This window comes from Sesamum indicum, linkage group LG3 (genome assembly GCF_000512975.1).
Source record: "Sesamum indicum cultivar Zhongzhi No. 13 linkage group LG3, S_indicum_v1.0, whole genome shotgun sequence".
Taxonomy (NCBI): Eukaryota; Viridiplantae; Streptophyta; class Magnoliopsida; order Lamiales; family Pedaliaceae; genus Sesamum; species Sesamum indicum.
The window spans coordinates 1,443,835-1,506,597 of record NC_026147.1 but is presented as its reverse complement, the minus strand read 5'-3'; the positions used below and the strand labels follow the sequence as shown (position 1 = coordinate 1,506,597).

The window sequence follows — 62,763 nt, the reverse complement described above, 5'->3', positions numbered from 1 at the left end:
AATTCTCAGAAGTTCCCACAGACGGCGCCAACTGATCCGGGTCGAATTGTTCGATCTCCTGAGACGATCTCACCGCTGATCGACTAACTCTTCCGAAACAGGTTTTGGATCCCCTGAGAATAAAACACGGACTGTGAGCTCGTCGGGTATGTCCCCGACAATGACCCTCCGATGCTCAAGTTAGGTTGATCGAGAGAAATATGCTCTATCTCAAAGTTCGATCTCAATTAATGTGTAGCAGTTACCTTATTTACGGCGTATCGGGGTCTATTTATAGTGCACAGTTGTACGGCAAGTACTGGGCCACGTGGCCTCATCTGGTTGATTCTCATTCTAATCGAATGGCCGTCATTGTCCGGGTCTTCTGTCGGTTCCTACGACCCGGGTCGGGTCCTCTGCGACCCGCCCGCTGCGAGGTACGCGGATCCGGTCGCGGAAATGACCATCCTACCCTTAATGAAGGGCTTTTTAGTCTTATTGCAGGGGGTTATACATATACCCATCAGAGGTGATGCTCTTGGGGAAGATTTTGATTGCTTGACGCAAGGTTTCAAGATCGAAGGCGGGGCGGATGGAGGATCTATCTGCAAAACCACCAGCACATTCCACACCAAAGTGGAACATCATGTTATACAAGAAAAGATCAAGTCTGGCAGAGAGAGGGCAAAGGCAATTTTCAAGGCTGTTGAGACTCACCTCCATGCGCACCCTCATGAATACAACTAATTATTAATTAAAATATATAAAAATGAAATAAAATGAAGTGTGCCGGTGTGAGAGTGTGTGATATTTTTTAATTATCAAATAATTGAATTATATACTTGGTCCGAATTAGAATTTCTTTGTAGGTGTATCCTTCTCCATGCAACCATGAGCCTGGAGCTAGGGCTAATGAGGACTCGTTTCCATTACCTGCTCCTAGCTTCATAGCTCTAGTCGACAGACATAAATTTAGGGATGATTACACTTACACCGTTAAATTTGTAATTTATTTATTTAAATTATTTTTATCTTTAAAAAAATTACACATACACTTATCAACATTATTTATATAAATCACTCATATTTTTTTAAAAAAAATACGCATACACCCAAAACAACATCAAAATCATCATATAAATCACTCATATTGTCATTGATGATATTTGTAAATACACAAAATATGAAAAATTTATATAAATAAACTGTAAATCAAGGAGTATAAATATAATTATCCGTAAATTCTAAGACAGATCAAGTACGATAATTAGTAATTCAAGATCCACCAAGAAACTTTGAATGATAAAAAAAAAAAATACGGTGTAATGGTAAATTGGAAGCAACATAATCCATTTCCTAACATCTTCTTGTTCAAATTAAGGTGTCTCTAACTACTCTTCAAAACCTCGAATATTTAAATAATTATTACCAAATAGGTTGTCCTTATGGTGAAAAGGTTTTAAAACTCCATCTCATTTTTCACCATATGAACTCCAAAGGGCTGATTGGATTAGCATAAAAGTTTTCTAAAGTATTTTATAAAATGTTTTAAAGTGTTGGATAAAATTTTTAGAAATAAACTCATAAAATAAAAAGATAAAATATTAGGAAATTATAATTCCTTTAGATAAACATGAGGAGTTTCCCTACTCGTTCTTAAAATTTGAACAAACCCCTTCTAATCATATTAATTACAAAATTGTTGCTACTAATATTTTATAATATTATTACATCATAAAACATTAAAAGCTTATTTTTAAAATAAAATCTTAAAAACATCTTATGAAACATACCAACTTATAAAATGGTTAAGCCAAACACCCTCTTAAGTTTCTTTCAGTGTCTGAAAAATCTCACACACAATGACCATTTCAACTATTACATTGTCCACCACTCATTCACATGCCTCGTTTTGATTTTCAGAAAAGCACTTGCTTTTCCATTATGCTCCATATGCAAAGGAGATATGAGCTCTACCAAACATACTTCGTTCACTTTCACCAACCAACTACATAAATCTGTTCCAAGAGCCATGATGATTCATAGAAAATTTAGTCATCTATGGTATTATGATGTACATCTGTTCTGAAACATGACGGCTGATTACGCTAATCAAGCTAAGGTTCACACAAAATTTCCCTCGTCAGATCATAAATCATGCTTCTTTGAATTCAAACAAAAAATGCACCCATAGCATAGCTGCTGGTCTTTCAAGGGTGATGTTTCTCACATGAAAACATGTCGTACAAACACTTCCGTTAATCACTAAACAGATTTTCTGTTATTACTTCAGGTTATGAACGATAGGCCTGAGCAAGCAGAAGCTGAAAATACTTAAAAGAACCTAGTATATGAAGATGAAGTCATACTGGGAAGATTGTCAGTGATTTTCAGTAAAATTTTAAGTAGAAAGAGGACACTTGCTAGTCTAAATTTACCAATCCTAACCATATTTAGGTATATTTCAGGTTAGCATTCAAATATATGGTGCGGAGGGACAAATTAGAAATCAAGACAAGAGGTTCAGTAACCACCCACATTTATTTCCTCAAACCAAACACAGATCATATACTGCACAGGGAAAAATGTATACAATACATTGTTCTTTCAGAATAGACATAAATTTTACACGTGCTAACGAAACCTAGCTTGTGTACTTCTTTTTGAACATCAATCCAAAACTTTAAGCTTGAGAGAGGAGTTGACCGCATGACTTCACACATGACGTTGTGGCCAGCACATTCGTTATATCACAAAATGAAACTTGCCAACCAGGAGAGGTATGCACAACTCTAGTGAGAAAACGGGATATAATTATACCAGGAGCAGAGCAAAAAAAGTCGATTTACTCACAGGCATAGGAATCCATTCAGTAAATTCTCACTCGAGTTAACGGAGTCCAGTTTCTTGATCTGCACAAGGCATTGTCTTCCCAACTACATATGTTATTCACGTGCTTGAGAAAGGAGATAAGTATTACACAATCTGCAACTCAAACATTTTTATGAAACCACTCGAGACTTACATTTATTTCCCAGGAGATGCAAACCTTAATCGATCTCTGTGGCGATTCAACATCCGATCCTTTGGAGATGATGTTTTAGCTGCACTTGCACCTGCTAGACGCATGAGTTCTGCAATACAGAAATTTTATCTCATGTTCCATTCAACAATCAAGAAGACGGGAACAGAAGCCGCAACAGTTAAAACACCATTAAACAGACATGCAGTGCTGAGAACAGAAACTTCCCAAAACTGCACCTGTTAATGATTATTGTGAAGTGACATATTGACTAAGAGAAGATTTAGCGTGCCAGAAGTTGCATTTTCAACACAATTTTATGCTGTAAATGAACGAAAAATATCTAAGCACCGTAAGCCCAAGGAAATGCTATATGAAACTTTCATATCAACTCCAACGGCTGCATGTACACAAGCTAAAGCCATGTATATGTACATATCATGATAGCTGAACTCGTACACCATTCTTGCCAAGCTTTGATTGGGGGAGAAAAAGGGATTTGCAGATGGAATAAAGTTCTATACAGAAATACTTCAAAAATTGGGAAGCAGTATACTACCCGATAAATAAAGTAAAAAGGGCATCTCCGCCCCAAGAAGAAGTGTAGAAGAAGATACAAAAGAGAAAACAGAGTACTCTTTCAGAGACTAAGGAGGTAGCAACTAAGTACCCAATGACAGAGACTTGTGTATAAAATTAAGGAAAATACAAGGTGCTCCTGGGAATGCATTTGTCATTTGGAGTTCATTGCTTCAGAAAAGTAGGAGAGCTTTCATTACGCCCCAGTAAACACAGAAGGTGCAAGCAAAATAATAAAACTTGCCTCTGGTCCTTTCAAGCTCTTCATCAAGTTCTTCTTTCCATTTTTTCTGTATTTCGCTGAACCGAGAGCTACAGGCCCAAAATGTTTCACAACTCTCAAGTTAGAGGAGAAACAACACTGTTAGTTAGAACATGTGCTAAGGCCAAAAATTCCATGTACCTTGGAGTAAGTGGCTCCCGCTGAGAATCAAGAAGCAGCTCTTTAACATCCTGAGAAGCTTGATGGTTTACATTGCCAATATTTGATACACGTCTTGAACAACTCTGGGGACTTGAGCTGTACTCAACATCAATCGCAGCAGAAAATCTTCTGTTACCCACCCTAGTGGGCGACCTACTTTTAGGGGGTAAGTTGCAATTATTTGAAGCATTTTCCTTGTTCCCAGTCCCAACAGGACTTGGGGGCCCAGCAACATTCAAAGAATTGTAGAATTCATATAGAGGTGTTTGCAGCTTCTTCAGTTCGAAAGCCTACAAGAAAGTAACATAGCAAGCACACATAAAGACAGTGTTTGTTGCCAAGAAAATGGGAGGAAGGTTAGAGACTAGAGACCTCAAAATAGAATTCCTAGTTTATTTGAATGAAACTTCAAAAAACGATGCAGAAGTTTTTATCAGAATAGGTAAATCTTGGAAACCTTTGGCCGAGTCTTGTAAATCTCTGCGACTGTAAGTTATTTCTAAACATAGAATAAAAAGGAAACACTTTCTTGAAAAATACCTTTTCATCAAGAAATGCTCTAATCTTTGATTCAGTTACTTCATCATCATCCTCTGATCCTGACTGCCCTCTTGGAAACGTGAATCCACAATCAACCTCAGCAGAAGCAAAAGACCTATCTCCAGAATCAATAGTTTGGTTCAGAAGCGACACTGTTCCACTTTTATTTAACTCTGGACTTTCATCAAACTTGCATGGCCAATGATCATTAGGTTCACACATAGGATTAAAACTCTGTATCAAGAAGGCAATGCAGAAATTTAATTAGCATTGCAGTCATCTATGGCTGAAAAAATCACTGTAATTGAGGAAAGTATTAAGATTCATGGAAACTAAGCTGTGTGCTTCTTTACCTGATTACAATCACTAGAAACAGCAGTTGGCATGAATTTCATAGATGCACCAAGCACAAGATCATCATCATCAATTCGACATATGTCATCATCAAAATTGACAGGTTGCCAAAGCGATCCTCTTTCTGAGAGTCGCTCAGGATGAATAGTCGAGCATCTGGGACCACCAAAATCAACAACATCCTTCAGACCATTGCACGACCGCTTCGCCTCTAGGTTCATTCTACAGCATAAATAAACCCTTTAAGCCAATAGGTTCAAGTTACACAAAGATACCCGAATTCGTTTACCATAAAAGACTTACGACTTCTTGATATCAACCCCAATATCTGCCATCCGCTTTCCAGAACCGTCCCTCTGATCCAGATATTTAGGTAATCAGTAAAGATGGCCATACATAGTTAAGAAACATAAATCAAGAAATAAGCATCTGCTGACCACAAGCGAAGAGCGAAGCATGACATAGGATTGCCGACATTCTCCAGTAACAAATGGATGCTGAAAATAAACCATGAAGAAAATGTCAAGAGCCCGACATAATTGTTCAAGTGTACGACACCGAAAATAAGTTTTCATCACATTAGGGTGCTGTCATGTACCGGGCATGACTAATGCAGTGCCAGTGCAGTGTTAGCAACAAACTAAAATAGACTTGGGACTACCTTTAACAACTCAGATGCTGTGGGCCTCAGGTCAGGCTCCCTGCAATAATTTATGAAGTTGACCATGAAGACTCAAGTAAGACACCAAACAAATACAAGAATACATTATACCTTCACATTATTTTTCAAAGGATAATTATTCAATTTATTACAGAAAAGAGGAATTTAAGCATTCAAAGGGATAAACAGGAAAAACCCAAATGCCAGTATAAACAAACATACTTCTGTAGACATTTCAACAAAAAGTCCTTTGCTTCAGCAGAAAGATGCTCTGGTATCGGTGGATGAGATTTAGTTGTCCCAACATAAAAGAGAGCAGCAACCTAAAATGGCACCAATGGTTAGGACCCGAATCAATTGATAACATGGAAAAAAATAACATTAAAACTAGCATATTAGCACACTATAACGTGTATACCTCCTGATATTGCTGACTCCAAGGAGCCTTTCCAGTAGCCATTTCAATAACAGTGCATCCAACACTCCATATATCCGCAGAGCTGCAGACATTTAATTAGAAAATTCAGATTCAGAAATACAGATTGAGTTCAGGTGGTAGCCAAGAGATGAAAAATAATAATCCGAACACAAAAGTGCTTCCGGAAAGGCAGTATCTAAAGGAAAGGAAATAAAATAGGAGGACACAATTAAACAGGTACAAGATTGAATTATTGCATTGCCTATGTCAAACTTCAATTTATTGTAAGCAAAACCTGTAGTTGCTTGTTACCCATGCAACTTTTAATGTGTTGTCTACTTAGGAGAAATTGGGAAAATGTACAGAACAAGAATCCCCAGTCCTCACACCTTTTGGTGCCATTAACTTATGAATATTATCTGGAATAACCAAAAAGATCATGCTGTAAAGGAGACAAATACAATATAAGGTTGCACTCCTTATTGCAGTAAGTAAACTAATTTGACAAAAGGATACAGATATACACAAGTGATCGTTCTGTACGCACTACTTAAATGAATGCACGGAAAGTAAACAAATGCTAACTTCACGAGCTACTAAGGTGTGTGTTTCTACTCACTAGCTATGTCCACTCTGAACAATAACTTCAGGAGCCATCCAATATGGAGTACCCTTCATTGACTTAGCACCAGTAACAGTAGCCTGCAGCAGCATTAGATAAACAATTATAATGCAATATTTGCTGAGGTATAGAAATGGTGGGAAAAAGGAAGAAAAACATACCAATGCCTCAACTTTTTTGGATGCTCCAAAATCAGCAAGTTTAATGCATGCCTTATTGTCGACAAGAATATTTGCTCCCTAATAACATTCCAAATTATCACCTCAGGGAGATATTCAGCATGTAATGTCTCTCAATGATACAAAACCATGAAAACAAATAATACCTTGATGTCCCTGTGCATAATTTTGTTCTTGTGCAGGTATTCCAGCCCAATCAACAATTGTTTTGTGTACATTCTAATTACCTGAAATACATATCCAAAGATAATTTTTAAAAGCTGTGGAAACTAGTATGATGTTTCAAAACAATGATTAAAGTTCCATAACAAGCCAATTTGATGTACATTTTGTTGCAATCCACTTGCTAAACAGAATGGCTGATGAAATTTTTGCACATTACAGTGTTAAATTATCAATTAAACTTCCAGAAGCGAATTCCATCTCCTAACTGAAGCAGTTTTGAGGACCCAGGATGCTAGAGACAGGGAGAATTTCAGCTTTGAGATTTTGTAATGAATAACATTGATGCAAATATCTTGAAAATACTATCGGTTATTTGACACAAATTGCTAAGATATGCCATGAAACGAAAACAAATCACTTACAGATTCTGGAAAAGACCCAAATTTTCCCAAGAGAGATGAGATGGATCCTCCTGGGACAAATTCCAGCAATATATTCAATGAATCCTCTTCTCTTGCAGTTCCCAAGTATCTCTGAGCAACAAGAGAAAATACACTCAGATCAGAAGTTGAAGAGCACTAACTATAAAACTATAAATATTTATCTTGACTCACCACAATATTTGGATGAGAGAGATTTTTCAATAGATTCACTTCTTTCTCAAGCTCCCTGATATACTCCTGAAAAATTCAATACCCAATTAATCTATCAAATTTATGTGACCAAAATTTTAAGCTAGCAAAAGATATGAAAGCAAACAAATGCTAGCAAACTCAAAATAAACTGCATCTCAGTAAGCAAGCAAACAAGTAAGAAAATGCAGACTTGTCTACATGATATACCATATATTAATATTATATAATTAGAAAAACTAGGAAATTCCAGATTATTCAAACTGCAGAAATATTTAACCGTGTCGAAATAAAAGTTAATGTTTGAACACGGTGACTCTACACGAGTAGAAATTAAACCGTGTTTTACACAAATCAGCTCAGCTATATGGCATTACTTGTGTTTTCTTCGAAGCACTGTTGGCAGAAATTGCAACCTGTACACAACAAAGAGAGAACAGAAGAGAAACTGATCAACAAATTAGATACAAATTGAAAAAGAAGATCAAATTAAGGTTCTGTCCACTTATGATAGCTAACCCATGTATGGTTGTTCTTATATCTTTTTATATTTAGAAGCTTTTAATTTGACACTAACACTAACTTTGCATGAAAAATCGAGTACACTTTCCCTTTCATCAGCTAAATACTCACAAAAAGAATTTAAAACGAGAAGAACTATATCGACATTATCAACCTCTTTGACAGCCAGCAATTCACCCGAATCAAGATTCATCCCCATGTAAACCCTCCCAAAGGCGCCGCACCCAATCAACTCCCCCTTCCTCCACCGGATTGGCGGCGGCAGTGAAACCTCCTTCTTCTTCTTGGATTCTTCTTCTCTCCCTGCTTTTGACGCCGGCATTAAGTCATTCCTATCTGCAACCACACCCGCCTCCTCTCCCACGTCGGCTTCTTCCATTGGAGGCAGCGGCTCCTCCTCCTCCATCATCCGCGCCGCCTTCACCGGATTTCTTTGCGGCGTCACAATTGGAGGCAGTGCGTGAACCGGCGGCTTCGCAAAGAGTCCGATTCGCGATTTACGGATGCTCGACCCGATTTTCTCCACGAATCCACCAAACCCGGCAGGTTCTTCTCCCGAGGGCTTGAAAACCAGGGATCGCCTGACGGACCCTATGAAGTCTTGCATCGGCGGAGTTAGTGTAATGTAATTCAGTACAAGTTTGGGGGATAACACTGCTGCGAGAGAGAAATCTTAGGGCTTCTTTCTGGGTTTGTTCATCAGAGTGAAGAGAGTGGAGAGAGAAGAGGGAAAGGAGCGTTTGAAAATAAAATAATGGAGAAGAAATTGTTAAAATTTCGACTTTCACCCGCTAATATTTACACTTTGACCCCAATTCCTTTCTGTTTTTGTAATACGACCCCAATAAATTTGAAAGTTTTGAGAAATGAGCCGTTGTGTATTAGCATTTCACAACGCGAAAATTTCGGATAGTCACTAAAAAATAAAAGAAAATACAAAATGGTCTTTTGTGGGCTTAGGCCCAAAAGAGGGGAAAATAGAAAAACACTTGCTGCATATAAAATTTACTAGTCATAGAAATACAATCGTGTATGCATAATTTATATTTATTTAATTATATAAAATTAGTGTGTTTCTGAGTAATATTTTATATAATTAAAGAAATTTAAAAATATTCTAAATAATTTTAAAAAAATTTATAGATGGTTCATAGCTTGTTGAGTAAGCTATTAATTACGACCACAAATGTATGATCAATAACCTTCCACAAAGTAGTATAAATAGGCCTTCGTGAAAGATGAAATGTGTAGAGAAAATCTATGTAACAAACTACTATCTATCCTTCTCCAAGCTCTCCAACTTTTCTTGTTCTTCTTTTGTTGATCTAGCCAATACCTTTTAATCTGGTCTTGTCTGCATATTTCAAACTAATCAACCTAATATTCTTTCAATTACCAATCCCCTTTTATAAAATAAAGGCTTATCCCCCTATATTTTGAAAATTCAGCTAAAAATCTCCTTGTCTTTTAAAAATAAACTAAACCTCCCTCTGTTTTATTAAATGTAGCTTAATCGTCCCTCTTCATTCAATATAACTAACGATGTTAATTTTTTTTATTAAATGACCATTATACCCTTACTTATTTTATATCTTTTTTATTTTAGTGAATGTTGAATCTTTATTGGCTACATGAAAACCGTCAGATCTAATCAATTCATCTTAAACATTGAATCTTAAATTTATAAAAAAATCAAGAATTTAGATCTAACTAATTTTAAATATATATTATAAAAAATAAAATTATTATTTCAAAAAATAAATGAAATAAAATTAACCCCCAACCACCCCCACCCCCACCTCCCAAACCTCCCGCCGTTGCTCTCCCCACCCCTAGCCACTTGACCCTCGCCCCCATTCCCATCTGTCGCCCCCCAACAAAAGGGGGCAACAATGTTGCGCTCGCCCCCGATTTAGGCGACTCACCATTGCCCAGACCTACGCTATTCTGGGTGACGGTGATCGCCCAGATTGGGGGCGATGTCAGAACACAGGGGCGGTCTCCCGCATCTTTTTTAAGTTTCTAAATTTTGAATTTAAAAAGATTAAAAATTTAAATTAGTCAAATTTATAATAATTTATTTAAATTATTTTAAATTTAGAATAATTAAAAAGGTTTTTAAGTTTCAGTTTTGACTACTTATTTTCTAAATACATAAAATGTGCCATAATATTATTTAAATACATAGATAATTTATTTAAATATTTTTAAAGGTTAAATACATAGGTAATTTATTTAAATATTTTTAGCTAAATAATAATTTAAACTAGTTAAAATATATAATTTTTGTAATTATTAATATATATTTGTTAAGATACTTTAAAATTAAATTTAAATTAAATTATCAAAAAATTTATATACCTTTTTTTGTATTTTTTAAGTAAAAATATTTTAAAAAATATTTAATTTTTAAGATAGATGAAAATATAAAAAAAAAACACTCAAAACAAGTGAAAGATATCCAAGTTAAATATATAGAGACTATCAGGGTATTGTAGTCCAAAACGCCCAAAATTGAGGTCCAAAGCAGGTGAAAATCACCTTAAAATGCATAGGGAGCGCGACTGATGCACTTTTCGTTAATTATTAACAGAATGGTGTTTTTTGCTAAGTTTTACAAACACAATGGAGGTTTTAGCCTATTTCCAAATACAGAGGAGTTTTGAGTTATTTCAACAAAACACAGGGCGCGGTTGGGGGTTAAAATAGCTTTTAGTTTAAAATAAAATACTAATAGTGGTATCAGAGCCACGTCTGATCATATAGTGGGTGTGTAATCTTATCTTAAACACTTTCTCATCACACTAATTTTATTGTCCAACCACCATGTCCTCATTATCCAAACAAATTTGAGTCCCCATTTTCTGCAGCCAAAATTATAATTCAATGGCCATTAAAATAAAAACATATTCAGTCTCAAAAACTATGAAATATAGTAGAAGAAGGGTTACTCTGCAGGATGATAGTTCCACTTTGTCATCTCCCAAGAAAGGTAAATTGGAGAATAAAAGGCAAATGATTCAAAGGCTTTATACTACATCCAAATAGTAGTGGCAAATCATGTTTTTCCAAAAATAAGTGTTGCTATATCTGCAAAAGAAGCATGGAGCATTTTGCAAAAAGAATATCAACGCAATGCCAAGGTGCATATTGTTAAACTTCAAAACCTTATAAGAGATTTTGAAAATATAATAATGAAGGATTTTGAGGCATATGAACAAAGGGGAAGTAGGGGAGAAGAGGGTTATCTTGAAAATGTTTAGTGTAAATTAAATATGAGGTCTCAGAATTCTAATAGAAAAGAAAAAATATTTAAAAGTATAAAGGGGAACAAAAAGAAGCAAGATAAATGAAAATAGATTACATGTCGTATTTGCAGAAGAACAAATCATCTTAAGAAGGATTGTTACTTTTATGGGAAACCACAATATCGAAATTGGAAAAAGTTTGGACATGTGGAAAAAGATTGTGAGCTTAAAGAAAATCATCAAGCTAACTACATAAAAGAAAATCTAAGCAGTGATCAATTATTCTACACGTATAACTCAATAGCGAAAACAGGGGATGTTGCCTTGATAGTGACGCTAGCAACCATATGAGATACAACAAAGAAACTTTTACAGAAATTCGATGAGTCATTCAAGACAAACATCAACACAAGAAAAGGTATGCTCGTCATTAAAGATGTTATGTACATCCCTAACCTTAGAACGAATTTGTTCAATGTTGGCTAGATGATGGAGAAAGGATACACTCTATACTTTGGAGGCGATTCATGCACTGTTTATGACAACAAAGATAAAGCTCTTATAGTTGTGAAATTAAGAATGTAGGGGCATACATACTTTCCAATACAACTCCAATATCTCGTCGACATAGCTATGAAAACACAAAAGGACCACCATGGTTATAGTATAGGAGACTCGGCCACTTCAACTTTCAAATCTTAAAAATTACAATATCAAAAGAAAATGATAACAGACTTACCACAAAGACAAGTTCTCGAGGGAGCTTGTGAAGCTTTGTCTACAAGGGAAATAACACAAGAAGTTGTTTCCTTTAGGAACCTCCTGGCGAGCTAAAGCAGCCTTAGAACTTATTCATACTGATGTTTGCAGACCAATGAGAACTCCATCACATGAGTAAAACAGATATTTCATCTTATTCATTGATGACTACTCCAAAATGACTTGGGTATACTTCATGCAAGAAAAATCCGAAGTCTTTAAGATTTGCAAGAAGTTCAACATTCTTGTGGAGAATTAAAGTGCCAAAGCATAAAAGTCATCAGAAGCAATCGGGGAAAAGAATATAACAACTCAAAATTCGACAACTTCTATGAAGAAAAGGGTATCAAACATCAAACAACAGTCAGTTATAATCCCTAACAAAATGGAGTCTCAAAAAGAGAAACAGAACAATTATGGAGATGGCAAGATCAATGTTGCAAGATTATGAAGCTTCTCGAGTATGTTGACCAATCTACAACATCCAGAAAACAGAATTGTTCACTGAAAATGTGTGTGAGATATTCAATCGTGAGTTAGAGAAGATATATGAATTTGTTGATTTCAAACTTATTTTCTATACATTCAAGAATTATTGACTACCATTTGACCTGCAGACCTCATGCTCCAAGTCCCAAATATTGTCACGCATTTTACTCAGTCAAACTTAATAGACATCTCCGAAGTTCACAAAATTCAAACTACGTTTCTCTTTTTGTTTGCCAATCTAAAAGGAGCTCCGGTTCACAACACTACTACAACGTGTGAAAAGCCAATACTTCTTATTACACTGCCAACGCCCATTCCTCGCACGTTCCCCAACACGATTACTCCCACCCAAATCTTGGCGGCTTATAAATGACATGCCTCCTTCCCAAATTCTCCACCTCCGCTGGCCGGTGCCCCCACCTTAATTTCTTGATTACTCTCGCACCCGAATTCAGTTCCAGCAATCGTAATTTGCGTCCAAAAGTTGAATAGATTCTGATATGGAATCTTTAGTGGAGGCGACTTCCGGTGCGGTGGGTTCACTGGTGAGCACCACCATTCTGTATCCACTTGATACTTGCAAGACTAAGTATCAAGCTGAGAATCGAGCCCATCATCATAAAAAATACAGGTTCCTTCTGTTTAACTATTTTTTTCAATTTTTTGGGTGTCATCCTGTTTTCTTGTTGAATTTCAGTGAATTTTTTTGAAACCGTGTGATGGGCCTGCAGTGATGGTGGAAACTTATCAAGAATTCTGCTTTCTTGATAATTTGGTTGTTTTTTTGCCCCTGTTTTGGGTTGTCTTTTTTGGTGATTTGTGGTCTGTTCTTTGGTGATTCGTCTTTATCAGGAATGTCCATTTTCCTACCTGTTCTTGTTGATGCCAATGTTTCCCCTTCATGTGACTTGACTGATATATTGGTCTTTCTCATATTCAAGAAACTTGTGATTGTCTTGTCAAACCAGGTTCATGTTGTTTCTTTGGTTGCTCAATTGCTTAGCTATCTCGAATTTTGGACAAAAACACTTGGCAATTGTTGAACCTCAAAGAACTTGAATTGACTCTGTGAAACATTGTTCAAGTCTAAAACATCAGTGGTCTGAACCACTACTTCAATTTACTGACTCGTCTATTTGTCGAGTCTTATAATGCAGATACGTATGAGTTTTCGGAAGGTAATCTGAATTGGTTGTTTCTCATTTGGGCAGGAACATTTCAGATGTCCTGTGGGAAGCAATATCCACACGTCAAGTGTTGTCTTTGTACCAGGGACTGGGAACAAAGAACTTCCAGTCTTTCATTTCACAATTTATCTATTTCTACGGATACAGCTTTCTGAAGAGACTTTACTTGAGGGAAAGCGGAGCTAAATCTATAGGAACAAGAGCCAACTTGATCATAGCAGCTGCTGCTGGTGCATGCACAGTCATAGTTACACAGGCAAGGCAGTGTTCCAATGGATCCTCTGATTTCAAACTGTGGATTCTTGTACAGTTCATCTTGAATGAGGATTGATGTCTGGGTGATCTAATTAATAACTATGTCTTGTTAATGAAATCATGATTTCATGTTAGGTTTATTACCATTTGAAAGAAGCAGATATCACCAATCATCTTAAATACCACACTAGAATTGCAAGGAAGACTTTGATAAGTTGCTGTAATAAAACTCATACTATACATAGTCCGTATAATCCATGTAATAATCCTATTGAGGACTTCCATTACATTGTCCAGCATGTTGCTTCTTTTTGGTCATGATATTTTGCCGGTTGTATTAGTCTTGATTCTTTTCACATAGCTGAATTATTTAATATTTACTGTAAGTGACAATTTGATTTGTTAATTCAGCCGCTGGATACAGCATCTTCAAAGATGCAAACAAGTGACTTTGGGAAATCCAAGGGGCTCCAGAAATCTCTCTCAGAGAGCACCTGGAGCGAGTTATTTGATGGTCTCGGCATCTCTCTTCTTCTAACGGCAAATCCTTCCATTCAGGTTGGTGCTTCTCTTACATTTCTAAGATTTGGTGCCGGAGTAGATTGACTTTAAGTTCTATTAAAAAGGAGAAAGATATTCTGATTCTGGTCATAGTTGTGTACAGTATACCGCTTTTGATCAGTTAAAGCAGAGAATGCTGAAGAAGAAGAATAGGGAAAACAGTGGTGATGTAACAGCTCCGGAAGCCCTCTCTGCATTTTCTGCTTTTGTGTTGGGGGCCGTCTCAAAATGCATTGCTACCTGTGTAACATATCCAGCTATAAGGTAAAAATATCTACTCACTCATGTTTGTTATAAACTGAATGATTAATTACAACAGTAAGCATTGGCAGTGTATTACAAATACCCCTCTCCTCTGAAGTTACGATGTTACAGGCCACCCCTTTTCGTTTGAACTGGCAGTAATATCATAAACTTGATGGCATGTTAATATTCTGTTTCCAAAAACATAAGGGGTGTAATTATTCTGTGTCTAATTTTATAAGGGATGTAATTAGAATGTTCTCCTTAACGGAGGACTTTAAATGGAAGTCTCTATAGTTTCAAAGGGGGGAAGGGTTAGTCGGTGTTTACACTTGCTTGTCGCTGTAATCTACTTCAACTAAATCTGTCGGCTCTTCAACTCAAAACAACAATTCGCAGAGGGACTCCATTCCGAAACTAATTATATTTCTTATGATCTGATTGCTAAGTTAGCATCACTAAACCAAGGATCTGGATTCTGGACAGGTGTAAAGTGGTGATTCAGTCAGCTGAGTCTGATGAAAATAACAACGACAATGCTCGATTAAGATCCCGTAAAACAGTGTCCGGGGCACTCTATGCAATTTGGGAAAAAGAAGGTTTACTAGGTTTCTTCAAAGGTCTACAGGCCCAAATCCTCAAGACTGTCCTAAGTTCAGCATTGCTTTTAATGATAAAGGAGAAGATCACAAAGTCTACATGGATCCTAATGCTTGCACTAAGAAGGTTTATGTTTGTAACCAGAACCCGGTTAAAGAGCTCTTGAAGAAGTCTCGGGTTAAGTCCTATAGGTGTTAACGTACTGTCCATCGTTTAACAGAGTGATTTGGTAAATGCAATAAAGGTGAAGATGCTCCATGGCTGAATTTCTCAGTACCAAGAAGGATTCTGCTTCATTGTAATTCACTTGTTAGTATACAATTTAAGCAAGATTAGGAACAGAACCTATGTTGTCGTCCTAATTCATTGGAGAGCAAGGATGTATCAAGATTCACTAGAGTGGCCTATAGAATGAAACTGCTGTTGTAAAATTTTTGCCTCTTCCTCAGACCAAGTGGTCGGGGCAGTGACAGTCAGTTGTGAGTGTATTGTCATAGTAAAGTTTTGAGGAAATACTATTGGTGCTTTGCTTCTTGCACAAACAAGTATTTGGCTTTTCACCGTCTACTGTTGTATCTGCATATGCCTTTTGCTCTGTTTCTATGTATGCGGTGCATTATACTATTTCCAGAAGCTCCATAACCACACCTTGTAATGACGTGATCATGCAACTCAAGACATTGTAACTCAAGATTGATTCCATACTAGGTGAATTACATGTAGTTTAAACTAGATCCCTGTCCTCGTGTCAAAATATTTGCCCAGGAGATTTCAGTAACGAGGCTTTCCGACGAAATGATAGAAAATCTAAAGGATGTCAGAGTAACAGGATTATTTTGCAACTAGAACCTTAATTTTGATCCAATCACAAGTTACAGGTTTTGAAGCCTATGAAGAATGTTCCACTCAAGAAAAAGAACTCATGCCAACAAATATATATGTATATATGTTCACAAATCCCTTCATAATAACAGCAAAAAACTGATGAATAAAAACACGATATGGCTGATGGTGGTAAGGCTGGCTGCCCCATTGTCTGAGTTAGTGCCGGGCGAGTAATTTCCTTCAGGTGTGCTTGTAGTCAAGACAACAACTATCCAGTTATCTTCAGATCCAATCCCAATGCCAGTGTACTGGGTGCCGTTTAGGTAGCCTGAGTACTGTGACTTTGTGAAATTGGAAAGAACAAGACCTGAATCCAGGTTGGGAACACAAGCGGGCATTATTTGCCCGTCTCTCGTGGTGGTAACATTCAAATGGCATTTTGCTAGAAGTTTGGGATAGTCGGAGTACTGGGGTTCAGTGCCTGGTACGGTGTTGGAACCTGTTGTGTTGGTACAAGGTTGGTTCTTGAACTGCTCTGCTATTTCATCAGCAAGGCATTCTGCTCTGTCATTCTTGGTTAGGGCTGTCAAGTTCAAGGATGATCTGTACTGGTTAATTCCCTGAAGAAGGTTGTCTTCGTCATCTGCGTTCAAAGTGAGGTAAGATTATTAGTTCGTAATGCAGATCTCGAACTAAAGATCAAACACAGCAAACACAAGCCAAAAAGACAGTGCAGAATGAACTCTTGAAAGGAACAATCAAAGCAGAGAAAAACAAGGCTGAGAGATCTTAAAGTTGTGAGACAACTACATGAAATGATAGCCAATTCAGCTATAAAAGATGTAGTACACGAGCTATCTGATCACAAAGCACTTGAGGCTACTTGTTGAGAAAATCAAGCTTTGATATAGAAACACAACCACTGAGTAATTACAACTCATAAATGGCAAGTGTTAAGACAGACACTTTTGCGACGATTTCACATCCAAAGCATTGGAAATCTTACATCTATTACTTTGCTCGGCTACCGCAAATATAGAACCCACATTGCCAAGTTCACAGACCATTTGAATATGAACGATGCACATTTTGACTAATTCTGGTGATGGTTGCTTAAAATTCAAGGCGGAAGATATGGGCGTGCACACGCACACGCTCTTGAAAACAGAAGGTAACAAAACAAACCTTAACAACAATTATGGTGGTAATTTCAGAATTAGAATTGGGTCGGGAAGGAAGGGAAAAAGAGAGAAGATTCTCATTAGGAAGGATAGATCTAGCATCCAGGAAGAAGACGCGTTCACATTAAGCAACAACTTTAATTATAATTATACCAAACTTCAAAGGGAAGTCTGAAGAGAAAGTTATGTGTGATCTTAAGTTACCCATCAACGACAACATTCAAGAACAGCAAGAAAACACACGAGTCAAACACAAATAGATCTTAAATCCAAAACTACAATTAAAAAACAGTGAAATTTCCTATTTCTTCTACTTTGCTTTCCTTTTTTGGGTTCAAAACAGATAAACGACCAAAAGAGAAGACCAATCTGAGCTCAACATAACCAGAAACAGAGCATCAAAAGGAGCACAAACACAGTCGTCCCACAATGCAAATCCAAGAACCCAATACCTAAACAAGTCAAGTTCCGTACACATTAAAAAACAAAAAAATGATCGGGGGCAAGAATTCAGATCTTCAACCCAACTCTTCTGCACCCATCTTTGCAATTACTCAAATTTACACAAAGAGGGAAAAAAGAAGAACCCTTTTGGCTAAAACCACTCTATCATACAACATAGTATCAAGAACCATCCAAATCCAGGAATTTAAACCAAAGAAACTAAATCTTGTGAAAGATGAAGAAAACAATGAAATGCGCTTGTTGGAAATAGTTGGGGAAGTGTTTACCATCGCATTTGATGATGAGAAGGGAGTGGAAGAGTAGAGAGAGGAGAAGGAGTTTCTGGAGAGACGCCATTGCTCAACTGTCTTTGATGAATTGAGCTGAAGAACAACAGTTTCTGTGGAGAAGGTTCGCTCGGCGGAGTGAGAAAGACTAGAGAGTTTGTGCATATATAGAAAAATCTTCTTCTTGACGCGGCAGTACTACATGATGCTTGCTGCGGTGTCGTTTCGTTAACATTTCGTTTTCAATTTACTATTTGGTGAGACTTCATTATAAAGCATACAATTTTACCAGATATGATCTCTCTCTCTCTCTCTCTCTCTCTCTCTCTCTCTCTCTCTCAAATAAGTTATATAAAAACATTATATTGAAATTAGATTGCTTAAAAATAATTTAACATTTATAATTTTATAAATAAATTATAGAAAGTTGGTACACAGTAACAAATCACAAGAGTAGTAGATATACCCTCTGTATTTCTACAGAATAGTTAATAGCTTTTTCAATGTGTTTGGTTTCATTTTTAACTTTTTTAGGTATGTTCTGTGGAGATAAAGAGAGAAAAATAAAGCTAAATAAGTATGTGTTAGAGATAATGTGTATGATTCGATTTATTTTTTGAGATAATATAAAATAAGTATGGTATGTTTGATTTTTTCAGTGTCAGAGAAAAAAATATTATTTATTGTCAAATCATGTCTCTTTTATATATGTTTTATATACATTTGTATGAGTATATATATAATTTATTTGGTTGTGAATGGAATAAAATAAATAGTATTTTCTAATTATATATGTATGAAAAAGAACAAATATAATTTATATAAATACACTTTTATAAATAATTAAATGACTTCAGTAATGGATTAACAATATTTTTGTTAGACGTTCTAATCGAGGTGATAAGTTTAAATATATTATTCAAATAATGTAATATTTGAATTAACCGCGTAGAATTGATATATTATTTTATATTTTTTAAATATTCAAATTATTTCAATAATGTAGAACAATATTATGTACAAAATATTAAGTGGTTAAAATATATATTTGTATTTAAAAAAGGGCAGCAGAACGCAGTGGCTTCGACGTGAACAAATGATGAAAGAAAATGACAACTACGGCTCTGAACCTATTCTGTGTATCTTGTCCTCATAACACTGTTTCAAAACATCTAAAAATTAGTGAAAAATGGGTAAAATAATTCCGGCCAAATATTTCAATGTTTTGAGATGGTCCAAAATCGAAATCAAACACTATGTTTGTATTTTAAAAATAGACTAAAAAATCTCAATTTTAAAAATATTAATTTAAATATCAAAATACCAAAAAAAATTATTTTTTTTATTAATTTAAATATCAAAATACCAAAAAAAATTATTTTTTTTAAAATTTATATATTAAATTAAAATTAAAGTAAAAAATCACAATACATAAAATATATACTAAATTTTATTTTCTAAAAATTGAAAATATCTATACCAATATAAATGTTAATTAATAATAATAAAAATAATAATATTTTATTAACTAGTTTAACTTATTATTCAATTATAAATATATTTTAATAAATTATATTATTCATTGTAAATAACATTTGAAATTTACAATTTAAATTACTAGTATATGTATTAACAATGAAAATTTTGTTATTTTCTTTTAGTATTTTATTTCAAATAATTTTCTTATCTTTTAATTTTTTTCTTTAAAACTTCTCAAAAAATTGTTTTTTTTAAAATTTATTCTTAATTAAATTAATTAAAAATTTTATTTTTTCAAATTGAAGATGACAACATCGTCGCTACCCCCCTCGCATGGGAAGGGGAGGGGTGGTAAGGGCGAGGTTTGGTGGGGCAGTAGGATAGGAGATTAGTGATTAATTTTATTAAATTTATATTAAATAAACTAATAATTTATTTTTGTAGTTTATAATATGCAATAATATATATTTCTAAATTTATTTATATGGACTTTTATTTTTTTAAGATTCAACAAATTCTAGGATATTTGTAAATTAAAAAAAAAAAATCCAACAATCATTAAAAGTAAATAATATATAAATGAGGCGTAACGATCCCTTTGTACAAAAATTAACGTCTTTAGTCACATTCAATGGAGAGGTATTATTGAGCTACGTTAAAAATCGAACGGAAGGGTTTTTCGTTTATGTTTAAAATACAGAGGAATTTTTAACTAAATAGATGGAGGTTTTATGCTATTTAGCCTTTTAAAAATCTGGAGAAGTTTATGGGTAACTAAGAGGTTGTTTGGTTAAGCTTATAAGCTCCTCAAGACGGTGTTCGGCTAATTATTTTTAAAAGAGTTTATAAGATTTCAAAAAATAAGATGTTTTGGATCTTATAAGTTTTTTAAAATAAGTATTAACTTATAAGTTATTGAAGAGCTTATAAGCTCCTGATATATTATATTTTAATCTTATGAGATATTTTATAGGGTAAATTATATTGAAATTTCCTTAATTTAAATTATAGAGACCCCTCATATCTTTTACAAATTGCAACTACACCGTCTGGGAGGTGTTAGTGTCAAGTGGCTGAGCCCACCAGAAATCCCAGAAAACAATAGGATATTCTTCAATCTAAGGACATTTCAGTAAACGCCCATAGCCCTGCTAATTGAGTTTATGTCAAGTGGCTGAGCCCCCACCAATTCCATGCAACCATTCTTGGACCCTTCACTCCCTTGACTCCCACTGCCTTACAAAGCCTTCATTGTCTTTGAAACTTCACTTTCTTCCCTATCAAAAGAAAAGAAAACTCACTGGAGAAAATGGCAGCCATTGTCGACAGCCGCATTGTCCTGTCGGCCCTGGAGGTCTGCACCGTCATGCTCGTTTCTTTGGGACCAACGGGCAGCTTGCCAGGTTCTGTAATGGGGAGTTTGTGGAGTTTGATGCACGACTTGAGCAGAGAAGCAAAGGGAACATTAGCAGGGAGCCTGTTTGCATGTTGCTTACAGCCAATGTTGCAAATGAGAATGAGTGGTTTGTTAAATCAAGTGTTGGAGTGTGCTTCCAAATGCCCTAGAAAAATAAAATAGCTAATCTCCTCAGTTTCTTTAGTGGGATCATAGAACTCGATTAAAACTTCATGGGACTGTAATATCACAGGTCCAAACCATTCCATGATGTAGGAATTCAATATGATTCATTGAGCATCTCTAAAGCACAGGAGATGTGTGTCTTTGTATTCTTTATATGAACAGTACATACCTGATGTAAGAAATGATGTACACCTGAACAGCCACTGCTGAGGCCGAGGAGATGAGAAGTGGAACCCGAGGACTACAGTGGCAGTAACTCTAGGAATCGAGCCCATGAACTCACAATTGTAAACAATGGGAGCTCGTTGTTGGGCAAAAACCTAATCGGTCATTGTACACAAATTATCAACACATTTGCAGGAAATGTATGCATTTCCATGTATCCGCAGTTCAGTTCAGAAGTAGAAAAGAATCCCTCAAAAGGAGAGGGGTGACGGACATATACATCATATCGACACAAATGATCAACAAAGTTAATTCATCGTAAAGGCAGTACAAGAAGAGATTCTGAGGATTGAATTCAGATTAATCCAAGTTCAGGTGAACCATATTGCTTTATTAGCTGTCAAGCCTAAAAGGAGTAACCAGGCAGCAGCAAAATCTCAGTGACTAAAGGAACAAACTATATCTACACTCAAATTTGTCCGAGAATGACATCTCCTCCAGAAACCTGAAACTCAGATGGTGCTTTTTCCACATTAAGGACTTTAATCTTGCCGTCAACCACATAAGCTGACCACCTGTCCAAGAAGAACAAGGCAAACCTTTAGTTTCTCAAGATGGATCGACAGATTTTACTCAATATAAGTAAATAAGAGCAAGTACCTATGAGACCGAGGTCCAAGTAAAGCAGCAGATAAATCTATCATCAAGTCCAATTTCTTATGGAAGCTCCCATCAAAATCTCCATAAAATTCAATCTGACAGCAGCATGATTAAGAATGCGATTCAGAAATCAAAGATTCATAAAGACTAGAAATGACAGTACAATCTGCAAGATAAAAGAGTGAACAATAACCATTGAAGTTACTTATACCAAGCTTCACAGCAAAGACAACATATAGACAACAATGTTTACAAAGAATCATAGTTGGTTGTCATTGTAAGGTATTAGTTCCACTAGAAAACAAACACACAATGTTGAAGGCAGTATCAACTAAGTATTCGCAGAATAGCTTATCTAATATTTAACAATCTTAGAGCCACTATTCAAATGCTAAGTCAGAATCTTTGATCCTCCACTTGAAAAGTCTGCAAATTGATGCCTGAAATCAAATTTCATCCATCCTAGAGTTCTGTCATCTATGACAGCCGAACACGTAGCTCAAAGACTCACTAAACCTTAGTAAAATCACAACAGTAGGAAATGCTTATTTTCTCCAGAAATCAAGAAGGATAAGATAAATGAGTAGCTTACAGCTTCCTTGGCCTGAAGCTTTTCTGCCCATCCATTCAGTACATAGGGATCATTGACGGCTACACATATCACTGAATCAACTCCCTTCGCCTTGAATTTATCAATATTGTCTTTGTAGCTAGGGACATGCTGTGCCGAACAAACTCCAGTGTATGCACCCTTAGGAATGTAAAACCAAACCCATATAAGCATGAAGAAAATGCATTTACAAAAACATTGGACGGATATTTTTGCTAATGATATGTTGATTTCGTTTCTTAAAGATAAATGCTTAACTATTTTTAAAATAATCTTACAAACCGGTTCCTGTTTCGACTGAACATGAAATATGAAGATAACCAAAATCAACAATTTCCTCTAAGAAAACCTAGATCGAAAAGGAACAGTGAGAAAAGAAAAGAGCAATATTTTCCTTCATGTGGTTCCAAATTGAAATTGTTAAGGAAATGACATACAAATAGGATCTTCAGAAGCATGTAGTAATTTGTAAACTAATTTCCTCTTTGTTTATAAAACTTAACTAAAGTTCATTAGACGGATATTATGTCGAACATGAAAATCTGATGACATTATGGCAAAAACCACCAGTGCTAAAACCTCTTTAAATCAATTGAACGGCTGTAAAAAAAAATTGAAACAAGGGTTCGTTTGATACAATAAACTAAATCAATCAACAAGGGAAAATTAAAAAGACATAAATCCACAATTCACATATCAACAAAACCATCATTACTTCTTCACACACACACACACACATAGTGATGAACCAATGTGGCAAAGACATGAAAAACAAAGGAGAAAAAAATGGAAAGAACTCAAACAACTTACAGGGAGCCCAAAGATGACAACTTTCTTGTCCTGAAAACATAACAACAACAACAAGAACGACACATATCAACAACACAAAACCAAAAACCCTAACAGAATCCTAAAATTTCAATTCCTTTTCGGTTTAAAAAAATTTGTGGGACCTTGAAAATGTCCTTCAAAGGAGTAGTGGAGAATTTGGACGAAACGCCCTCGTCCCACGAGCGAGCTCTCTGGAGGGAGACATCCGGTGCGGCCGATACCAAGTCCGACCCCACCGCAACCGATGCATACGCCCTTGAAGCTCTGAATCCATTGACCACTGACTTCACAAACCCCGTCCGCTTCAGCAACGCATAGGAAGCCATAGCCGTGTTCCTAATTATCTCTTCAAATTCTCCTCTATTCTCTTCTTTACAGTCAGAGTTGTCTACACAAATCTGTTTCACGCTATTAGGTCTGCATGTGGGGACGCCAAAATCGCTAGATTTGGAAGCACGAGTTTAAAGCAGATGGGAGGTTCGACTTGGATTATATCTCTGCTCTATTTGTGAGTTGTTGGGCCATTAAATCTTCACAAGGAGTAGGTCCATCACAACAATAATAACCTTTGTTACTCATAATTCATACATCAGCCACTAAGAATACCGAACAAAATGCATAAAACTCCCTTGTGTTTTAAAAAGTCTGCAAAATAAATTCTCTTATTATGAGAATAGGCTCCTCTGTGTTTTGTAAAACTTAACTCAATCGCCCATCTCTGTTAAATCCAACTAACGGTGTTAATTTTTAAAAATTCGATCATTATACCCTTACTTATTATATATTATTTTTTATATTAATGACTATTGGATCTTTTTTGATCAAATATTGATCGTTAGATCTAATCAATTAATTTCAATCGTTAGATTTAAAAAAAATAAAAGGTCTAGATTCAATAAATTATTTAACTTATATTATATAAAAATAATTTAAAATTCTAAAAATATATTATTATTATATATTTAAAAAAAAAGTAACCACAATTCTAAAAATTCTAAAATTCTTTTTTTTTTTTACGTAAACATGAGACATCATTAAAAAAAATTATTATTAGCTACAATTTTAATGACTATAATTAAAAATTATGATAAATAATTATTATTAACCATAGTTAGATGCAATTGATGCAAAAATTAGCTTTTTCATTATGAAAAAAATTATTTGCTATAGCTAAGAGCTATGACAAAAATATTTGTCATGGCTTTTAGTCATTATAAATATTTTAGCCACCCTCGGAAAAACTATAGCCAACAACCGTTGCATGGCTGTGATCAATAACTATTTGCTACGACTATTTATATCATGGTTAAACGTTATATATTTTGTAGTGTATAATGAAAATATATTTGGATTAAATATTTTGTGATAGTTTGTTATCCAATTTTATAAATTATTAATAAACATACTGATTATTAAAATATCTGTAGTTAATTATAATAATATTTATTATAAATAAATAACTAATATTAAAATAGACCAACGCCGACATATGAATTAAAATTTAATAAACCCATGATTTTATGATGGTGGTGTCTCAATTTTATCAATTAAATTATACCCATTAACAACGCAACGTTATATATGTGTGCGTGCGAGATTCATATGAATTTTTTAGAAAATTGATTCTACAAGAATATAATTGTTAGTTAATTATATTTTATAAAAATTAATTTTGAAGAAAGATAGTTGGTTGGATTTTTGTTTAATATTTCACCTTTAACTTTTGTATTTAAAAAATTCAAATAATCTAAGTCGAGTTTGAATAATTTGACCTGAAAATTTATCAAACAAAAGATTGTATCAAACCTTAATTTATTATTTTCCATGAGTTAACTCAAACAATTTTTTATAAATTTCTCAAGAAACAAATTTAAGACAAAAAAAGAATAATACTAAGATATATTCTCTTTTTGTCATATATATGAAATCATACTTATATGACACGTAAGTATAATATAAGTCTCATCGTTCACATATTGATCGATGATTTCATATCCGATTCATATAAGCAAAATTCGCTTATGTAACATCGTTAACTAATTAACATCTTCTAAGATTAGACGAATCATGGTATGAGGAACAAATGTTGTCGCTATGGGTTATCCGAGGAAACCCTCTTGAGCTACGGTCGAAAAGCCTCCGAGACTTGTTGCCGGAGGCGATAGATCTCCCTTGCTTCGTGCTTTTTCTTCTGGGATGGGACGAACGAGGGATGAAAACTCCGGTGCCTTTGCTCTCTATTTTGCAAAATTTTTGCTGATCATAACTGGGAAATGAGGCCTGTACTTCTGGATGGACTGCTTGAGTGAGAGCCTGGAACAAAATATCACAAGGATTCAGTAATTACATTTTACACCTCCTAACTATGATAAATTACAGAAACTACTCTTATTATTTGAGAAATTATGGAAACAAACCCTATTTGCAATGAGTAAGTCCTCATCATCATCATCATCCATGATGAGAAGAGAGATTTGCTTGCTTAGGTGTGCAAAGAAGACATCATCGTCAAACTCCAAACCTCCTTCCATAGGGGTGTGTGTGTGTGTGTTGAGTCACTCAGACAAGAATCTTGGATGAGAAAGAGCAAATATCTATGAGAACTTTACTTCATCTTTTCCATTTTGATATTTCTCTTCCCTTTTCTCTAAAATCTCTACAACCCCTTTCTCTTTCCCCAGTTGAATGTGAGGCCCAAGTGATTTAAATAGAGGAGGAATAAGGCTCAGTGAGGGGGGAGATAAAGGCCTATGTGAGCTGGTTCGGGGCTGGTGCGGTCATCGAATTCAAACAATTTAGAATTCGAATGAGATTCACCGTATACAGATAGCTGTGATTTTTTTCAAAATTTGAATTTTAAAGATGCATTGACACAATTACAATCATTTATGTATGGGATTTAAGTGGAGGGCCGCCGATAGATGGATGATGAAGTCATCATGTGTTACTCCAGTAATTCACAGCTCGATACAAATTTATATGAGCGGCGTTATTAGTCCGTTATAAATGGTTATAATTTTCCCACGAGTTAAAATTATGATATTTAATCATTTGCGTGTATAAAATCTAAATGGGATTTACTTATACTTATGATTGTGATTGTCCCCGTCCGACGATTTTAAGTTATGAACCTTTAAAAGTTAGGCTGCAATGTAGTCCCACAAAGATATCAACAAGTGTGTGTTTTTTTAAGGATGTTATCCATATGTGGGGAAAGGGATGAGGAAGAGTTGCTGGTAAAGCAAAAGACCCCAAAAATCTAACATATCTCATCCAAACATAGATTAAGAATCAAGAGAGAGTGTGCGCTTGGTTGTGGATGTATTTGCTCTATTCCTCTCATCCACTAGTTTTGGTTCACACTTCACTCTATACTCCAAACACTCCATAGTACTTTTTGTCTTGTTTTTAATTATTTTTATTTGAAAGATTTTATATACTTTATACTTTTTAGGAATGATTAAACTGTCCATTTCTTAAAATTTAGTGTAATTATACGTACATCCCTTGTGGTTTGAGAATTTATATCTAGTACTCTTGACGTTTGTTTCTGTCTAATAAATAGACACATGATAATTAAGATGCATCGAATTTGTTGATATTAACAAAAAAATTGCATGAGAATCTATAGTTAATCTCGATTGACTTATTTACTGACCCGTTGTAGGTCAAATGAATATTTTCCAATCAAATTATTATTATATATTTAACACGAAAATGCATGTGAGTAGGTATATCTTCACACCTTTTAAGGGTATTTTGGTTAGAAAGATTTGTTTCACCTGTAATAAGAGAGCCATAAGTCAATCGAGGGTAAATTTGAATTTGTATTAAATTTTTTTACTAATATCAGCAAATTCGTTAAATTTTCACTAATTGATGGATTTATTTGTTAGATAAACACAAACATCAGTCGTCAGGAATACTAAATATAAATTTTCAAACTACGGAGGACTTATCTGTTATTATACCAAACCTCAAAGGAGGGTAGCGTATGTTTCCCTATTTTTATAATAAATTTTGAATCTTATAAAATGTTTTATTTTTAATTTGAAAATAAATTCTTTAACATTTGGATGAAATAAAATTCTGGGGATGATAAGATTCTATAAATGGTAGTTTTACAGTTCATATAGTTAAAATTAAACGAACTTATTAAAATTTAAAAATAATTATAAAAAAAAAAAACCAAGAGTCACATGATACATTGCAAATTTCTAGGGCTGAATTGGTGGTCACAAGGTGTTGAAGGTGCTACATCCATGTTGGATGATTAACACATAATTCACTTTTTAAAAATAAAAATATATATAAGAGTAAATTACAGTTATTCTTTTTAGATTTAATATAATTATAATACCTCATTATTATTTAAAAAATTATAAATATCTTATTGATTTTAATGTCTGTGTACCAACGAGCTCATTCTATTATATTTTATTCAAATTTTTATAGTGAACTGTCCAGATGTCCTTTCGGATTATAAATTATAATTTTATATATATTTTTAGAATTTCATAAAGTATTTTTATGATCTAATATTTTAAATAGATTATTTTCTTTATCCACCCTCAGATTGTTTTTATATTATTTTAAATATTTTTATTTTAAAAAAAACAACAAGGGTAAAGTAGTTTTTTTTTTTTTATCTTACCATTTAAGGACTATTAATTATTTTTAATTTGAGAGAGATATTTGTAATTTTTCAAATAACAAAGAGTATTCATAATTATGACAAATTTTAAAAAAAGTAAAGTAATTTACCCTGTACATAACCAGTAAAGTACTCATAGCACAAAACACCAAGTGTAAACTAACCTGGAGTTACGGGGCTCACTGTGCGAATTCGATTTTTTGGAAATTATTTTTAAATTAAATTGTAATTGGCGATTTTATAAAATAATTTTTTAAATTAACACTTTTAAAACCAAAACCAAATATGTGATTTCGGGTGGTTTGGCGGTTTTAATATTTATAACAAAAATAAGATGTTGAAACTAACAAAAATCAAGAAATGAAACAAGTGCTTGTATGTAGCAAGCAAGAAAGTCGATATTATGCACTATAAACCACCAACACTCTCCACAACTTTTAAGTAGATTAAATTATAAAAACATATATAATATCGCAACAAGGAAACAACACTTAATGCAACAAAGGCTAAGGGTTGTGATGGGTGTACATATGATCCCCCTGCAAAAAGACTGAAACGCCCTTCATTAAGGGCATTATGGTCATTTCCGTGACCGGATCCGCGTGTTTCGTAACGGGCGGGTCGCAGAGGACCCGACCCAGGTCACATGAACCAACGGAAGACCCGGACAATGACGACCGTTCGATCAGAATGTGAATCAGCAGGATGAGGCCACGTGGCCCAGTACTTGCCGTACAACTGTGTACTATAAATAGACCCCGATACGCCATAAATGAGGTAACTGTTATGCATTAATTGAGATCGAACTCTGAGATCGCATACATTTCACTCGATCAACCTAACTTGAGCGTCGGAGGGTCATTGTCGGGGACGTGCCCGACGAGCTCACGGTTCGTGTTTTATTCTCAGGGGATCCAAAATCTGATTCGGAGGAGTTAGTCAATCTTTGGTGAGACCGTCTCAGGAGATCGAATAATTCGACCCGGATCAGTTGGCGCCGTCTGTGGGAACATCTGAGAATTCTTTATCATTATGGAAGGTTCATCGAGGAGAAATGCTGCGGAAGAGGAGACACCCAGGAAAGGAACAGGTGCAACCATTCAAATCACTCAAGACGAGTTGCAAAGAATGATAGAGGAGGCAAGTCGAAAAGCAATCGTGGAATACGAAAGGAGAACAGCGACCCCCTTGGTCAAGGAAACTGCTAGAAGGCAGTTATTTGAGAATGTGGAACCAATAAGAGAATCAAGGGTGCAAGGGGAACAGGAACATCGGAGCAAGCGACCGGCGTCATCCGATGCAGGTTCTAGCAGCCACGGACGCATGAAGAGAAGGGAGCCCGTGATGTCCCGGGCCGAAGTAGAAAGCGTGGGCAAACAAGTACACAGCTTGAATAAGCAGATCGATGAGCTGAAGAAGCGAGGGGAGATTGTCTCGCAGAACAAGAACTCCCCTTTCTGTAACGACATCCTCGTTCAAACTGTCGAGCCGGGGTTCAGGGTACCCGATCTGAGGCGATATGATGGGATGAGAGACCCCCAGGAGCACGTGCCCGCCTTCGAAATGGTGATGAATCTTTACGGACAATCAGCCCTGATAATAGCAAAATTGTTCGCGACCACACTCACGGGGAAAGCTCAAGAGTGGTTCACAAACCTGCCCCGAGGAAGCATCGAATCCTACGAACAGCTCGTGCAAAAATTCAACTTCCATTTTGCGAGCAAGAAGAAAGAAAAGAGGTCCGCTACACATCTATTCAACATCCGGCAGAGAGAAGATGAAACGATGAAAAACTTTATGGGTCGGTTTAACAATGAGACTCTGGAGGTGCAAGAGTTAAGGATTGATATGCTTGTGAGCCTTCTCATTCACGGACTGAGGAATGGCTCTTTTGCTTCCGCCCTCGCACGAGATCCGCCCTTCGATGTCGAGCAATTGATGGCGCTAGCACAGAAATATATCGACGAAGAGGAGATGAACGCGATGAAAGACTCGGAACGAAGGGAGCGAGAGTACATCCCTAGGCGACCTCAAGAGGGCAGGGGAGGAGCAAGCGACAAGCCTAAAACAGAGAAACGGAAGGAGCCCAAGTACGTGCCGAAGTATCACAATTACACGCCTTTAGCTATGTCTCGAGAGAAAGCCCTGATGATGGTAGAGAACGCCGATGTGCTAAAGTGGCCAAGACACACGAGATACACTCCCTCGAAGAAAACTTCTAACAAATACCGCCGTTTCCACCGGGAGAGGGGGCACAATACAGAGGAGTGCTATCAGCTGAAGGATGAGATCGAAAGGCTTGTTAGACAGGGGCATTTTCGAGATCGCGTACCCCCGAATTGTAAAATCGGTGGGGAAGGAAGGAGGAGCAGGTCGAGAAGCCGTGATCGCGACAGGAACCCGGGCCCATCAAGGACCGACCGAGCCCCGACGGGCGGGAACAATGCACCCACCAAGGGCGTTATATATACGATTGCGGGAGGATCGACCGCGGGAGATTCGAGCCGAACACGGAAGAGATGCGCTCGAATGGCCGGATCAGTTCGAGAAAAGGAATTTGTACTGAAAGTGGAGGACGAAGAGGCCATCTCATTCAACAGTTCGGACAGATTGGAGGATGGTGGAGAACAGAACGACCCCATGACTGTCAAGCTAGATATTGCGAACTTCACCGTCCACAAAGTGTTGATTGACAGCGGGAGCTCAGCGGACATAATCTTCAAAAATGTGGTAGATCGGATGGGGCTGGAGAACGCGAGGCTCGAACCCGTAAAGACCCCGCTAGTCGGTTTCGGAGGAAGCGAAGTGGCCTCGCTAGGGACGATTGAGCTGCCAGTGTCCATGGGTGAGGAGCCGAAAAGAAAAACTCTGATGGTCAAATTCTTGGTGGTCGATACCCCGTTCACGTACAATGTCATACTGGGTCGGCCGGGACTGAACTCATTCCGGGCGGTCATCTCTACGTACCATATGAAGATGAAGTTTCCCACCGAATACGGAATCGATGAAGTGTCATGCGACCAAAAGGAGGCTCGGAAATGTTACAACTTGTCGATAAAAGGAGAGCCAAGGTCGAAGAAGCAAAAAATTAGGGAGGATGCGGAATCCCGACCGTACGAAGCCGAGCACTTGAAGCCCAGTGAGGAATACAAGGCTATTCAGCTCGCAACAGAGGATCCCAGCAAAACGACCCGGATAGCCCAGTGAGGAATACAAGGCTATTCAGCTCGCAACAGAGGATCCCAGCAAAACGACCCGGATAGGATCCAGCATGAACGAGGGAGAGATGGCCATGATTGATTTCCTGCGGAAGAACGCGGACATGTTCGCATGGAGTCCATCGGATTTCACCGGAATTGACCCGGGGGTATTGTACACCGATTGAATGTGGACCCGATGGCTCGACCTGTGCAGCATAGGAAGAGGACTTTTAGTAGCGACAAGAACGAAGCTATCAGGCAAGAGGTTGAAAAGCTGCTGAAAGCCGGATATATATCGGAAGTCCAGTACATGAATTGGCTTTCCAATGTAGTACTTGTCCCGAAGTCTTCAGGAAAATGGCGAATGTGTGTGGATTTCACGGATCTGAATAAGGCTTGCCCCAAAGACCCGTACCCGCTACCTCGGATCGATACCATGGTGGATTCGACCGCGGGATTCGAACTCTTTTCGATGATGGATGCATACCAAGGATATCACCAGATCCAACTGGCAGAGGAGGATAGAGACAAAACTTCCTTCGTCATAGATAAGGGGATTTATTGCTATAACATGATACCGTTCGGACTGAAGAACGCGGGTGCAACCTACCAACGATTGGTTAATAAGATGTTCGGTGATCTGCTCGGAAAAACCATGGAGGTATATGTCGATGACATGCTGGTCAAGAGTAAGAGATCGCAGGACCACATCAAAGATCTCTCCCACGCGTTCAGCATAATGAGGTCGCACGGAATGAAGCTCAACCCGGACAAGTGTACTTTTGGTGTGACTGAGGGAAAGTTTCTGGGGTATATGATCAGTGAACGAGGAATAGAGGCGAACCCAGAAAAGATTCAAGCTATAATGGGTCTGAGATCGCCCAATTCGATCAAGGAGGTGCAGAAGCTCACGGGAAAGATCGCATCCTTAAGCAGATTTATATCTCGATCGGCTGACAGAAGCTTACCATTCTTCAAAGCCTTGAGGAAACCCAAGAGTTTCGCGTGGACTCCAGAATGCGAGCAGGCTTTGCAAGAACTAAAAGAGTATCTCACCAAACCTCCGTTGCTTGCAAATTCTAAAAATGGAGAGACGTTATTCTTGTACCTTGGAGTGTCCGAGAACACGGTCAGCTCCGTGCTGGTGAGAGAGGAGGCTAACAGTCAGAATCCAGTCTACTATGTCAGTAAAATGCTCCAAGGGGCAGAATTGCGGTATTCAGAGATGGAAAAACTCGCCCTCGCATTAGTAGTAACTGCCCGAAAACTACGACCATATTTTTAGTCGCATAAAATGGTGGTGCTGACGAACCACCCCCTTAAGCATGTGATGTCGCGACCGGAAGCCTCCGGAAGATTAATCAAATGGGCGGTCGAATTGGGGCAACACGATATTGAGTACCAGCCCAGGACAGCCCAGAAGGCACAGGTGCTCGCAGACTTCATCACAGAGTTGTCCAGCGACCCGAAGGAACCCGACGCCTCCGATCACACCTGTTCGAAATGGATGTTGCATGTTGATGGGTCTTCTAATGCTAACAACGGAGGAGCAGGCGTGTTGATCCAAGGACCCAAGGGAGTCGAGATAGAAGTTGCAGCTCGCCTATCATTCCCGATGACAAATAATGAAGCGGAATACGAGGCATTGGTACTAGGACTGGAGCTAGCATATGAGGCAGGTGCTCGTGATCTGGAGGTTTTTACCGATTCACAGCTGATCGCTATGCAGATTGAAGGAGCATATGAGACGAGAGAGAGAACCATGACACAGTATAAAGAGATCGTGCAGCGATTGATGGGAAAGTTTAGTGGATGTTCCGTTTCACAAGTTCCCCGAGCAGAAAACGACAAAGCGGATGCTCTATCAAAATTTGGTGCGGCAATGGATGGAATTCGAGATCGCAAAATCACAGCCTTAGTGCGCGAACAGTCGGCCCTCGTGAGTGGAACAGAAATCCAGGTCGTCTCAGAGGCAGAATCGTGGATGAGCGAGATCATACGGTATCTTGAAGAGGGTACCTTGCCTAACGATCCACTGGCAGCAAAAAGAGTCAAATTTCGAGCCGCCCGATTCACGTTGCTAGAGGGTCAGCTCTACAAAGGAACAGCGGACGACCCTCTCTTGAAATGCTTGGATGGAGAAAGAGCCTTGTACGTGATGCGAGAAATACACGAAGGAATCTGCGGCAATCATTCAGGAGCGAGATTGCTAGCTCAGAAGGTGATGCGACAAGGGTATTTCTGGCCCACCCTAGTCGAAGATTCCAAGAACTTGGTGAGAAAATGCGAGAGTTGCCAGAAATACGCTTCTTTGATACATCAGCCCGCGACCCCGATGGAACCAATCAAGATAGCATGTCCGTTCGACCAATGGGGAATTGACATCGTATGACCTTTTCCGCCTGCACAAGCCCAAAAGAAATTCATCATTGTAGCGGTTGAATATTTCTCCAAGTGGGTCGAAGCGGAAGCAGTAGCCAAAATATCGGAGAGGGAAGTCATCAACTTCATATGGAAGAACATCATATGCAGATTTGGTATACCCCGGATACTAATATCTGATAACGGCACGCAGTTCCAGGGCAGGAAGATTACGGAATGGTGCAAGGAGCTGAAGATCGCACAACACTTCACAGCAGTTGCGAACCCTCAAGCGAACGGACAGACCGAAGTGATGAACCGAACGATCTTGCAACATTTGAAGACTCGCCTCGAGAGCAAGGGATCGTGGGTTGACGAACTGCCCGGGGTCTTGTGGGCTTACCGCACAACACCACGAACCGCTACGGGCGAAACCCCTTTCTGCCTAGTTTACGGAACCGAAGCCATCATTCCAGCTGAAATTGGGGAGGAATCGCAAAGAGTCATGCAGTATGAGCCCGAGGCGAACCAAGCCGAACGAAGCTTCGACCTCACCGTCATCGAAGAAAAGAGGGAGGCCGCATATGCCAGAATTTTACATCACAAGGGCCTAATGATGAAGAGCCACAATCGCAGAATTCGACCCCGCCAATTACAGGTGGGAGACCTCGTGCTGAAAAAAGTGGAGGCGTCAAAACACGTGGGAAAGCTGGAGCCGCCCTGGGAGGGCCCGTACAAGGTGGTTGAGATCAGAAAGAAGGGCACATACCGGTTGCAGGATATGCAGGGTCGCGATTTATCACGCCCTTGGAACATACAGAATTTGAAGAAGTTCTATGCTTGAAGCGAAGAGCCTGTGAAAGGCGAACGACCGAGGGATCGAACCAAGAGCCTGTGAAAGGCCATCCACCGAGGGATCGAACCAGGAGCCTGTGAAAGGCCATCAACCGAGAGATTGAACCAGGAGCCTGTGAAAGGCCATCAACCGAGGGATCGAACTAGGAGCCTGTGAAAGGCCATCAACCGAGAGATCGAACAGGGAACCTGCGAAAGGCCATTTAAAGAACGGGTTGCGCATAGACTTCTAGCAGACCACCAATTGTATATTTCCAAGGTTAGGAAGGTTGTGTCCATGTTAATCACTGCGTTATTGAGCATTTGTAACCATTATAATTTACCCAATGAGATATATCAAAGTTCCTTTGTTTATTATTATTCGTACGACTTCCAACATCTTTATTATTATTCGCTACATAACGCGTCCAATGTGCGATCTGAAAAAGACGCACTCAAGAAAAACGCGAACTGAAAAAGACGCGTCCAATGTGCGATCTGAAAAAGACGCACTCAAGAAAAACGCGAACTGAAAAAGACGCGTCCAATGTGCGATCTGAAAAAGATGCACTCAAGAAAAACGCGAATTGAAAAAGACGCGTCCTAGACATGTTCTAAGAAAGATGCAATGCGCAAGGCTAGCAAAATACGCGAGCTGACGAAAGTTCTTTTTCATTTAACAAAATGATATACAGGGGTCATCAAAAATTCCACCCCGCCCTCCTGTTTACAAAAAATGATGTCCTAAGAATCTCTAGAATTTACAGTTTGATCAATCAACTCAAAATCCTACCACAAAAATAGAAGAATCGGGATTGTTCAGGCGTCAGCTTCCACCTCTAGCTCGTCCCTCAAGACCATAAACTCGTCATCTTTCAGCTCAGGATCCGGAGGAAGAGGTTGGAGGTCGCCATCAAGCGAGATGTCAAGTTTGCTGCGGTCAAAAGACTCATGAAAGCCACCGAGCTTTTCGACTTGAGATAGGCAAGTCTCATAGCCCTTGGTGAATGAGTCCGCAGACTTGATCTCAAGAGCGGTCGTGAAGGTGTCAGTCTTAAAAAAATCACGAACCGCGGACATCCTAGAACTGGCCAAGGCTCGCTGATGTTCTTCAACCGGAATGCGACCGGCTTGGCCTTCCTCCACCCCACGCTTGTGGCCCTCCACGAGGCCGACCTCCTTCCTCCACCCCACGCTTGTGGCCCTCCACGAGGCCGACCTCACGCCCGGCATCGAACGCCTCTTTCTTAACCTCCGCCAGGGCCACCTCTTGTTCAGAACGAAGAATCTCCCTCTCCTTCTTGGCAACATCGAGCTCGGCTTGCAGCTTTTGCACCTCATCTCCCAAGGCCAGCAGATTATCCTCCTGCTTGCGTTCCGTCTCGTCTCGTTCGGCCAGTTGAGCCCTAAGATCTTGCACCTTCTGATCAGTCTGAATATAACTCCTCCGATAGTGATTTGAGGCTAGGCTCAAGCTTCGGAGAAAGGTCATGGCCTGCAAAATCGAATGCAATGAATGATAGAAAAGAAGGGAGATCGAAGGAAGCCAGCCGATGGAATACCTGGACCATGGAGTGGGCTGCGAACTCCTCAAGCCGAATAGGGCTATTCGTTACAAGTGCCCCTTGATCGCGAACGGAGACGAATGAGTTGTAGACTGCGAAAGTATCGCCTCCAGCTTCGCCATACAGCGACGAGCTCGACATGTCCTACCATTCGGGAGGCGGCACGTTGCCTCGAAGAGCTTCCCAACATGTGGCGAGCTGTGCCACCCTCAAGAATTTGTCCCGATCTTCCTCAACACTAGTCTTGTCTGCGGCTTCCTTAGCCATCCTGCTCAGCACGCTCGGGCTATGCGATTTGGAAGGAGGAGGGTGGGAGGCCTCAACGAGCTCCTTCCCCTTACCCTTATCGCTAGGCCCTAACTTGGACTTGGGCCCATGACCCTTCTTCGGGGAGGATCGCTTCTTTTTCTTAGATCGCTCCTCAGGTGGAGGACCTTGGCTTCCTTGATCGGCCCCATGGTCACCACTGGCCTCATCTAGACCCAGTTCTAACTCCGAAGAGTTGTAGCCGAGATGATCACCATGGGCGAAAGGCGTATCCTCACTATCAACTGCAATGGGCTGTTGTCCGTCGGGAGTCGCGATCGCGAACGCTTTTGAAGGAACCGAGGGAGGTGGGATCGAAGATAAATCTGGAGCACCAGCATCTGCCTTGCCCTTCCCTTTCGGATCTGAGGAACTCGCGATCTCACCCCCCTTCCTCGATTTGTTCTGGGCCGCGATCCTCCGCATAGCAGTGCGCGTGCTCATGATTATACTATTTGCAAGCAGTGAGAAGTTAGCATATGCAAACACTACAGGGATGAAAGCAAGCGAGACCAAAAGAAGAAAATCACCTAAGGACTCTTCGATGTGAAGGGACGCTGGAGAGAGCCCAGATAATTGCAAAACTTTCTCAGTGAGAAGCTTCTTGGGATCATACTTATAAGATGTTAGACTCCTTATTTGGTCACCCTCCAACCCCCCACCACTGATTTTTGGAAGGGGTTTATACTTAGTCCACTCGTTCTTAAAAGGCCAGACACCACTAGGAGATCGAATGAAAATGTAGCAATCTAACCAAGCTCCTATATTCGACTTCAGGGCGCTCAAATACCCGCAATCGGGCTTGGCCGAAAGATAGAAAAAACCTCGACTACCAGACCGCTTCGAGGTGGTGAAGGAATACAAACTCCAAAAATTGTCAAAACTGGGATCCAAACCTACGAATCGCATCATTACAACGAAAAGGACAATATGGGTAATGGAATTTGGGGAGAGCTGCATAGGGCATAACCCCAATTTATTCAAAATCGCGGCCACTGGAGGAGCTAGAGGAAATCGCAGCCCGGCATCGAGGTGTTTGATAGAAAAAGCAGTAAATCCCTCGGGAGGACGATGCATGCGATCGAAGGTAGCAGGGATGAGAACATCAAAATCGGAGGGGATGTGGTATTTTTCCCTAATCTTATTGACAGGAACCCTAACTTTACTAACCACAGCCTCCCAAGGGTTTTTGGTGAGTCGATCCTGAAACTTGGCAAGGACCGAAGGCCCAGTCTGTTCATCCTTAAGTTTAGTGATAGGAAACTTCTTGTTCCTCTTGGGAGAGGTAGAATACGACCCATGCGAAGACCTAGAGACATACCTAGACCCAGACCCTGAGGACGAACCAGAACCGGACTTAGGAGAGGACCCAGAAGCATATTCAGAATGAGATGAAGAGGACCCTGAACCAGATCGTGGCTTAGAGCCAGATCGCGACTTAGAATTCGAGCTAGAGCTGGAAGGCATCGTACCTTAAAGCAGGATGACTCTGGAAGCCGCAGATCGAATACGAACTTGTAGTTGTGAGCCTTGGTCGCTAGAAGTCTTTGCGTGAGGTGGGCCGAGAGTTCAAATGATGGGGTATTTATAGGAGGTCCACTTTGGAACAACGCGCCGAAGGTCAACCGACAGGATCACGCCACGCGTCCACAGGGATTGCCGATCGACGGACGCGACGATTCGACTTCCTCAAAGGCAACGAACTTGCACTTTGAAAAAGTGGGGGAGTAATGATGGGTATACATATGATCCCCCTGCAAAAAGACTGAAACGCCCTTCATTAAGGGCATTATGGTCATTTCTGCGATCGGATCCGCGTGTTTCGTAACGGGCGGGTCGCAGAGGACCCGACCCGGGTCGCATGAACCAACGGAAGACCCGGACAATGACGATCGTTCGATCAGAATGTGAATCAGCAGGATGAGGCCACGTGGCCTAGTACTTGCCGTACAACTGTGTACTATAAATAGACCCCGATACGCCATAAATGAGGTAACTGTTATGCATTAATTGAGATCAAACTCTGAGATCGCATACATTTCACTCGATCAACCTAACTTGAGCGTCGGAGGGTCATTGTCGGGGACGTGCCCGACGAGCTCACGGTTCGTGTTTTATTCTCAGGGGATCCAAAATCTGATTCGGAGGAGTTAGTCAATCTTTGGTGAGACCGTCTCAGGAGATCGAATAATTCGACCCGGATCAGGTTGATTTAAGAGAATAGAGATAAAAAAACAGAAAGATAGAATAAAAAAGGGTGGTAGAGAGAAAAGAGAGAAGAGGAAAAAGGAGGGAGAAAAAACGAATGAAAAATTGGGCCAATCATTCAGTGGGCTTAGAGAATTAAATATTTTTTTTTTATATAAAGTCCAAATATAAATTTTACAAAAATGGACTTTGTAATGTGGATTTTTGATTATATATGTATTTTTAGTATTATATAATTCGAATATGAAATTTTTTTAAAAAAATTAATTATTCTATCAAATTATTATATATATGTTTAAAAAATTAATTATATAGTTAATGGTACGGTTTGATTTTGGACGATTTTTTTAAGTTTTAAATTAAAATCATATCAATAGTGCGGTATAATTTTACTCTAAATTGATAGTTGCGGTCTAAAAGAATAAATTATAAAAAACGATTCAATTCGATTTGATTCAGATAATTTTGAGCAGTTTTAATTTATTTCAGGACCATCACCAATTCACACAGTATAATACGAAACTATGACTAATTAATTACATAAATACCCTTTTATTTCTAAATATATTACAAAAGAAATTTAATGAGAAACAATTATACTACCAGTTCTAAATTTACATCTTATAAGAGATTTTTCGCAAAAAATTTAGAGACTCCGTGATAATAGAAATGTCAGATCATCCCCTGTGAAAATTAAAGTATCAATTATCTCCAGTGATATAAAATAAAGTTCCAAAAAATCCATTCGTACAAAAATTGGGCCACACGCGTTTTAACTGTGAATTGACTATAAAAATACTTTTTTTTTATATATTTTTTCCTTCTCTCACATCTAATAAAGTATTTATTATTTAATAAAGTATATATAAAATACTATTAATATTAAATTTGTAAAAAAATTATGCAAAAAAAAAAGATGCATAAAAAAAAAGTGACTATGAGAAGATAGTGGGGGAATGAGAAGTTAGAACAATGGGTGGATGAAAAGTTAATAAATAAATTAGATTAAATATTAAAATTGACATATTAGAATAATTGAGACACCGATTTACCCCTCTTTAATTATATATAGTGTAGATATATTTATGTTAGTGTAGATAATAATTTTAATGTTTCAATAAAAAAGTATTACTCCCAACATTAGTCAATTCTATAAAAAGCAAACTAAAATAATAGGGATAATTACATCCATCTCTCCTGAGGTTTGATGTAATTACATGTAAATCCCCTATGATTTAGGAAATCACATTTAATATTTTTGAAATTTGCTTCTGTCTAACAATTAAGTCCCTCCATTAGTAAAAATTCACTAAATTTGCTGATATTAATAAAAAAAATTTATATTTACCCCCCATTGATTTATTACCGATTTACTGTAGGTTAAATAAATCATTTTATGATCAAATTACCCTCATATGTCTTCACGTGTTAATGAATGTGAGGAGATATATCTTTACTGTTATGGGGGTTGTTTAGTTGAAAAAAATTATTTGACTTGCAATAAGTTATCAATAAGTCAATCGAGGATAATATCAATTTTCATTCAATTTTTTGTTAATATTAGTAAATTTAGTGAATTTTTATTAACAAATGAATTTATTTCTTAGACGGAAGTAAAGTTCGGGCTAATAGATGTAACCTCCCAAATCACAAAGAGTTTATGTGTAATTATACCAAACATATGGAAGGAAAATGTAATTATCCCAAAAAAAATATTAAAGAATTGGTCAAAAACTAAAACTAAATCTAAAGTTTGGATGATGGAATCTTAGAGGGAATAGAAACTAAAATTCCAATTCAAATCAACACACGCTCTTTGTGAGAATTTAACCTTGTCAAAGAAGAAAGAATCACATACAAAACAGTAGTCCATTCGTCGCCCGAGAGATTTGAACTCTCGCGGGGAAACCCCATGTACTTAGCAGGCACACGCCTTAACCACTCGGCCAAAGCGACGAGGATATGTGATCCTCACCAACTTCAAAAGTTCTTTGCATTTTATACCACTCTATTGGGAGGTGAGAGAAGCATACGGTTCATTGATATTTGATATCTACGCCCTTGGGTTTGCCATATTCTTACTGATGAGGAGGCTCAGGAGATGGTGCACCCTATCACAGCAGCTGAGGTAAAATTGGCCCTCTTAGACATTGCCGAGGATAAAGCCCCTGGTCCTGATGGTTACACCTCAGACTTCTACAAAGTAGCTTGGCCTATTGTGGGTGTTCAAGTCCCACATGCTATCATAGACTTCTACACTACTGGGAGACTATTGAAGTAGGTAAATGCTACATACTTAGCACTTATACCTAAAGTCCATAATCCTACTCGCGTGGCCGATTTTTGTCCTATTGCATGTTGTAATGTTGTTTATAAAGTCATTACCAAGATCATAGTGCAGTGTATGGGTTTGGTGTTGGAAAAGATTATCAGCCCATCCCAAACGCCTTTTGTTTCAGGTCGCTCTATTAGCGACAATATTCTTCTGGCTCAGGAACTATTTTCAGGCTATAATCAGCAGCGCTACCACCTCGTTGTGCTCTCAAGGTGGATATCCGTAAGGCATATTATACAGTTGATTGATATTTCCTTCTGGCTACACTTCAGTTGTTTGGATTTTCGAATAAGTTCATAAACTGGATTGAAAAGTGTGTTACTACACCTTCGTTCTCTATTGGGAATAATGGAACTCCTCATGGATTCTTTGTTGGAGCCAGGGGCCTCCGACAGGGAGATCCAAAGTCACCATATTTATTTATCCTGATTATGGAAGTTTTGAACCTCATCTTGCAGCAACTGATAGATCAGGACATGAACTTTGCATTTCACTGGAAGTATGCCCCACTTTGCCAAGTTCAGCTTGGATTTGCGGATGACTTATTATTATTCTCATGAGCTGAGGCAGATTCGGTTCACTTACTCAAACGAGGACTTGATTATTTTGGAGACATGTCTGGCCTCAGGGTCAGTCCTTAAAAGAGTCACCTGATCCTTTCACGCGCAGGCCATGGAATCAGGGATCAACTATTAGAGGTACTTCACTTTCCCGAGGGCTTTTTACCGCTTAAATACTGGGGATTACCACTTATTTCATCTCGCCTTACTATTGCTGATTGTAAGCCGCTCCTTACAAAGTTGGATCAACATATTAAGGGTTGGAAGAGCATCTCCTTATCCTACGCTAGGCGTCTTCAGATCATTACATCCATATTCACAGCACTCTGTGTATATTAGGCTTCTAATTTTATATTATCAAAAGGAGTTGTAAGAGAAGTGGAGAGGAGACTACGAGCATTCTTATGGCATGGTACATTTGACTGTAGATATGCTAAGGTAGCTTGGGAGCATGTTCGTTGACCCATTGATGAAGGATGTCAGGGGCTTCGGGATATTCTTGCACTTAACAGTGCACTCATGGGTCTTAAACTTTGAAAAGTTATATGTGGTGATTGATCATCTAATGTACCCATGTCCCCCATTTTTTTCAAGTTTCAAGAGAAAAAAAAATAGAATCAATTTAAACCACAAATTTTCTATATAATCTTAACAAAATATTATCAATAATCTATTTTGTATATAATGCAATGCCTAAAAATAAATTAGAAAGAAAGATAAAATAAATAAAGAAAAATTAAAGTTAAGATTATATAAAAGATTTGTTGATTAAATTCATTTTTTTGTTTGTTCTCCTCCGAAGCTTGAAGAGAGAGAAATGGTTGCAGTGCGCCCAAACTCGAAAAATACCACAAAATGGACCTTTATTATGAAATTTTTGTTAACATTAAAAGTTTTATTAATGAAAGGTATAAAAACGCCAAAAAGTAATTGTTAGTATTATATGGCCCAAGGACGCAATTACTTGGTAGGCCCATTGCTCGGTCCACTTAAACTTCTGACCCACTTGGACGCCCTCACCCGACCCGATATTTGACCCACTTTACCCGACTTAGGTATTTTTATATTTATATATATTTCTACCCTAAACCTAATTCATTCTCTGCCCTCTTCTTTACCTATGCGCCGCTACTTGTGTATCTCTCTCCCTCTCCAAAACTGCCTTCCATGGTAGATCTTGTTTTCCTTCTCTACCACCGTTAATGGTGGTGGCTTTCCTTAGCCAAGTCAATGTCTTAAGAAAAGCCACCCCAATATTGCTTCTCCAACGGTTCTTTTTTCTCCTATAAATAGGAGCTTTGCTCCTTGTCCAAAACACCTTGAAACCGAACCAATAACGTGAGATCTCTCTATATTTTTCTTGAGAAGTTCTGAGTGAACTAAGGTGACTGTGTGTGACGGGTTTTTGGGTTCAATCTCTATGATCTTGTCTCTCTAAATGAGAAACAACTGTGGGTACGGTGCCAAGTGACCGATTACCCTCTTGACTGAATTGCTTGTTCCTGAGCCTCTTTCAAATATTATGTTTATTCGTTTATCTCTTATATTTCTTGTTATTCATTCAATTTTGTAATACTGGTTTGTAGGAGTTTCGTACTAAGCATTCTTTTTACAAGGATTGTACCCTACAAACTTGGGTTTTGTACCCTACAATAATAGTTTGATAATTAAAATTACAATTTTAAATTGTTTGAGGATCAAAACTACATAAAGTAGTTTTGTTTGAGGACAAAAATCGCAATTATTACGACATCTAATAAGTAACACCTCGTGACAGTTCATTGAATTGTTTGATGACCATTAATTACAAAAAAGTTACAATTTTTCAAATAATAAGAAAGAATCTGTAATTATGAAAAATTTTAAAAGAGTCCTTTTAATTTATACGGAACTAAAATAGCAATTTAAGTTGGGGATTTCAACAAAACAAAAAAAAAGAAAGAAAGATACTGACTTGTTTATTTTTATTTAGAACACATCATACACAATCAAATTCGAGACATGAATTTAACATTATCAAGAAGATGTTATCAAGGAATAAAAAAGACATTAATTTTCCAGGCACAACATCAAGGCGCTAGCGAATTACTTGTTCACAACTTCCAATCTCAATGAGGAAATGTCCTGATGTGCTACCACTATTTATGGTATGAGTGTGGGCAACAGATCCTCCAATAGATCTTCCAATCTTGACTCAATGGATGGTTGCTCCCATCTATCTTCCAATCTCGACTCATCCGCTGGTTCGATGCCACTGATTTCCTCCAACATTCTCACCACTTGAGCCATTCTTGGTCTGCTCTCCGGGTTAGTGACAGCACAGTCCAATCCTATTTGCAGGACTTGTACCATTGCTTCCTCCTCACCTGGATACCTCAGAAGTTCTACATCCATCACTTTAGAGGTCGTCCACCATTCTTCGAGAACAACAGTCCGAACCCAGTTAACTAGTGAGATGGCACCATCACCATCCATGGTTGTTTGAGAAGATGCCCGTCCTGTGAGAAGTTCAAGCAGCACAACTCCAAAGCTGTAGACATCAGAAGCTTGAGACACCTTGCTGGTCTCTATAACTTCTGGGGCATAGGAGCCTTGAGACCACATAACCAACCAGCCGATTGGATTCATTAGTTTTGTCAATCCAACATCAGAGACAATCCCATATCTTTGTCCATCGAGGAAAATGTTTGAGGATTTTATATTTCCATGTACAAGCTTCTCACCACCTTGTCCATGGATGTGAGCAATACCCCTTGCTGCGCCCACTGCAATTTTCAGGCGGGTCTCCCAATCTAAAGGTGTCCAACCCAAAGTTGTTTTCTCTGCAAAGTTAAAGAGAATGCGTGTTTATCAGATCACTAGTTGGTCAGATATACAATGTGCTTGGATAGCATAATAAATTCGACTAATCATAATGTAGAAACTACAGAAATGGAATTGAGTTCCAATTTTTGAAACACAACCTGCAGCAATGAATTATTGGAATCTAGCATCTGCCAGCAAAAAAGCCATTTCCCAAATTGCTTTCAACAAAATTTGCCAATGGCCTAGTGTAGGTAACTGCGGCAAAAAATGCAAGTCAACTGCAATAGTGACGACATTAGGTTGAAACAAGTGCCTGTGCTCCATGGTGAAATATAAAAACTGAAGGAGCTTTTGAAATTTCGTCAATACGGATCAGAGAATGATGGTTATATATTAACTAATTTCAAGTATCAAGTTTATGTCAGCAAAGAAAAGAGGAAAACGTCACATAAGCAATCACAAGGCCATAGACAAAGAAAATTTACGGGAACCTTTGGTTGGTGAAATTACCCTTCACATGACAAATGAAGTAAACCAGATGCTCCATATTTTAGTTCTACTTACTGTGTAGCAAATCAGATAAGCTCTGTTTATCATAGCAATCATACACCAAGAGCTTCTCATCTCTTGAATAGTAGTATGCCCTTGGTTTGTCGACGTTCTCATGCCTTATTTTCCCAATGACATTCATATGCTTCTGAAAATCCTCAAATGATACACTTACATCCTTCAATCGCTTCACCATGACTGTGTTTCCATTTTCTAATCTTGCCTTGTAAGAAGTCCCGAATGTTCCTTTCCCAAGCACCTCAGCAGAAGCCCTTAACAAATCCTCAAGCTCAAATTTAGGATTAGCATCCTCAAAGAATTCAAGTTTTCTTTTTAAGGAAACATGATTTTGTGGATTCACTGTACTTCCACGGTTCACTATATTAATATCCTCTAACATCCTCACTACTTGAAGCATTTTTGGTCTCTTCTTTTTTGATTTTTCTACACATGTTATTCCTATTTGCAACATTATCACTGCTTGTTCCCTTATCATAGGATACGTCAATAGTTCTGCATCAAATACCTTAGCAGCCCTCTCCTTGCTTTTCACAGAAGTAACCAACTTCACTAGGTCAACAGACTTAGGACCACCAGGGATGTGTGCGGGGGACTTTCTAGTGAGAAGTTCAAGTAGCAGAATCCCAAAGCTATAGACATCTGATGCTTGGGATATATCTCTAGCATTCTTGACTTCTGGAGCATAGTACCCTGCAGTTGGCATGAATACTGTCTCTACCATGGTCGCCAAGCCAAGATCTGATACACAACCATACTTTTGAGAATTAAGAAAAATATTTGATGCTTTTATGTTTCCGTGGACAAGCTTCCCACCATTTTGTGCGTGTATTGCAGCAATACCCCTTGCAGCACCAATCGCAATTCTCTGCCTGGTTTCCCAGTCTACATGAGACTTATTTTGACCAGTTTGTCCTGTAAACACGAGAAGAAGCATAAAGTTATTCACATTTCGTATTTAATCTGTGGCCATTGTGTAGATTGAAGTGAGATAAAAATAAAATGCATCCCACAGAGAAATTACAGGTGATAAGAAATGAATTTTTCTTAGCATGAATAAAGAACAGGGAAAATATCAAGTCAAGATGCAGATCTCAACATACCATGTAACAATGCATGGACGCTCCCATCACTGTAATAATCACACAGCATGAGCCTTTCGTCTTCCGAAGAATAATAAGCTCTTAGGGCAGCCACATTCTCATGTCTAACATTTCCAACAACCTCCATCTGACTTTTGAACTCTTGTTCTGAAATATTCCTAGACTTCAATCTCTTCAACACAATTTTTACCCCATTTTCCATTGCAACCGTGTAAGTAGTCCCAAAAGTTCCCCTCCCAAGTAAGACGGCTGAAGCCAGGAATACATCTTCAACATCAAAACCAGAACTAAAACCTGAAACAAGAGCCAGCCTTCGGGTCGCTTTACGTGACCTAGGAAAACTTCCAAGCCCTGAAAAGTCCAAGGCGAGATCGTGAAGGGGAGAACTTGAATTGAAGCTAGAACTGAAGTCCGATGCTTCGGAGCGGATGCTAGGGCTCCTGGAGTGATCATGAAAAAGTTCCCACAGCTGCTGTTTTCGCAAAACAGCAGCAACCAGCCTCTCCCAGCTGCTGTTACAATATTCTACGTCGTTGTATTAAAATAACAAGTTGACATTGACTTTTCAGAAAATAAGAAAAAGAAGATGAAGAAAAGAAAATCACAGAGTTAATTCAGAAATCATTGTTTCATAACACTTAATTTATTGTTTAACTTAAACAATCTCTTTTATTTTTTGTAAATTCATACAAAGATATCAAATGTAATAACAACAAAAAATTTAAAGCAAGCTCATGAAGAAAACCCAACACAAATAAGTGAACCAAGAATGAATTTACAAAAAGAGAGAATGTGTATTCTCCAAATTGTTTCAACTCTATAATTGGATCATACCAAAATCGTGATAGCATGGCTTTTCAAAGAAATCAGAGCAACAAATTTGGGATTGTACGATTTTAGTCGTTCTTGATTTCAAAATATGGGTAAAAAATAAGCATAGAAGAATCGATAGGGTCATTAGTTACTTTTTAGTTAGAAACTTGAAGAAAGGAAAGATGAAAATATATTAAAAAGCATAGTTTTATGAGCCAACAAGTGTTCCAAATTGAGCATTTAAATCCTAATTAACCCTTGCAATTCCCACACAATTCTTATCACTATAAGGTGACTAGCCCTCAATCTTCTAATAAACAAGGCTGAATAAGCTATACTCATTACTCATAGAAATGACTCACTATTAGAATCAAATAAGTACACTAAAAAAAAATGCATGTTACGCCTATTCAGGAGAATGATGCATCAAGATAGGTGACACCCCTTTTGTTAATTGAACGCTACATGTGTAAGAGCTAAGGAAAACCAGATGTCTTCACAGTTAGTTCAATATGGACCAATTTTATTTTGAATGCTGTTAAAAATTCCAGTTTATAGACTGTTGAAATTTCACCTATAAATACTCATCTTACTTAATCGATTGGTTCTGCGACACAAAACTCACAAGACAACTTCACAATTTTAATGGCACTAGCAAGAGATATACACTGACCAACTGAAATAAATATGGGTTTCAGGAATCAGCGTATCGATTGTATAGCTACATATATTAATTAACAAGTGCAGCCAACACTTTTCAGAATCAAAGTCCTACATGAACCAAGAATCGTTGGAGCAATTTACACGGAAAGAAAATCATTGCCAATGCATTCACACAGGTAAAATATAGAATTAGCAAAGAGCTTTTCTGAAACAGAACATGCATGCATTTATATTATTGCTAGACTCACATTGTTTCTTATCCCAATGGTAGGACGATCAGCCAATACACCAGGATGGCTCCCCCAGCAGATTTGAGAAAATCTGTACCAGCCACCAAAATGGTATCCCCTATGAAAGCAACTGAAAGTGATTAAATATATTCTAAGATGGAAAAAGACGACCAAACTGGACCCAGAGGAAAGACTAGATAAGCATATCGCCAAAGCAAAAGAAGGGAAGCATAACTAGAAATATACATAGAATTCAAAAGACACAGAAAATGAAAGTGGAATAAATAAAGCTACATCTACCTCAAGAAACAAGCCTTGAAAGACAACACCACCAATAACAAATAAAATGAGCAGTTTGTGAGTGCGGACAATATGTATTAATATCCCTCAATACCTCCAATTCCAGGAGCCATCTTGGCAATTCTCTTGACAAGATCTGAACTAGCATAAACATCTACACCGGCATCTTTATATGTAAAGTCCTGTACCCTCATCCTCGGCAGTAGTAAGACAACAAGCGAACCCACGCGATCATCGAAATTCAAGAACCTTCAAATAATTAACCGAGAAATCCAAATAGAAAAAAGAAAACAAAAGATCAAGACAGTGTAATCAAGAATTCAGTAATCTTAAAAAAGATTTATGGAAAGACAGATTCATTTAAAAACAAAGATACTCTTAAGTTCAAAATGCAAGAAGAATTGCTTTGAGTTGATAACTCTCAAGAAGTACCTTAGCGAAGAAGACACGGTGGCTGAGGGCTGAGGGCTGTCGGCGGAGGAGAGCGGCCGCAGGATACGATGAGGACATTCGCCGCTCTTAGAGTAGAAGGGCATGTGGGCGCCCCTTCGCTTTTCCTCTGCACTAATTTATTTTTCTACATCTGTTCGTATATATTTCTATTTGATGGGGTGTTCCTTTTTATAGTGTTTCAGTGCGGAGGATTTCCAACGGTAACAAAATTGATCTCAAATTGGCGCCGAGGATTTCCAACGGTAACAATTTCCAACGGTAACAAAATTGATCTCAAATTGGCGCCGAGGATTTCCAACGGTAACAATTTGCAACGGTAACAAAATTGATCTCAAATTGGCGCCGAGGATTTCCTAACGGTAACAAAATTGACCTCATATTGGCGCGGAGGATTTCCAACGGTAACAAAATTGACCTCATATTGGCGCGGAGGATTCCCAACGGTAACAAAATTGACCTTTAAAACGTTCAAATACAGCCGTATTCAACTTCCGATTGGGCCACTTTCTTCAGAATCAAGGCCCAATAATATGATCATTTGGACCTCAAATTCGGGCAGAGAAATCCAGAAAGAATTTTCAAATAAGTAGAATTTTGTTTTTCCTTTCTTTTCTTTAATTATTTTATTTTTCATCTATATTTATACATATAAAAAAGAAAGGCCCCCACGTTTATAAACGACCTAATGACACCGCCATATTAATTTTTATAAAGTCAGAAATACCTTAAATTGATAAAATAACTAACTTATTTAACTTTTAAAATTTTAAATTAACTGATAAATTAGTTTCTTTTTTTTAAGGTAATGTAATGTATTATTTTATATATTTATTCTTACATTATATATTTAAAGTATGAAAGATTACTTATTATATGCACATAAAAACGACTTGCTACAATAGCTAGTATATATAAAAAGGAAAAACCCTCTATACTCACAATAATCTACTACAATGCATGGACACATATACAATGACACGAAAATTCCAAAAACTTAGGATATAATATGGTAATAGCACGGCTATTTATAATATATTATTTTACTATATATATTTTTAATTTTCATAAAATTTAATATACAATATAAAAATAATCAAGATAAAATATAAAATAAGTATGTTTTGCATCTAAATTCTTAATCAAAATACATGGCTTAAAAAATATACATAATCAGTTTGTTATTCAAAGTACCCAACAAAAATTTTTAATCATCCAAAAGAGTTAAATCATCATGATCATCTTTTGAATCTTCAGTAATTTCATCCCAAAATTTTTAGTTTGCAAGGAGTGAATGGGTTCTTTTTCTTTTTTATCCAATCTCTCTTTTTTTTTTTTTTTCAAAAGACACACAAAACCTTTTAAAATTATATATAAAAAAAATCTAAACATGTCGGACATATCAACAAGCATGTTCAACACGTGTTCAAGGTATACCCAAGTTATATCTTGATTCGACACTGCACTCAGTGATTTCCACATGGCCATTCCAGCAATTTCCACATGGCCATTAACTCACGGGTATGCAATTGACAGATACAATTGCTGTTGTAATTGAGGATGGGCAATGGCAATGGCCCCATATTACGGATATTCATTGTCCATAGATCCTCCATACTCTCCCACATATCCATGGGAGCATTGACCGTATTTCTTGGCGATCACAGATTGGGCCTTTGACATCGGCTACGCTACTCCAGGTTTACAAAACTGCAGGTACCAAGGTAGGCTGGTCTTCACTACTCTTGGGCTCTTTCAAGATTTCTCGCCATACGTTTATCCTCTGGCTCACCATTCTTGGAAAGCTTTCTACAGTTGATAAGCCTTGGCTATCTCACTTGGGTATCACTTGTGTCTTGTGTAACGAAGGGGCTAATGAAACACACAATCACCTCTTCTTTCATTGCCCCTATTCAAGACACTGCTTCAGGGTAATCTGCCGCACCCTGCGTTTTGACTAACCTCACCGTGATTGGACTATCGACGTTCTGTGGGCAGCAAAAAGGTGGCGAGGAAAACATTATATCTCGACTTCTTATCATGCACTATTGGGTTCTCTTGTATATGGCGCGAGCGCACTTCGACGATTTGATGGAGCAATATGCGAGGCACCTTCCGTAGAAAAACTTATTATTGAATATGTCCGACAATGGATACTTAGTGTTGATTTACCTCCTTTTATTAGTACTTGTGCACTTTTTCGTTTACGGCGGATCCCTTGACTTGTCGAGGTGATTGTCTAGCCTTTCATGTTGTATTGTACTAATGTACTACAATTTATTTAATGAAATTTACATTATCGAAAAAAAATTAACCTTGTCAAAGATATTAATTCATATGTTCTTTAGTGATTGCGATATCTTTGTCTTCATTTATTAAATATTAGCCATTGTGGCACGTTGTATTTACATTCATATAATAAATAATCTTTCATACTTTAAAATATATTATAAATAAGAGTAAAACATATAGACCAATACATTACATTAACAAAAAAGAAAGAAAGAAAACAATAATAATTTATTAATTAATATAAATTTTAAAAAGTTGAATATGTTAATTATTTTATCATGAAGGGTATTTTTGACTTCACAAAAAACGAGTGAAGAATACGATAAGGCAGAAGGACCAGTTGCTTTTTTTACTTTTTTTTTTTTTTAAATTTTCTAAACAATTAAGAATATTTTACATATATATTTTTTTCATCAGACACCACAGTTATATTTTTTAAACAATTATATGCCACGAAAATACAATTTTGCTCTAACATTTTTCGTTCAATAGGATACAGGGATTACATTTTTGGTACTAAGAGCCACTTTCCGTTCAACAGGATAGAGGGACTATATTTTTTGGACCAAAATCATATGTTAATTTTTTCGACGGTTTTAGTTCCGAGAGCCACTTTTCATCGAAAAATATTGATCATGTGTTGAAAAAATTCCAACTTTTATTTTTATGGAAAAGTGAAGATTTTCGGGACAGAAAAATGCATTTTTTTTTCCGCTTTCTTTATAATTAGATAATTGAGACAATTATACTCACCCTTTCCTGAGATTTAATGTAATTACACGTAAACCTTCTATTATTAAAAATTATATTTATGTATAATTACACTAAACCTCATAAGAAGAGAGTGTAATTATCTCCTAGATAATTAAAACAAATTAAACTATTTACATGGATCGAGTGTGCATCAATATTAGTGTCCGAGGAGGGGAGGCATAAATGTTAATGAGGGATGTTGCAAGAATCCCATCCCACAACCCTCAGACAACAGAGGTAGCTGCACATAGTAAAAGTTCACATCAAGTATGCATGCTTTCTCCTCTTGCATTACATTTGTAGAGTTCTTCAAATTAGTACAGCAGAATGTACTGGTTTATACAAATTATCTGCAACTTCTCTAGCACTGCTCAAAGGAAGCAAAAGGAAAAGGAATGTATAATATGTATTTGTTTTTGATGTGTCTTCTTGAATGAACTTGTTGCTAATGCACCTCTAAACTCAAGACTCTGTCTGAAATCAATCGAAAAATGCAGCCATCTGCAGTTCTACTATATACCCGAAGGTCAAAATCCTCGACAAAAACTCAAAAGAACTGGGAAATGATCTTGGCCTTGCTCAATGAACTCAAACTTCATGCATCAATTCAAAAATGGTGTCTTCTTGCACTGTGTGGGTTATATATGTACAACGTCGAGCAAACCATCATACCTTTTCATGAAAGACCGATGAATTTGAGGTTCTAGTTGCTTCATTCTTGAGAAAGAGGGCGTAGAGCAACTCATTCCACGTATCGGGCACTCCAGGCAAACACCAGTGGCTGCAGTCCTGCCTGTGGATAGGTGCAGGGCCTGTCTTTGGGCCCAAGTAGTACAAAGAAGAGTGCCCGTCTTTTCTTCTTGATGACATGTGAGTTATATTTAGTACATGTAGAGCACTGAAATTGGATGTGTTGGTGTGAGCTGAAACTACTTGGGCAAATATGGTGTACTTTGTCAATGTGTGGGATGGTTCCGAAGACGAATTTGGCTCAGGATAGGTCTCCGAGTGACATGTTCCCCCTGATCTCCAATCTCCACCGCTGAGAAAAACGTTTACGATTTTCACTCAAAATGAATAGGAAACATGCTTTTGACAGATAAACAAACAGGCAATCAAGATAGTAAGATGATGGAAGTTAAGAGGCTTATTCTGACCACAAGGCCAGATTAGTAACTATTTGCTGTTGGAATGAATGTCGAAGTACTGATGGATATATAACCGTACGATATGCATAACATTACTAGATTTCAGGCAAAAAAAAGAGCTTGAACGAGACCTGAAGTGCACAGGAGCAAATGTCCGAAAGAAGACCTGTGTCTTGGTAGTATTCACTTCGCGATGTACCCAACTTATAACCGTTTCAAGGGACTTCCGGTATGCAGTGTCAACTCTCATGTCCATCTTCACCTCTGAACCTTCTTGGAAGTAACAGCCTCTGATAATCAACCAACGTTCATCAGCAAATTCAGAAGGAAAACAATCGCACACAACATACTCCAAGAAGAAAGAGAAGAAGAAAACATTCTTGGTTTAGAGATTTTCATAATGAATACTAACAGTGTATGCATCATCAAGGATACGACCCGAAATGAAAATTAAGCCGGAATTCAACATATCCCAGGTAAAAAGGTATATATAAAGAGATCACAGTTAAAAGAGATTACCCCCTTATTGTCTTCTCATAATTCCACCAATGTCCGGTATTGAATATAAGCACATCAGCATCTCTCCATTGTGATGAACTCCAATCTATTCTATCTAGTTTTAACGTAGTTTGAACCTTTAATGGAACTCCAGCAGGAGGCCGGCCTTGCACCACGAGAAACGGAACACGGTAGTACTCCACGGTGCAATTATAATCTATAAACTTAAAGACCAAGAAACCTTTGTGCTTGGTGATGGGGTTGCCATTCACCTCATATATTGAGTCCTTGTCGGCAATTGCAGAAGACAGCATGCAGAGAAGCGATTCCCACTGGTTTCTTCCAATTGAGTCTCCCACAAACACTACACGTCTGTTACGCAGTTTATCTAACATAAACTTGGCATCGAATCTGTGTTACAATCAACCGATAACCATAATCAATAGACACACAGAGCAATACAGCAAACAGCCAACAGAACTTTTGTTGCGAATGGATCAAATAAGAACATGATCAAGAGAATACAGTTCCCAGAAGAAGTTTACTACATAAACCAAGTCTTGATATCAGAAAAACCACTGACAGAACAGAGTATCCAGAGTGATATGGAGAGAAACGTCGAACGATTTAGACTACAATGTCCTCAAACTACAAACAAATTACTGGTACAAGAACAAGTAGCTGACACAATACCTCAAACTACACATATTCATAACCAAGAATCAAGAATCAAAAAGGCCAATCAAATCCATACAAGATTAGCTCAATCGTACCTTGCCACTCTCTGAACTACAGTTTTTAATCAAAGTATGAATACTATAAAAAGGCTGAGGAAAACAAGACAACCTGGGCAAGTTGCAATCTCTGGGTTGCCACCTCCACTTAGTGTAGTGAATATCTGGTCTCCCATTCTCAGAACACCTGAACCCATCATCCAAGAACCTGCAATCCCTCGATTGGTACAGAGGATATGTATCATCCCACACCCAATCACCATCAAACACGTCACACCCACCACTCCAAAAATCAATCTTTTTCCTGCTATCAAACCCGCCCCCGCCATCATCAGTTTTCATCCCCGGAAACCTCTCATGCTGTGAACACAAAAGGGAGCCAAAAATCACACAAACCATCAATCCAAAAATCCCCAGCGAGGGCTTAAACAGCCTGAAACGCGTCCCTTTATTGCAAAAATCTGCCAAGAACTTAGCCTCGGGGTTCCCCACAAACGGGATACTGCACATTTCTCAATCTTGTTCAGTCAAGATTCAGTCTTTTTATTATCTCTTTCCTGAAGTACATGAAAGAGGAGAGAGAGAGAGAGAGGAGGAAAGACTAAAGAGCCGTAGTTGCAAGCAAGACAGCAACTGAAACTGTCATACCCACTGTGTGCAGTGCGTGTTCTTGATTCCTGTTTCGGTTCTTTTGGTTTTGGCTCCTTTACTTCTTGAAGGAGTAATGCCTGCTTATTGTAGCATTGTTTCTTGCACGTCTGATCAGTTATAAACAAGAGAGAGAGAGAGAGAGAGAGAGAGAGAGAGAGAGGTAACAGTTATGGCAGAAATGGAGAGAGATGGTTTGAGAGTGGGCAAACGTAGTTATGGATTGTGGGGGTGATGGTGCTACAGAAGATTTTCTTTTACCTGCAATATATGAAAAATAAATTAATTTGAGATAAATATGATTTTTTATTAAATTTTTTTATTATTATTAGCAAATTTAATAATTTTAACTACAGAGAATTTATTTATAAAATATAAATAAAAGTTAGGGGTATAAAATATAATTTTTCAAAATATATAAAATTTATATATAATTATACTAAATTTTAGGGGAGTACACTAATAAAGTCGAACATAATTACAACTTCTCATTTTTATTTTTTATTATATTTTAAAACTTTATCTTATATTTTATTGTGTTATAAAGACAATAAAATCCATGTCATCTGTATATTTGAAAGAGTAAATTATATTTTGACATTCATGCTCATTTTTATACTTTGTCGTCGAAATTATTTTTTGTATCAATTTATAATCTCAACTTTGCAAAATTTGTACTATAATATATGACTTTTTTTTATGATTTTTTTTGCCCAAAAAATATCACATGCTATGCATATATGAAAAATATCACATCACACGCTAAGCATATTTTGAAAATTATCAAATCACGTAACCCTTAAGTATCACATGTGCACTGCATTTAATGTTTTTCTGACAAAAACTTGATTGAAAAACAGTTATAAATGTCAAAGTACAAAATTTCATAAAATTGAGATGGTATCTTGACACAAAAAAAAATTAGATGGCAAAGTATAAAAATAATCATAGTTCAAAAGGCAAAACGTAATTAACCCTATTTCAAAAGACATTTAAAAATTCTTCTAAAAATACTAACTTTGAGTCGAAAAATATTAAGGGAGACCGATTTTGCATTTCGAACTTCGATACTATAAAAATAAAGGATAAATTAAAATAAATTTTTATAAAATTTATCATAATTACGAATATATCCTGAAATTAATGGTCATTTAATAAATACTTTTTCATGACAACCTGTTATAGATATATGTTAGACAGTGGCAATTTTTTAGAGTATTTATAATTTATCAAATAATGAGTAGGTATTTGTAATTATGACAAATTTCAAGAAAGCCTTTTATAATTTATCTAAAAATAAATAAATATATATCTCATGTATAATGTGATGAAAATAAAATAAAACATATATATGCTTAAAATTTGGTAAGAATAATAAAATTATTAAAATTATATATTTGTATTATCATTATTTATCGTAGTGAAAATAATTCTCAAAGCGTGAACGAAAAAACTGAAAAATAAAATTGTATTTTGTTAATCTATTTTCAAATACTAATATTTAGAATTAAATATTATGAAATTTATTTGGATTTCAATTCCACCTATAAAATACCAAAAAAAAAAACAAAAATTAAATTAAAATAATTTGATTTTATCACTGCGTTCAATAAATTAAATATGGATATGTGCAATAAGATATGTCTCGGGATGGAATATTGGGCTGAGCAACATTGCGTGTGGGTAGTTTCTTGTGTCTGCATTCACATCTCTACTTTATAAATTAAAATAAAAAAAATCGATTCAATTAATAAATTCATATTATAATAAATTAATAAACTAAAAATATAATAAATTCAGGTACCGAGACTTTGAAATTTTAGATTTATATATGAATATAGATATCTACACTAATGTATATTTTAAAAAATTATCGTATCAAATTTTAAATATTTAAATATATTTATTTTTATGTGCTGATGGGGCTGCGTGCAATGTTAATTAGTAATTAAAAAAATGGTAAATTAATTATCAAAACAAGTCTTGTCGTTACTAGTCTGTAACAAAAGACACATCCGAGACATTTATGAGTTCTTCTTACGATAATCTTTTGATGTTCAGGTCAGCTATGGTCTAAAGAATTTCAGTTCCTAAACTAATAATTGATGTTTCTTTGTAATAAGAAAGTTGATAGGTATTTTTAATATTCTTTTTTATACTTTATTGCAATTATGGTCTTATAATTATTGGTATTTGATTTGATTTTTAACAAATGAAATTTATAAATGTATGTTACATTTTGTTATTCAAATTATATATATTTTACACTTTGTTAGCTTTTTTTTTTTTTTGGTCAACTTACCTATCTCAACTTTACAAAATTTGTAAGCCACCATATATGATCGTTTTCCAATCAAATTTTCTACTGAAAAAATTATTTTACGTTTTTTTTTGTAATTCGTATTGAATAAAGTTCTTTAAGGTCATACATTCCGAGCACTTTAAACCGATTATATATTTACGTTTATATTTGCATATTTAGGTATTATTACAACTTGTCGATGACCGATAAAATTCATATTAAGTGAAATAAATATTATTACATATACGACGGTGTTCGTATAATTTGATTATGTATATACTTGCAAAAATACACACCGCCCACCTTATTATATGAGAAAAACACAGACATAAAAATCACCAACAACGTTAGATGGAAGCAATTTAATTAAAAATGTACCATCACAACCTAAAATATTGCTTACAAACTACAGTCCCCCACTCTTATATAGGAGGGGGACTATGTTGTAGCTGCAAACCCTAATTTTAATTATTTTAAATAGGCTACCCATAATATTACAATTAAGGGATAATTATACTGCCCACTCCTAAATTTTGATGTAATTATATATGATTTTTTAAAGGTTTAAGAAATTATATTTATTGTTTCTGATATTTATTTTCAACTATCAAATAGATCCATTCGTTAGTCAGATTTATTGATTTCGCTGATATCAACAAAAATTGTTGAATCACAATTTATATTTACCCTCAGTTGACTTATTATTGACCTATTGCAGGTTAAGCAAATCTTATTCTGACCAAACTACCCTTATCTTCATCCTTAATTATAAGGGTATTTTGGTTAGAAGTTTTTTTGACATGCAATAAGTAGGTAATAAGTCAATCGATGACAAATATGAAATTTTATTCATTTTTTTTGCTAATAGCAGCAAATTTGGTGAATTTTGAGATACAAGGAATCCATTTGTGAGGCAGAAAAAAAGCATGTAGGGCACTAGATTAAATATCAGGGTTCTGCGTGTAATTACACCAAACATCAGAGGAAGGAGGTATAATTATTCCTAAAAATTACTTTATATTTTCAAATAATCACTAATATTACTTAAGAGAAAGTAGCATTTTTCATCTCATATCTTATTAACGGTCTAACAATTTACGAAGGAGTACTCACTTGTAACCATTTCATCATATTACGTTCGTATTTTGACGAAAAAAAGTCATCTGCTAAGCAAGTGATCATTGTTCAGATCTAGACTGAATAGTTAACGGCTGCATACTATTTTTCGTCAAAACACTAATAAAATATGATGAAAAGATTAAAAGTGAAAATTTCTATAAATTATGGGCCATTAATGTGAATTAATGGGACAATAGTGTATTCATCCTAAAATACGTGACGAAAAATTCAATTTCTCCTATTAATTAATTAAATTAACTTAGATCGAATTAATGAGAGATGAGTACTTTGAAAAAGATAGGTTTAAGTTTTAGTAATTGTAAGAATTAGGGAGATCATGTCCTTTTACAGGTGTTGGTGTACCTCGTGGGGCTTATTAGTCCTATGTAGAGCAGTGGCAAACTTGAGCACGCATATTTTTGTAAATAATTCCAGGAGTCGAATATATTATTATTTAAATTTATTTAAATTATTATCGAATTTAAAAAATTACTTTTGAATTGGTTTGGTTACTAATTTAATCGAGATCAAATAAATTTTAATTGGATCAAATATAAATCGAGTTTGAGTAATTCAATATTTTTTTATTTTTCATTTTGTACTAATCGAATCAAGCTTGAAAGCTTATCAAATAATTTTTTTGTTCAGTTTAGGTTTGTTAAGTTTAATAATTCGAATTTAAATGAACTCTTATTAATCGATTTCAATTAAGTATCGAGTAGTTTGATTTATTTTTCACCCTCAAACACGTATATCAACAAATCTCTCTACACCATCGTCATGCAATAAACAACAACTATAGCTTGAATTGGAAATTTTGTTAGGAACTATTTTCAACAGATTGTGAACGTGCGTAAAAAGTACGAGAAAAAAGTAAAAGCAAGACACAAGATTTACGTGGCTTGAAGATTCTCCTTCTTCCCCGATCAATTTATTACTAGAATTTTTTCCTGTTAATTATAATAAAAAGTTATTTGGATAGTGGCGCAAGAATTTCATCCTTCACCTCCTCCCTGGGTACAACATCGACCAAGATCATCATATATGTCGTTGGTCCTTGTAAATATTGCAGTAGAACGACGTCGTCTTTTTTGGAGCTAGCGTTCTCCTTTCATTCTCATCATTGTGATTCCACAATCTTAGTGTCAAAACTCAAGGAGGGAATAATGCAATTTTAGTTCTGTAAATATGGGGACGACAATTTTGTCCCAATCCTGTAAGATTATTCTCGAATTATAGGAAAAAATTATCATTCCATGTGTAATAATTCAATTATTTACATCTTTTTGAATTAATTCCCTGTCCTTCCACATTGATTTGTGTGTGACTCTTTAAGTTCACATTTTAGCTAGACTTGGGCTAGTGTCTAATATTACCGATTAATTAAATCTAATCTAATTAATCGTTCTTGATCAACGATTGATCGAAAGAGCCCGTTACCATGGGTGACTGTCTAGCAACAGCCCATGGCAACATTTAGGCTCTCGACTTCCATATGGGTATGGTCATTCAGTTTACCGTCTTCCGACCTTAGTCTAGGGTATGGAATTTGGTGTCGGTTCCCATCTTGAATTAGGCATTTATGCTTCAATACTTGCGCGCTTTTGCTTAGTTGCTGGACATAGAAAAACACTATTGCTATAGATTTTTTTATGCATAAATGCGTCCCCAAGTGCATAGGAGATACTGCTGTCACATATTGACAAGGGATGGATCCTTTTCTTGGAATCCACCATCCTCGTTACACATTCTGACTGCACTGGACAATGATTATAATGGTCATAGTTGTGACACAATTACCTCTCGTATAAATCCAAGATACAACCATCGTGTGCACGTGACTACCATGGTTCCTCAATATACTATCGAAGCTGGGGATTCAAGTCATACCGACCAAGCCTCCAAGGTTTCCACATGACGATTTCCATGAGTCAGTTCAGTCAACTGACTACCTTATCAACTAACCCACTGAAATTGCATGGATGTTCAACGTCCGTCGCTGATGAAACACGACACTCATCCAATGAATGCAATACTCAGTGCAAGTCTCAGTAGGACTCTCGATGCCCAGTCTTGAGGTCCTGGACTTGAAACGTTTCAGACTAACCCTAAAAAATTGGTCCCATAGCCGCTATCCAATGGGCAACCCAACTACATGGGTTATCTGAAAGGTCTGTGGGCAATCGTTGTAACGTTGAAGCGATGCTCAACATAATTGGTAAGCACAACAAACACATATACCAAAGATGAACACTTACCATATTCATCAGACAATATTATTTGAATAAAATTGATGAATAGCTGCCAAAATTGCTAATTCAATTGGCTTTTTGATTACCTATTTTAACAATATCTCAATTGATTTTAAAACTAATTATCCATGTTTTCAGACTAACCTAATAATGAGCAATCTGTGATACAGGCAAGGTCTTATGGGTCTACTGTAATTTTTATTGATGTTTTGCGGTCCAATCGCTTGTTACATCTTCCTACCATCGTTCCAAGTAGATCGTGGTGTTTAAGAATTTTTCTTGAATCTGTGATGAGATCCCGGGCCTTGTTAGCTTGTGTCATAGCCTAGTTGTCATCCTCTAAGGTGACCATTGACTCGGCTATGCTAGGTACCACACCTAACAATTTGGTGTAGCTTTTCAATCCAAATCGTTTTTCAAAAACTTTTAAAGTTGCCATACATTCAACTTTCATGATGAAACTCCTTATGGTATTCCACTTGGAACCTTTCGAAGTTACCACATCATCATAAAACCTTTACGTACATTCATTTTGGGACTAAAAATTATTCATATGATGCTGGAAACTATTATGGCTCTAGCCTTCCAGAATCAACCCTCTGTTGACGTGCGTTAAGAATATTTTTTCAATCCTTATTCAGGTATTGAAGGTAGTTCCTTAACATCTGTCTACTACCTCGTCAGTGACACCTGATATCCGTTGCTATGTTTAAAGTTTATACAACATCATGCTTAACACACCAAACAACATTCCCATACTACCTATAGCAGAGACATAGGGGATGACAAACATCTAAGCTCCTCATCAGTCTACCATGACTGAGTCTTGGATAGCTTATTCCTAAACAGGATCCATTCCTTCATTGAATATTTTCATGAACAATATTCATATTTTAGTGTTCCATAACATCTTTCTATCGTTCCAAATGATAAAGATGTTTTAACACCTAAAACACTAGAAACACAATTAAGTTCCCACTGACTTTCCACCTTGTTTTTGACCAAGTCATGTACCTCACGAACTTATCAAAATAAATATTTCAGATACCGGACGCTCAAACCTAGTTTGAACTCCATAGTAGATCTTATGGCTCCAAGCTATTTATCCAAATCGATGTCCTACATTGCTTCTCCTTGTTTGGTCAGACTCAGAAACTCGTACCTTTTAGGTGACTGAGGTTTTCTGATTGTTCCTTTCCCAGAATTGGAATATAGTCAGTGAAAATTTTAATTATAAATGATGTTTTCGGGGTTGTCCTCAACATCGAGGAACATGTACTAAGGTATATGTGCGACTCGTTTAGATCATGAGCTGACACAAAAAAGCAAGAAAACTGCTTTTCAATATGAATGATCAGCACCAATGAATAGGATAGAATGGAAGAAGGAACTCCATTCGCTATCTATAAATAAGCAAATTGATCCCTCTATTGTGTATAAAGTTTATGGTTTCGGTTGGTGCAAACCCAATCACCTGAATTTAAGATGAGAAGCAATTCTCCATTGGTAGCAAATGGTTATACATTAAGGGAAAGAAATCTTATTGAAATTATAAAAAAAAAAAAAAAAACATCTTCAGGTTAGCGAAGGAAAGACATACTCTATTAGATAACCTTTCTCAGTGTCGAGCGATAATGGACCTGCACAAATCAAACTCTGAGTCAAGTTTGCCTCCCACTAGTCCTTTGATATGCAAGATCATCTCTCATACTCAAGAACTTCTATAGAATACAAGCTTGTCAATCCATATCAAATATGGTCTCTGGATCACAACTTCAAATGCCATGTTTTTCAACTCGACAATTTTTGAAAATCTATATCAAGATGGGCTAAGTAATTCTGTGAAACACCGACCGAACCATATTCAACCAAGGTTCGATTTCTTCCTTACTAGGGACAGTTCAACATCATCTCTTCCAGGAAGAATTTGACTGAATGAGAATTCTCATTAAGATACTTCAAGAACTCCTACTAAATACACACCACTTTCCAATCGAAGGCTTTTGACTCTGCGACTAGTTTGGTTCTCCACTTTAAGTCTATTTCCCCGAATCTTTAAAAAGTCTTTAGACTTGTGAATCATCCACTGGTCTTGGGTATTTAGCGATCTACAGATGTTTATTTGGATCTAATCCAATAGATCACTCGGCAAGCATACTTTGTCCTACAAAGTGCTTTCACTAGGAGTGTTCACGTTGCGGTTTTGATTTTTTTAAACTTATTTTCAAATCGAATCGTCGTTGATGGGCGTCGAGACCACAAAAAATACTTCCCACGGACACTTTTGTAGAAGTGGGAGTAGGTTCGATTTCTCGTGGAAATATGGATGGGAGAACAATAAAGACAAAGTAATATATGAGGCTCCTATATATATATACATGCAAGCTTGTGAAGAATATATCCATCATATAGAATACAAGCATAAATGTCACTTAGGTCAGAAAACATTCTTGTAAAATGAGTGAAGGACAAATAAGTGGTATAAAGATTCTCTATCACAAGATTTGTCAAGCAACAATCAAACTTGGACAAATACCGTTTCGACACTAGAAAAAGATAT

The 62,763-nt window shown here is 36.9% G+C and overlaps 10 protein-coding genes and 1 non-coding gene across 17 annotated transcripts; 4 read left to right on the top strand and 7 right to left on the bottom strand.

Moving 5' to 3' along the window:
• Nucleotides 2,623–8,846, bottom strand: LOC105156974 (mitogen-activated protein kinase kinase kinase NPK1). 4 transcript variants are annotated; one of them, XR_847402.2, is made up of 19 exons: nucleotides 8,252–8,846; nucleotides 7,953–7,991; nucleotides 7,558–7,623; nucleotides 7,366–7,476; nucleotides 6,925–7,005; nucleotides 6,761–6,838; nucleotides 6,597–6,679; nucleotides 5,978–6,059; nucleotides 5,782–5,882; nucleotides 5,560–5,599; nucleotides 5,336–5,395; nucleotides 5,202–5,254; nucleotides 4,898–5,120; nucleotides 4,545–4,778; nucleotides 3,984–4,294; nucleotides 3,825–3,892; nucleotides 3,005–3,113; nucleotides 2,864–2,915; nucleotides 2,623–2,771 (listed from the first exon to the last, which is right to left on the bottom strand). XR_847402.2 is itself a non-coding variant. In XM_011073252.2 (18 exons), exons 1-17 carry the CDS (start codon nucleotides 8,702–8,704, stop codon nucleotides 3,007–3,009), a joined length of 2,190 nt encoding a protein of 729 aa, XP_011071554.1. In that variant the 5' UTR covers nucleotides 8,705–8,846; the 3' UTR covers nucleotides 2,623–2,915; nucleotides 3,005–3,006. The 4 variants fall into 4 exon arrangements, 3 of the variants coding, with proteins under 3 accessions (XP_011071554.1, XP_011071555.1, XP_011071556.1); XM_011073252.2 differs by having other exon boundaries at nucleotides 2,623–2,915; XM_011073253.2 differs by having other exon boundaries at nucleotides 2,623–2,907.
• Nucleotides 12,879–16,042, top strand: LOC105156972 (peroxisomal adenine nucleotide carrier 1-like). Its single transcript, XM_011073250.2, has 5 exons — nucleotides 12,879–13,224; nucleotides 13,805–14,036; nucleotides 14,447–14,593; nucleotides 14,700–14,860; nucleotides 15,326–16,042. Exons 1-5 carry the CDS (start codon nucleotides 13,094–13,096, stop codon nucleotides 15,603–15,605), a joined length of 951 nt encoding a protein of 316 aa, XP_011071552.1. The 5' UTR covers nucleotides 12,879–13,093; the 3' UTR covers nucleotides 15,606–16,042.
• On the bottom strand, nucleotides 16,255–18,341 carry LOC105156973 (uncharacterized GPI-anchored protein At3g06035-like). The gene is made up of 2 exons (XM_011073251.2): nucleotides 18,177–18,341; nucleotides 16,255–16,907 (listed from the first exon to the last, which is right to left on the bottom strand). Exons 1-2 carry the CDS (start codon nucleotides 18,244–18,246, stop codon nucleotides 16,402–16,404), a joined length of 576 nt encoding a protein of 191 aa, XP_011071553.1. The 5' UTR covers nucleotides 18,247–18,341; the 3' UTR covers nucleotides 16,255–16,401.
• Nucleotides 21,591–23,904, bottom strand: LOC105156971 (peroxiredoxin-2F, mitochondrial). The gene is made up of 5 exons (XM_011073249.2): nucleotides 23,626–23,904; nucleotides 23,483–23,512; nucleotides 22,655–22,813; nucleotides 22,063–22,157; nucleotides 21,591–21,977 (listed from the first exon to the last, which is right to left on the bottom strand). The coding sequence occupies exons 1-5, from the start codon at nucleotides 23,827–23,829 to the stop codon at nucleotides 21,872–21,874; spliced, it is 594 nt and encodes a 197-aa protein (XP_011071551.1). The 5' UTR covers nucleotides 23,830–23,904; the 3' UTR covers nucleotides 21,591–21,871.
• Nucleotides 25,421–26,338, bottom strand: LOC105156970. Its single transcript, XM_011073248.2, has 2 exons — nucleotides 25,921–26,338; nucleotides 25,421–25,816 (listed from the first exon to the last, which is right to left on the bottom strand). Exons 1-2 carry the CDS (start codon nucleotides 26,032–26,034, stop codon nucleotides 25,544–25,546), a joined length of 387 nt encoding a protein of 128 aa, XP_011071550.1. The 5' UTR covers nucleotides 26,035–26,338; the 3' UTR covers nucleotides 25,421–25,543.
• LOC105157071 lies at nucleotides 29,190–31,364 on the top strand. Its single transcript, XM_011073365.1, has one exon. It carries the CDS (start codon nucleotides 29,190–29,192, stop codon nucleotides 31,362–31,364), a length of 2,175 nt encoding a protein of 724 aa, XP_011071667.1.
• On the top strand, nucleotides 32,652–34,562 carry LOC110011771. The gene is made up of 2 exons (XM_020693023.1): nucleotides 32,652–33,743; nucleotides 33,933–34,562. The coding sequence occupies exons 1-2, from the start codon at nucleotides 32,652–32,654 to the stop codon at nucleotides 34,560–34,562; spliced, it is 1,722 nt and encodes a 573-aa protein (XP_020548682.1).
• TRNAS-GCU lies at nucleotides 40,506–40,587 on the bottom strand. Its single transcript has one exon. It is a non-coding gene; the product is annotated as a tRNA-Ser (tRNA).
• On the top strand, nucleotides 40,733–41,526 carry LOC105157070. The gene is made up of 3 exons (XM_011073364.1): nucleotides 40,733–40,908; nucleotides 41,065–41,188; nucleotides 41,239–41,526. Exons 1-3 carry the CDS (start codon nucleotides 40,733–40,735, stop codon nucleotides 41,524–41,526), a joined length of 588 nt encoding a protein of 195 aa, XP_011071666.1.
• LOC105156969 (probable inactive receptor kinase At4g23740) lies at nucleotides 43,512–48,585 on the bottom strand. 4 transcript variants are annotated; one of them, XM_011073244.2, is made up of 6 exons: nucleotides 48,440–48,585; nucleotides 48,102–48,256; nucleotides 47,726–47,825; nucleotides 46,002–46,526; nucleotides 44,896–45,813; nucleotides 43,512–44,348 (listed from the first exon to the last, which is right to left on the bottom strand). In XM_011073244.2, the coding sequence occupies exons 4-6, from the start codon at nucleotides 46,201–46,203 to the stop codon at nucleotides 43,669–43,671; spliced, it is 1,800 nt and encodes a 599-aa protein (XP_011071546.1). In that variant the 5' UTR covers nucleotides 46,204–46,526; nucleotides 47,726–47,825; nucleotides 48,102–48,256; nucleotides 48,440–48,585; the 3' UTR covers nucleotides 43,512–43,668. The 4 variants fall into 4 exon arrangements, with proteins under 4 accessions (XP_011071546.1, XP_011071547.1, XP_011071548.1 ...); XM_011073245.2 differs by having other exon boundaries at nucleotides 46,002–46,513; XM_011073246.2 differs by having other exon boundaries at nucleotides 46,002–46,510.
• LOC105157069 (protein trichome birefringence-like 10) lies at nucleotides 51,664–54,748 on the bottom strand. The gene is made up of 4 exons (XM_011073363.2): nucleotides 53,995–54,748; nucleotides 53,170–53,559; nucleotides 52,782–52,940; nucleotides 51,664–52,544 (listed from the first exon to the last, which is right to left on the bottom strand). Exons 1-4 carry the CDS (start codon nucleotides 54,390–54,392, stop codon nucleotides 52,169–52,171), a joined length of 1,323 nt encoding a protein of 440 aa, XP_011071665.1. The 5' UTR covers nucleotides 54,393–54,748; the 3' UTR covers nucleotides 51,664–52,168.

Coding starts and splice junctions, on each gene's coding strand:
- LOC105157071 (XM_011073365.1), top strand. CDS start 29,190: ATGGAAGGTTCATCGAGGAGAAATGCTGCGGAAGAGGAGACACCCAGG.
- LOC105156969 (XM_011073244.2), bottom strand. CDS start 46,203: ATGGAAAATGGGGTAAAAATTGTGTTGAAGAGATTGAAGTCTAGGAAT. Junction 45,814..46,001: donor CGTCCATGCATTGTTACATG/GTATGTTGAGAT, acceptor TCGTGTTTACAG/GACAAACTGGTCAAAATAAG. Junction 44,349..44,895: donor CTTATCTGATTTGCTACACA/GTAAGTAGAACT, acceptor TTAACTTTGCAG/AGAAAACAACTTTGGGTTGG.
- LOC105157069 (XM_011073363.2), bottom strand. CDS start 54,392: ATGTGCAGTATCCCGTTTGTGGGGAACCCCGAGGCTAAGTTCTTGGCA. Junction 52,941..53,169: donor TATGAGAAGACAATAAGGGG/GTAATCTCTTTT, acceptor GTTGATTATCAG/AGGCTGTTACTTCCAAGAAG. Junction 52,545..52,781: donor TTTGCTCCTGTGCACTTCAG/GTCTCGTTCAAG, acceptor CGTTTTTCTCAG/CGGTGGAGATTGGAGATCAG.
- LOC110011771 (XM_020693023.1), top strand. CDS start 32,652: ATGGTGGTGCTGACGAACCACCCCCTTAAGCATGTGATGTCGCGACCG. Junction 33,744..33,932: donor ACCAATGGGGAATTGACATC/GTATGACCTTTT, acceptor AACGGCACGCAG/TTCCAGGGCAGGAAGATTAC.
- LOC105156974 (XM_011073252.2), bottom strand. CDS start 8,704: ATGCAAGACTTCATAGGGTCCGTCAGGCGATCCCTGGTTTTCAAGCCC. Junction 6,060..6,596: donor GTTCAGAGTGGACATAGCTA/GTGAGTAGAAAC, acceptor AAATGTCTGCAG/CTCTGCGGATATATGGAGTG. Junction 3,114..3,824: donor AGAGCTTGAAAGGACCAGAG/GCAAGTTTTATT, acceptor TCTGTATTGCAG/AACTCATGCGTCTAGCAGGT.
- LOC105156970 (XM_011073248.2), bottom strand. CDS start 26,034: ATGGAAGGAGGTTTGGAGTTTGACGATGATGTCTTCTTTGCACACCTA. Junction 25,817..25,920: donor ACTTACTCATTGCAAATAGG/GTTTGTTTCCAT, acceptor ATTTTGTTCCAG/GCTCTCACTCAAGCAGTCCA.
- LOC105156972 (XM_011073250.2), top strand. CDS start 13,094: ATGGAATCTTTAGTGGAGGCGACTTCCGGTGCGGTGGGTTCACTGGTG. Junction 13,225..13,804: donor CATCATCATAAAAAATACAG/GTTCCTTCTGTT, acceptor TCATTTGGGCAG/GAACATTTCAGATGTCCTGT. Junction 14,594..14,699: donor CGGCAAATCCTTCCATTCAG/GTTGGTGCTTCT, acceptor AGTTGTGTACAG/TATACCGCTTTTGATCAGTT.
- LOC105157070 (XM_011073364.1), top strand. CDS start 40,733: ATGGTGCACCCTATCACAGCAGCTGAGGTAAAATTGGCCCTCTTAGAC. Junction 40,909..41,064: donor ACTACTGGGAGACTATTGAA/GTAGGTAAATGC, acceptor AAAGATTATCAG/CCCATCCCAAACGCCTTTTG. Junction 41,189..41,238: donor TGCTCTCAAGGTGGATATCC/GTAAGGCATATT, acceptor GCTACACTTCAG/TTGTTTGGATTTTCGAATAA.
- LOC105156973 (XM_011073251.2), bottom strand. CDS start 18,246: ATGGCGTCTCTCCAGAAACTCCTTCTCCTCTCTCTACTCTTCCACTCC. Junction 16,908..18,176: donor TCTCATCATCAAATGCGATG/GTAAACACTTCC, acceptor CTTTGAACGCAG/ATGACGAAGACAACCTTCTT.
- LOC105156971 (XM_011073249.2), bottom strand. CDS start 23,829: ATGGCTTCCTATGCGTTGCTGAAGCGGACGGGGTTTGTGAAGTCAGTG. Junction 22,158..22,654: donor AGCTTCAGGCCAAGGAAGCT/GTAAGCTACTCA, acceptor TGCTGCTGTCAG/ATTGAATTTTATGGAGATTT. Junction 21,978..22,062: donor CTTGGACCTCGGTCTCATAG/GTACTTGCTCTT, acceptor CTTCTTGGACAG/GTGGTCAGCTTATGTGGTTG.